Source organism: Myotis nattereri, assembly GCF_964212035.1.
Source record: "Myotis nattereri genome assembly, chromosome: 12".
Classification (NCBI taxonomy): Eukaryota; Metazoa; Chordata; class Mammalia; order Chiroptera; family Vespertilionidae; genus Myotis; species Myotis nattereri.
Window position 1 is genome coordinate 6,968,463 of NC_138087.1, and position 72,089 is coordinate 7,040,551.

The following is a 72,089-nucleotide window of genomic DNA, read 5'->3' on the forward strand; positions in this document are numbered from 1 at the left end:
CTTGGCCATGGCCCCCACTGTCAGGGTCTCCTCACCCTTGGGCATGGCCCCCACTGTCAGGGTCCCCTCACCCTTGGCCATGGCCCCCACTGTCAGGGTCCCCTCACCCTTGGCCTCCTCCCTCTCTTCATTTTTGGACCAGGCCTTCACCCTCAGGGTTCTCTCATCTCATCTATCCTCAGATGTTTCTCATCATCTCAAATGACTGCTTCCCCTCCAAACATCTTATCTACATTCCAGGTTCAAATGGGGGAGGGGGGGAAGGGGAGCGGGGGAAAAAGGATAAAACACCAATAGAATCATTCGTGTCCTTGTGTAGACTCCTGGCTGCAACGTGGGATGGAAAGTCTCCTTTTATAGTTTGGAAACTAACACTCCCAAATAAATTAGACTCCTGTTAAGGCCTAAAGGAACAGCAAATGCTGGGCAGGCAGCCGGCTATTTCCTCACTGGAGGCCACTGGGAGGCTGGGAGAGAGGCTAAGGAGTGTGGGTGCAGAGGCATCGGGACTTGGAGAGCAAACTGTCCCGCTTGTCTTCGCTGGGAGACCACCCTGGGAGAGGTGTGCCAGCCGGTGGGCAAAGTGGGCAAACGGCACTCGGCTGCCTCTGTGTGAAGATTCCTTTCCCTGAAGGGCAGAAGGGAGGGCCTGAGGTGTTGCTGTGGTTTTCAGTTGAGTTTCCACAGCATCTTGAGCTCTCTGACCCAGGCAGGTGGGTGGTGGAGGTGGGCTGCGGGGAGCCCTGTTCCCACAGCGCTGGCTCCTGGCTGTCCCTTAGCGCTCCCAAGAAAGCCAGGCGTGGAAAAAACCCCACTCATGATTTGTTTCACCATCTGCTCTGGTTAATTAAAGTGACACAAGACTATTTTTCAAGATCCATAAAATTCACCCCGCCTCTCTGAGTCCGTAACATGGCAGCAAGCAAGCAACTTAGGACCAATTTATCTGCATTTAATTCATTGTTTTCTGGTGTTGCTCCCAAGTCAACAGCTTCTCAAAAGCATTGTGGAAGCTTGTTGTGTTTGGAATTTGACGTTGTTTAGAGACTGGGTGATAAAGATGCAAAATGTACTGACTGTGCTAACAAAGAAAAATGAATGGGACCAAGGAGGGGAAACTTCATTTGGGTTCTGTTCCTGGCAGTTCATACAAGTTCATGTTGGTTGTTGACTTAAACATGTGCGGAGATGAAGCTGACAGGACTGGCTGGCTCCTATTTGAACTTTATCCTCTTAAATCTTATCTTTCCAAACTGGGGCAGGTCAAGGAGAGCCCCGTGACCCGGGGATTGAGTGAGTTTTGAACTGTTTAGGGCCAGGGGGATGTGTCCCTAAGGGCAGTAGCATTCGAGCTCGCGAGCTCCCGGTCCCGGCAGAGCTGCCTGCCTCCTGCCATACCTGCTGGGCCCACGGCCGCTCAGAGGGGCAGCTGCTCCATTCACCAGGCGGCCTTCTCGGGGGCCAGGGCCATGCTCACAGCTCTCCAGGGACAAGCACGCTGGTGCGAGGCTCGCCTCCTCTCTCCTTGTGCTTCCAAGAATAATAAACAACTCCTTATCCAAACCCTGGGCTGATGTGTATCTCTTGGGTTGTGGAGACATGGAAAGAACCACAGCTTCCCACTCGATGGAGAAATTTTGCCATGTGAACCTATGAGCCCCTCCCAGGAAGTGTGGCTGGAAGTTGAAATCTGTGTGAGGTCAATGGTCACTGCACCATGTTCAAAATGATAGTGTCCCAGTGAAAATCGGAGGGACAGTGAGGTCAGCGGGTCAGGACGTGACTGCCAGCGAAAAGGTCATTGGTTCCACACCATTCCCGAGAGGACCGGACACTCCTCACGCAGCAGGGCCATGAGCAGGGCCACGCGGGGAGGCAGCAGCATCCGTCAGGAGGCAGGGGGCGGGGGACCTGGGCAAGAGCCTTTACTGTGGTTTCCCAGGGAAGGATGGGCGAGGCAGGGTGGGCAGGCCCGGGATTGGCCCGTGTGAGTCATTCCAGCGGGTTCGGGGCACAGGGGCCATCCTACCTGTCTGGTACCTGGCCCTGGAGTGGCTAGAGAGACGCGGACCCAGGTGTGAGAGCAACAGGGGAGGTGGGGCAGTGCGGACTCTGGGTTGGTTGGTTAATATGCGAAGAGCATCGTGCTGGCTGATGAGCTGCTCTCTCTCTAAACTTGGCTCACTCTGGGAGGGGCAGTCCCTTCAGGGTCAGCAAGACCCCAAATGTCAGCGCCGCAGCCCAGCCCAATCCCGTGAGGCGTGGAGGCTGCCTTGCGAAGCCGTGTTTATTGGAGCAGACACGAGGACCGGCTTGGGACCTGTAAGCCTAGTAGAGGGATGAATGCCTATGCGCGTCTCCTAGGAGCCCTGACGCTGGGAGGCTGCGGCCCTGTTGCCAGTGGCCACCCCAGAGGCAGGTGGGCCTCAGTGAGGGCACTTAGCCTGCTCCTGCAGGCCCGGGCGAAGGAGCAAGTGGGCTCCTGACAGAAGGTGTGCTTGCACTGACTGCCTACTCCTGAGGTCTTCGGAGTCGTTGTCAAGTGCTGCCTGGAGACACCACGCAGACTCACAAGCGAACCTTTGGGAGGCGCTCCCTGTGGAAGAAGCCCTGCCCTGAGTACTGACCAGTACAGCTGCCCATGGAGTCCCACCCCTGCCCTTGCTGACGGCCTGTCAGGCAGCACCTCTCTGTTAGACTCAAAGGAGCGAAGTCAAGGGAGCTTCTGCCCTTGCTCGCCCAGACGCGTCTGTCCATTAACAGAAACACGGACTCTAGGAGTGGCCAGGTGACGGGGGGGCGGGCCTTCTCCTGCCCAGGCACCCCACAGATGGGCATTCCCCCCTTCCAGCTGGCCGTCCCCCCTTGTGGGCTCGGTGCCTTGTGACTCTGTGTCTGCTGGCTCTGAGATGATCACAGAGCAGGTGAACTAAATGAACTAGTCCTATACGTCAATAAGGATAAATGGCCCTGGCTGGTACTCAGTGGTTCGAGCATCGGTCTGTGCACTAAAGGGTCCCGGTCCCATTCTAGATCAAGGGCATGTACCTGGTTGTGGGTTCGCTCCCCTCCCCCCCCAACACACATCCCCTTCGGAGTGCATGTGAGAGGTAACCAGTCAATGTGTCTCTCTCACATTGATGTTTTTCTCTCCCCCTCCTCCCCCCGGCCGCCTCCCTCACTCCCTTCCACTAAAAAGCAATGGTAAAAGCATCCTCAGGTAACGATTAACAAAAAACAAAAAATGCTTAAAAAAATCCACGAATTCCAGGCACGCAGGGTCAGAACAGCCAAGAGGCTTCCAGAGCAAAAGCAATGGCAATGGATTGTCAGGCCTGCGGCCCACGGAGCCGGCGAGCCCCAGGCAGCCTCAGGAAAGCTGAGAGCAGGAGGCACGAGGTGAGAAAACAGTGAAAGAAAGATGTGCATCTCCTTCAGGGAAGAGAAACAGCTCTGGGAGCAGCACTGGGGTGCGGACCCGACTGGAAGCGAAGATACAAGAAGCCCACCTAGCCTCTGCGGTGATCACGTTGTCAAAGAAACGTTAATGGGAGCAGTAACAGCAGTGACAGAAACATGGACTGCTGTGCCTCTGTGGCGATGGCGTTTTCCAAGCTGGACACAGCACTGCCCTCACCCCACGTGCTCTTGTGCCATGTGACCCATACACCTGCCTTCAAGGGCCGGGGTCTGGGAGCTCCATGGCGAGGCCGAGAGGGGGATGTGTTTGTACCTGGTTCTTGTGGGACGTTTGCCCAGGGAACTCAGCCACCTGCCCTGAGGAAGCCTGACATCCTGGGGAGACCCCGGGGGAGCCCACCTGCCAGCCCTGTGCCTGAGCCCTTTGGAAGTGGGTCCTTCCGCTCCACCTGAGCCACCCCAGCTGGTGCGGCTGCTCCCCGCCCACGTTGCCGATTTGTAATAAATAAAGGGTTTCCACTTAAACTACTAACCTTTGGGGTGTTTGCTGCCTAGCAATCGAAGACCAGAACAGTCCAAAGAATAAGATGCAGGCTTCAAAGGCTGTCCATGCCCAAGAGGAGCACCCACATTGCTCCCCACACGTCTCACGTGTGGCCAATGACAGGGACCAGACGTGCTTCCTGGATGTCACATCATCGGCACCAGCGGAGCAGAGAGCTCATCCTCAAAAGGCCACTTGCACTTGGCGCAGGGCCCCCCCCCCCCCCCCCGCCCCCGGCGCTGTGCACGGGACTCAGCGTCACTCTGAGCCAGTGGCTGTCACTCGGTGGAACAAAGCCTGCAGATCACCTCAGACATGCAGTGAGTGAAATCAATCTTTTATGATGTCAAGTTACTAAGATTTAGGGGTTTTGTCACAGTAGGTAGGGTTAATTAGCCTGACTAGTCTAATACACCAAAACATAAAGACATATGTGTATTAGAGAGGAAGACCCAATGGTCTATACAAATGAAATGATGCTCAGCAGGAAGGAAGTCAAAATGGCACTAATGGGCTATTTTCCACCTATCAGACTGGCAAAGAGCAGCCCACGGTACCCCCTCCCCACCGCATCCCACAGTGCTGGTGGGAGTGTGTGATCAGAGGTCAGGGTAGGAGACAGAAATCAACCCAAGTATTGTAAGCACAAGGCTTCCCGCAGAGAGCAGTGTGCTGGCAGGATGGGGGGAGGGAGAGGAGGACTGTCCGGGAGCACCGAGCACGGAGCACGCAGAGCCCCACCCGGGCTGGGGCTCCGGGAGATCAGGGGCTGCCATCCGCAGGGCTGACTGCGCAGAGCAGGTACCCTACAGCTGCAGCGCTGCTAGCCACCAAGGCTGTCATGTAGCAACGTGGGAAAATACTAGAGATGGTAGGAGCAAGGCCTGAGGATCCGTGTGCATAATATGATTAGATTCGCCTCAAACAAAATGAAAGTCAGCTTTAGAAAGTGTGGGCGGAAATGGAACAAAAATACTAACCATGGCCATAGCTAGATTTTCACTGTGTTTTCTATCTTTTAGTATTTTGGGGAAAAAATATTAGGGAAGTTCAAAATGAAAGCATCTTTTTTAAAAAAAAATCCTTATCTGAGGATATTCTTTCCATTGACTTGTTTTTAGAGAGAATGGAGGAGAGGGCAGAAGGGGAGAGAAAAAGAGGAAGGGGGGGAGAGAGAGAGAGAGAGAGAGAGAGAGAGAGAGAGAGAGAGAGAGAGAGAAAATCAATGTGAGAGAGATACATCGACTGGTCGCCTCCTGCACCCATCCCAGGGATCAAGCCTGCAACCCAGGTACATGTCCTTGACAGGGAATAGAACCTATGACCCTTCAGACCACCGGCCAATGCTCTAATCACTGAGCCAAACTGGCCAGGGCAGGAATCTTCTTTTAAAAATTAAAAAGAGATAAAATAAAAGAGTTACAATCTTTGGGTGTCCCTGGGAAATTCCTGGAGAATAGGCACTGCTCCACTGTGGTGATGGAGGTCTTATCATTGTGCCTCCTGATTTAAAACTGAATGACTATCATTCCCACTTGCTGGATATTTCCACTATAATTCACCTGAGAGTGTAGAGTATGCTGAGAGCTAATTAATTTTTGACTAGTTGAATACTATTCTACCAGGATACTATTTCTTCTCGAATTTCTTCACTTTCCTTTTAGTGATTAATTTTAAAATATATCAAACTTACAGAAAAGTTGCCAGAACAGTATAAAAGATCTCCATATCTCCCGGAAGTGGTTTAAGGGTTAGCACATTCTCTCTGTCATATAGTCTATCTACCTGTGATCATTAAACCATTCGTCTTTTTTGGAACTACTTGTGAACAAGCTGCAGAAACACCTCAATATTACAGTGTGCTTTCCCCCAAAGACTGTACATGCATAAACACTACTACCCCCCTGACCAGGAAACCCTCACCAATGCCTTAGCATCCGGCCCGCAGATCCCATTCAAACGTTGCCAACTTTCCCAATGCGGCCTCTGTTTCCTGTCTGGTCCATGACTCTGCCCAGCATCAAGCATTGCCTGTAGTTGCCATGTCCTTCCAGTTCCCTTCCGTCTCCCGTGTTCTTGGTAGCCACAGAAAGAACGAGGTGTGATGGACAGGGCAGGCCTCCGCCACAGGAGTGACTCTGCTCAGCGCACACAGTCAGTGCTTCTCACCGCTGCGGTGTCGCCCCCACTGCGAAGTCATCGTTCCCACATTGCGATTGATCAGGAGTGTGTGGAAGCTCTTCTGAGACTACAACTCGCATCCTTTTCCCATCGCGTTCCACCCACCAGCACAGCACCTAGTGCTGACTCCTGCCCAGATCGCCCCCTTACAACACTTCCCACAGGTAGTGCCCACTCCCAGCATTCCTTTCACAGGCATCAGTCAGCTCTCTGCTCTAGGGGGACCCTCCCTTCCCCCCTCTCACTTGCTTGTGTTGGCGTGGACTCCTGGGTGCCCATTTCACTCAAGGGGTTGTAATCTTTTACCATCATTTATTTTGATGCTCAAATCCTCCAAGATGTAACTAGTAAAGGCTTCTTTAATCTCAATCCTCCATTTCTTACACAAAACAACATAAGAAATCTCTGACAAACCCTTCAGCAATGTTATTCTTGTTCTCTAAAAAACAACCCAAAAAAGTACTGTCACATCATAGATAATCAATTCTTTAGCATTCTCAATTTTTCCAGAAAAAAATTTGGTCGAAATAGGACTTGGGGTTCATAAACCAGTGAATATTCTAGCTTACACTTGATCACCAAAAATTACTTCTCATGAATGTAAGACGCGGAGGACTGGCAGTCTGGGACTCCTGGCTAAAGACCGCTCCTCCGGCCGACCAGTTGTCCGCTTGTAAGTAACCTGCCTGATGTGGCCGCTGGCCGCTGAAGGCCCACGTTGGAGCACAGGGCCAGCCCTGGCGTTGGCCACATACACTGTTTGATCGCTGGAACAGGCTCCGGAGATCCCACTCCCGCCCCCCCCCCCCCCCACCGTCCGTGCTCCGTGCAGCACCTGGCAGAGCGCATGGGCAGCGGTCTCCTTTCAAAGGCCTTCCCTGTCTTTTATGATGATGACAAAATGGGCCACATGCAAATGACTTGCTATCAAAATAGCACTGAGCAAGGCGGGCATTCGTTAACTGACTCAACAGCCTTGTAAGCCCAGATGGAGGGAAGAGGAGAGAAAAGTGGAGACAACAGAGGAACAGATTAAACGAGGTGAAACAGTGCCGGACACATTGCCAGCCCTTCCCCACATGCTGTAAGTCAGGGGGGCTCCACTCACTAACCAGCTCTGGAAGCCCACAGAGAGACCCGCCATTACCGTCAGCTCGGATTAACAGCACAGAATGTGAAACAATCGCTAGGAAGACCACAGCCAGCCCTGAAAGTCTCATACAGACTAATTGCATAGAAATTCTTTTTTAATTTTTAAAACAATGCTTCATTAGTCTGGCCAGGGCCTCTGAATTCCCATTCTAAACAAAGCCGCTCTGCACCCAGGCGCCGACTCGCATTCGCGCGGCCCTTAGAGCTGAGCCAGGCCCCTGTGGGTTCAGAGGAGGACCAGGTCCGGTTGACAGCGCTGTGCTTCCCCACATGCTGTGTCCTGCACTCTGCCGGGCGCCTCCACCTCTCTGAAACGCATCGCCAGTGCCAGTTGGAGATAAGTCAACAGTAAGGACAGGGCTTCACTGGACTTTCCAAAGACGCCTCCCTCCACAAGGAGGTCAGGCCAAAGGTCACATGAGAGGGAGAGAGAACGCACACCAACACGTACAACGGAGTTTAGGTTCAGAGACTTTAAATGTAGCTCAGACATGCAAATGAACTTGGGGGAGATACAGAATCTGCCACTGTTGTCCTGTTTGGATGGAGGCCTGACCATGCAACAGACTTGAACGTGTCCTAGGGGACGAGTCAGTGGACAGCGCTGGCTGGAAGGACCCAAGGCAGGGAGCCTCCTGGGTGAAGAGGAGGTTGTGTTCCACCAAGCAACTGCAGTCAAGTGCTGGGAAGGGAGGCCACGCTCAGCGCAGCACTCAGAAGTATTTGCGGTGATCCTAGGGCCGGCTTTCTCCTTAGTCCTGGAGCGGTAGAAACAGCACCCACTCTTACTCTCACCCTGTCTGCCCACATCCCAAGCTCCAGGCACCAGGTGGTTGGTGGGTGGTGGGTGGTGAGGTCAGGACCACGGCGCCCTGAGGGCTGGCTGAGTGTGCGTTGGCTGCTTCGGAGCTGTGTGCCAGGCCTGGCTCAGAGCTTTCTCACAGGCAGCCCCTTCCTGTCACCTCTGAGCCGTGGGGCTTATTTTCTTGATTTCAAGTGTTGGTATCTTTTCCTTTGTTTAGTTTCTTAAACAAGATCTGGAGGTAGGGAGGAAGGACATAGCCGTAATTGTACTATTCATGTGATTGACTTGCTTGACTTCCAAGCATCTCGGCCACAGTCTCCTCCGGGGGCACAGCACAGCCCATGGGAGTGTGCGCCCCAGCAGTCAGGGATGATGCCTTGGGCTCCCCTCCTGGTGATAACAGAATCCCGGGTACAGAGCCGCTCAAATGAGGGAAGGCCGACTCATTAACCAGACATCTCCGTCTGTACACATTTTCAAGAATCCTCCCAATAATGATTTTCGTGAAATATGTCCAGTAATCCTAGTAGCATGCAGGACACACACAGCTGTCTCATTACCAAGCTATGTTCTACCCCCGGCCAACCTGTCTGCAAAGGCGCCTTGTTTTGTTTATTTCCGGCACCTGCAGCCTTGGGCTCCGGGGGCCGTTGGCTCCCTGGCCCTCTGGAGCCCGGGGGCTGTGCGATTGCCGCTCACTCCTGGTCACTTGTTCTCCGGTCACTAGCTTCACATTGAGTACTGACTAGATGTTGATGGTATTAAGAAATTATTGGTAACTTTTAGATGTAATAAAAATTTTACTGATTTTTAAATATATTTTTATTGATTTCAGAGAGGAAGGGAGGGGGAGAGAGAGCTAGAAACACCAACAATGAGAGAGAACCATTGATCAGCTGCCTCCTGTACACCCACTACTGGGGACCGAGCCTACAACCCAGGCATGTGCCCTTGACCAGAAGTGAATCCAGGACCATTCAGTCCTCAGGCCAACGCTCTAGCCACTGAGCAAAACTGGCTAGGGCTGTTTTACTGATTTTTTAGAGACAAGAGAAGGGAGAGAGAGAGAGAACTATCCATCAGTTACATTCCATACACTCCCCGACTGGGGATCGAACCTGACACCTAGGTATGTGTCCGACTGGGAATCAAACCACAGCCATTTGGTACACGGGATGACACTTCAACCAACTGAGCCACACCTGCCAGCAATACACTGTAAATGTATAATTTTCTATTTATACACCTACACACAGTCACATGCACACACATACATTCATGCCCTCATACACTTACACACACACACATGCTCTCTTGACACACTCAAACCCTGATACACGCCTACGTATACGTGCACACTCACACATTCTCACACACACCATTATGCACACACACACGTGCATGCACATCTCACTTTCACACACCAATGTACTCAGATGCTCAAAAACATCCACACACTCGCATTCATACACTCACACACCCTTTCACATTTTTACACATTCTCACACACACTTTCACTCACATATACGCACTCTCACAGCCACACACACATGCACACACCACCGCCCGCCGCGCCCCGCCCCCCCTCTTCCTGGCCCCCCACCCCTTCTCCTTGTCCTCAAGGTTGAAGCACAGCAGACACAGGCCCCTCCATCACAGGCTTGAAGACAAGGCCGCGAGGCCCCCCATCCCCGCTGTGAGCCGCCAGCCCAGCCCCGACCCCGCCACGCTCTTCCTCCCAGCTTCTCCCGACTCAGCCGGCCGGGCAGCAGACCCTAAAGGAAATTTCAGGAGCAGGAAATGACTGTCCATCCGGTTGAACTTGCCTTCTGGGTTTTTTGGCTGCTCCTCCTTTTACCTTCCGGTCTCGGGTTTTGCCTCTCGGGACCTGTGCTCGGTAGTCTCTGCGCAGTGGCCTGCATTCCATCAGCGAGGCTCCGAGGGCCGTGGCCCGGAACCTGGAGGAGACGCACTGAGAAAGCGCAAGGGCCTGGGCGTCGCTGCGGCCTTGTGAAAAGACAGCCTTGCTGCCGGGAGCTCGGCGGGTTAGTGACGACACGTCAAGGTTGTGGGTTTGATCCCCGTCAGGCACATACGAGACTCAACCAATGAATGCATCAGTAAGGAGAGACACAAATCCTCTCTCTCTCTCTCTCTCTCTCTCTCTCTCTCTCTCTCTCTCCCTCCCTAAAACCAATCAATCAATAAAACTTTTCTAATAAAAAATGTTTAAAGACAGCCTCAAAACCCCAGGAGAGAGAATCAGAGAAAGACAAAGCATGAGCCCCTGCTGGCCTAAACCGCCCAGAAGACGGAAGTGGCTGTCACGTTAAGAATACTTCTCAAAAGCAGGCCTTTTCTTTCTGTACAATCATAATAAAATTACTTTAAAAAATAAGTTCTTGAATCAAGAAGCCCAAGGATTTTCCCTGATGCTTTATCAATTGTATTGTGTCCCCGAGGACACACCTGCCCACAGCACACGCACCAGCGCCCTTTCTCCTGGACGCGCTCCGCTCCCCTCCCCAAGGGCTCGGGTTTCCCGCCCGCTTCTTCCCTCAGATGCCCAGCCGCCCTGTGCTCCATCCACTTGCTGCATGTTTCCTTCCGGGGCCCTGCCTCCGCGAAGGGGGCTCCGAGACTTCAGCGCCAGGTCTGGAGGCCCAGCAGCCCCGCCGCCGTGGGCCACGCAGGGGCTGGAGGACAGGGCAGGCTGAGCATTGGAAGAGGGACCATCCAGAGACTTGCCACCCGCGGTCGGCCATCGGACAGACCATGAGGACCAGGGACAGCCCGTGAGGGCCAGGGCCGGGCACCGTCACCGCCTGCGTGTCCTGCTACAGTCAGCACCCAGGACACCCCCTTGAGAATGGTTCCAAGGGAATGGAGGGCAGAGTCCAGTGTGGAGGGGTGCAGTGGAAAGGGTAACACATGTACACCCCACATGAAACTGCCAACGCCCTGTCATGCTTACAGTTGACACGCACATGTATGGTGCATGTACATGTAGTGTGCACACATGTATATGTACATAACACACAGCCACTCTCACAGGCGCACACAGGTCACCTGGCTCTGTCCCCTCTGCCCCACCAGGTCCTGACCCAGGGCCCTTCTCAGCCATAGGAGGCAGGCAGGGCCCAGCAGTGTGGGAGGTGACCCAGGTGACTTCAGACTCGCCTCAGCCCCCTCCTTGGGGCATCAGCCAACACGGATGCACTAGGAAGACCTGTGAGGGCGGAGGTTGAGTATCCCCCTGGCGGAGACCTGGGCCTCGGCCTGGCCTGTCCGCTGGCCTGCAGTGCTGTTACCAGGTCCGTCCCAGCAGGGGTGTGAGTGTTTGTGCGTCCACGCCTGCCTTTCGTCAGCAACCAGGGCTATCTCTGTAATGTCTGCGGCAGAGAAACCTGACTGAGAAAAGCAACTTTCCCCTGGCTCCTCCAGACCGTCCCTTCCTCAAAAGAGCCCCTGCCTTCCCCACAGCAGTGCGTCCCGTGCTGTGCAGGTCCCGCGCTCCAGGGCACCAGCAGGAGAGCGTGCTCCGCCCGCCTCTGTTCACTAACCTCAACATCTGTACTTCCTCCAGGCAGCGGGCTTTGCAGATGGTATTCTTTCCTAATGGCATTGGCTGCTCTCGTAATGAATCACCAGCACAGAATGAGTCCCCAGCTTCCCTTCTGCCCCCACCCCTCCCCGGAGCCAGCTCCTTCCATCTCCCAACACGCCTGCAAGGTGCTCCTTAGCCCAGTGTCCAGGGTGCCCAGGGACCTGCGCGCACCTCTCCTTCTGCCCCATCTCCTGGCCCTTCTCAGAGGCTCTCCTCCTCCTCGTCGCCCCCGAGCCAGGCAGCTCTGCTCAGCCGCCTCGTCTCCCCAGGTTCGGAGGTCACACTATGAGCAGACGACTAACTTTTCAGAGAGCAGCCCTGGGACACAGCCGTGTCAGACCAAAACCCCCTGCAGCATGTAATCAATAGTTTTTCATGTGTCTATGACTTTAACATCCTAGAAAATACAGGCATGTATTTGAAGTTATATATTATTTTGTATTTTGTATTGTTCTGTTACATAAGTGCTACTGTTTAAACAGCAACAGGACCAGCTAACAGTGGCAATTAGGGTTTATAGTAAGACTGATTAAACAAATAGTATGTGCGAGGAAAAGAGAGGGGTATTTATAGTGTTTTTCCCGTCCTTTGTGCAATTTGTTTGTTACTCTTTTTAACTCTTTGTTGAAGATTTAAATTTTCTAGGCTATATTATCATAGCTTCTTAAGACACATAAATGTAAGGCTTTTAAAAAGAAGCCAACCAATATTACCTACATTTTATTTTCAAAAGCTACGATGCACTTCTTCTTCCTGTCCCGTGACACAGAAGGATAACTTACTCTCTGCCCTCCTCTGAGCTGCGGTGGCCTCCCGGGCGTGGTGCCTCCGCTGCGACACGCTGCGTGCCTTCCAGGGTGAACTCCATCACACTTGCATCCCTGCTCTTACCAAGCCCACGTCACGGTGATTTCTGATCTCAGCCTTCATCACGGTGATGGCTGCGTAACTGAAGCGTAAAATCACCCGCAAAGCACCGGCTTCGCAGAACACGGTGCATCTCACAGTTCTGTGGGGCAGAAGTCTGAGCAGCACCGCCAGGTCCTCCACTCTGGGTCTCGAGGGCTAAACTCTGGCTCAGCTGGGTCTGCGTCTGGCTGGGCTCTGGGTCCTCTTCCACGCCCACGGCTCAGTGAAGAGCTCCTTGTCTCCCCACTCTTTCCACAGGGCCCTCCAACTTCTAGTCAACAGTGAGACACACCTGCAGGGTTCAGAGCGCTCTGCTTTGAAGAGCATCCTGATGACACTGGGCCCACCCAGGCTGAGTGATCCAGGCTACCTCCTGATCCTAAGGGCAGCTAATTAGTAACCCTGACCCATCTGCCAAGTCCCTTTGTCGGGGAAAGTAAATGGGTTATACAGGAACAGAAGGGAGGGGGGTGGGGAAGGACCCTGGAGTGAAATGAGCTAATACACATTTAAAAACAAAGGCAGTAATAGAATTGGCAACACTTACTGTTACCTGCGCACAGTATGCCCGGAGGAGCATCATCTGTGCCTGAGGACTCAGCCCATTGCCATCCCCTCACCACCCTTTCCAGCCCGTGGCACAGGAGAAGGCACGGGAGAAGGCACAAGAGAAGGCACGGGAGAAGGCACGGGAGAAGGCACAGGAGAAGGCAGAGAAGGCACGGGAGAAGGCACAGGAGAAGGCAGAGAAGGCACAGGAGAAGGCACAGGAGAAGGCACGGGAGAAGGCACGGGAGAAGGCACGGGAGAAGGCACGGGAGAAGGCACAGGAGAAGGCACGGGAGAAGGCACAGGAGAAGGCACAGGAGAAGGCACGGGAGAAGGCACAGGAGAAGGCACGGGAGAAGGCACAGGAGAAGGCACAGGAGAAGGCACGGGAGAAGGCACAGGAGAAGGCATGGGAGAAGGCACAAGAGAAGGCACGGGAGAAGGCACGGGAGAAGGCACAGGAGAAGGCATGGGAGAAGGCACGGGAGAAGGCACAGGAGAAGGCACGGGAGAAGGCACAGGAGAAGGCACAGGAGAAGGCACGGGAGAAGGCACAGGAGAAGGCACGGGAGAAGGCACAGGAGAAGGCACAGGAGAAGGCACGGGAGAAGGCACAGGAGAAGGCATGGGAGAAGGCACAAGAGAAGGCACGGGAGAAGGCACGGGAGAAGGCACAGGAGAAGGCACGAGAGAAGGCACAAGAGAAGGCACGGGAGAAGGCACGGTAGAAGGCACAGGAGAAGGCAGAGAAGGCACGGGAGAAGGCACAGGAGAAGGCAGAGAAGGCACAGGAGAAGGCACAGGAGAAGGCACAGGAGAAGGCACGGGAGAAGGCACAGGAGAAGGCATGGGAGAAGGCACGGGAGAAGGCACAGGAGAAGGCACGGGAGAAGGCACAGGAGAAGGCATGGGAGAAGGCACAGGAGAAGGCACAGGAGAAGGCACGGGAGAAGGCACAGGAGAAGGCACAGGAGAAGGCACGGGAGAAGGCACGGGAGAAGGCACAGGAGAAGGCACAGGAGAAGGCAGAGAAGGCACAGGAGAAGGCACAGGAGAAGGCACGGGAGAAGGCAGAGAAGGCACAGGAGAAGGCACAGGAGAAGGCACGGGAGAAGGCACAGGAGAAGGCACAGGAGAAGGCAGAGAAGGCACAGGAGAAGGCACGGGAGAAGGCACAGGAGAAGGCACAGGAGAAGGCAGAGAAGGCACAGGAGAAGGCACAGGAGAAGGCACGGGAGAAGGCACGGGAGAAGGCACAGGAGAAGGCACAGGAGAAGGCAGAGAAGGCACAGGAGAAGGCACGGGAGAAGGCACAGGAGAAGGCACGGGAGAAGGCACGGGAGAAGGCACGGGAGAAGGCACAGGAGAAGGCACGGGAGAAGGCACGGGAGAAGGCACAGGAGAAGGCACAGGAGAAGGCAGAGAAGGCACAGGAGAAGGCACGGGAGAAGGCACGAGAGAAGGCACGGGAGAAGGCACGGGAGAAGGCACAGGAGAAGGCACGGGAGAAGGCACAGGAGAAGGCACAGGAGAAGGCACAGGAGAAGGCACGGGAGAAGGCACAGGAGAAGGCACGGGAGAAGGCACAGGAGAAGGCACGGGAGAAGGCACAGGAGAAGGCACAGGAGAAGGCACGGGAGAAGGCACGGGAGAAGGCACAGGAGAAGGCACGGGAGAAGGCCACCCTCCACAGAGCGGCCCAGCTATCCCACCCAGCACGTGGTCTCTGCAGAATTTTGCTTCTTCTGCAACGTGCTCCTCATTCACCTTCTTTTCTTCTTTTCTTGTCTTCCTGGTTCTGGTATCTGAAGGGAAACTAGCTCAGTGCCCAGGGGGGCTGACCAGTGAGGCAGGAGCCGGCCGCCCTGCTCCAACTTCTCAGTGCAAGGTGTCCCTGCTGGGCCGCCTGGGACTCCGCTGTCCATGGAACCTGCCTGGAGAAGGACGCCGGCTCCTGCAAGTCTCTGTCCTCCCCTCCCTGTTGCTGGCTGTCCTCAGCCTCAGGTGTCTTTGCAGTGAGTGATGGGCTGGTAGCTGTCAGTGGTCACAGCCTTTGAAAGTAGGAAGCTTCCTTTGTCAAGAATGCTCATCAAGCCATTTAAGCAAGAAATCTCTGTTGCAGTAACTATAGAGCTAAGGCTTTGCTCCTGAGATGGAAGTCTAAACATAGTCCATCAAGTATACAGCCAAAGGCCTGCCGCATTTCTCCATCCAGACACCCAAAGGCTTAACAATAAGTGGTCACCTCCTTTTATAAGTGACAAAGAAAATGGGGGGAAGAAAAATTCTCCAAAAGGGTCGTATTTATTTATGTCTGTGTTTTCTGCAAGTCTATGCAGAGAGTATAGACCTGGGGTGATTACCTCAAGGATGGGAAGCAAAAGGAGGGCCCCTCCTTTGCATGGGAAAGGTCACATGGGGAGACAGAATAACGGAAGAGGATTCTCTGATTGCACACAGCTCTTCTGTCTGCAAATGGCCCTCCCAGCACCTCCTTCCAGGCTTCCTCATGGCTCCCCAAGTCAAGCACTGGGAACCCCAGGTGACGGTTAGGAGCCACCATATGCCTTTGGAGCCTTAAAGTGCAGAAGTCGAGAGCTGATGATTAAATAATTCAATCCCCAAGAGACCCTCCTATGAGAAGTGTCTGCAAATTGAAGCCAATGGAGATCTGTCTGTCAAGTGAATGCACGACGCTTACACACCCAATAGTGAGTTGTGCACATGACTACGTATAATCCCCCAAACTACTTGGAAATGAATAAATAAGGTAGGATCAATATTTCAATACCACAGGTCCATTTCTACTAGCCAAACTCACACTCCTCATTCTCCTACCCACAAAAACAGCAACAGCAACTATCACAATATGAAGGCGGAGTTTTCTGTGCAGAGATGAATAAGGTTTTCTATAAGCTCAGCAGTCACAATTTGCATGAAATGAATCACTTTTATCCTACTGGGGGTAAATCTACTCACACAATCTTTCATTGACTTCTCAAAACAAACATTTTTATTGTTATGGAGATCGGTACCCTTTACTCCCAAATCCGATTGTGAGAAGCATGCTATTCATTTGATCTGCTGATAATCTGTAGCCAATTTGGTGGAGATCATGAGACAATGTCACTTTTTATTCTCAGTGGTTTACTCCCAAGCAATTTTCTTGATTTGAATTTCCAGGCAGCAAAAATTACAGCGGTCCTGCCCGGGCCCAGACATTGGGCCTGTACGAGGGCCACAAAGGCTTATGACTAAGACATTCTCCCTTTGGCACAAGGATATTCAAGGTAAGTAAGGGCATCCTGAAAACAAGTAATTCTCACACTGTGCACTTCGTGCTCTGGAGACCTGGAAAAGGGAGCATTTATTTTTGCCTGAAGAGGAGTTAGAGAAAGTGCCACAGGAAAGTAGTGTGTAGAATGAAGACAGTGGGTGATTAAAAATCTGCTAAATTATCATTGAGAAAAAAAATGAAATTAAAAATAGCATGTCCTATTTACACAGTGTAGATAAATAAGGGCAGGAGGAGAAACTGTTACTATAAATGGAAATGTGAATTATGGCTTTCATATCTCTTTAAACATCCATCACTATGTTTATGAATGAAATTCACTCATCAGTGCAAAATGTGGTCAACTGGAAGCCCCATTTCCCTAACTTACATGGGAAAAGCTACAGTCAGAATCTGAGACTCTTTGCCCCAGAAAAATTGCCCATTTAAGGGTAATTTTATTTTCAGGAGATTTTAAATCACAAATTTAATCCTTTAGTTGAACAGGACTATTCATATTATCTATTTCATTTCAGTTGAGTTTTGGTAGTGTGGTTTTTGAATAATTGATTCATTTCTTTTAAGTTATCAAATGTATAAGCATAAAGTTATTCATAGCACTCTTTTATTTTTTTTTTTTTTAAATATATTTTATTGATTTTTTACAGAGAGGAAGGGAGAGAGATAGAGAGTTAGAATCATCGATGAGAGAGAAACACCGATCAGCTGCCTCCTGCACACTCCCTACTGGGGATGTGCCCACAACCAAGGTACATGCCCCTGACCGGAATCGAACCTGGGACCCTTCAGTCCGCAGGCCGACGCTCTATCCACCGAGCCAAACCGGTCAGGGCATTCATAGCACTCTTTTAATGACGTCAGGACCTGTAGTGACATATTTCATTCTTGACATTGATGATTTGTGTCTTCTCTTTTTATTTTTGTTAAGCTTGCTAGAGAGTTATTAATTTTATTGATTTTTTTTAAAGGAACCAGTTTTTGTTTTATATATTTTCTTTATTATTCATCTATTCTCAATTTCAAAGTAACTTTATTGTTTCTTTTCTTCTGTCTGTTTTGGGTTTATTTGTTCTTTTTAATTACTTGAAGTAGATTATTGTTTTGGTATCTTTCCCCATTTCTGATGGAAGCATTTATTGCTATAAATTTCCCTCTTGGTACTTCTTTAGTTGCATTCTATATAGGTTTGATAATTTCTATTTTCATTTTTACTCATCATTCAGTTCTATATATTTTTAAATTTTTTTGAGACTTATTCTTTGACCCATGGATTATCTAGAAATGTGTTGTTTCATTTCCAAGTATTTAGGGCAGTGGTTCTCAACCTTCCTAATGCCACAACTCTTTAATACAGTTCCTCATGCTGTGGTGACCCCAATTTCATTGTTACAAGTTGAACATAATTAAAGCATAGTGATTAATCACAAAAACAATATGTAATTATATATGTGTTTTCCGATGGTCTTAGGTGACCCCTGTGAAAGGGTCGTTCGACCCCCAAAGGGGTCGCGACCCACAGGTTGAGAACCGCTGATTTAGAGATTGTCTACTATTGACCTCTAATTTAATTCTATTGTAGTCAGAGAACACTTTGATTTCAGTTTTTAAAAATTTTTTATGTTTGTTTTATGGTCCAGGATATAGCCAATCTTGGCGAATGTTCCACAAGTGCTTAAAAAAATGTGTATTGTGATATTGTGTGTGGAATGTTCTAGAAATACCAATTAGATTCTATTGGTTGAGTGGTTCTTCAGATCTTCTATATCCCTGATAATTTTCTATCTAATAGTTCTGTCAATTATTTGAGGTTGAGGGGTCTTAAAGTTTGCAGTCAATAATTATGTCCATAATTGTGGATATATCCATTTCTCCTTTTAGCGCTATCATTTTTATTACACATATTTTGAGACTTTGTTGTTTTTTTGTGTCTTCAGTTAGTTTTGTTATGTATTTCTGATGGATTAATCCTTCTTTATCACATTAAGTCCCTCTTTGCCATTAGTCACTTCCTTAGCTCTGAAGTCTACATTATTAGATATTAATATAATCACTCCTGCTTTTTCATTAATATTTGGAAGGTATACTTTTTATTTTCAACCTAGCTATGTCATTGAATTTAAAGTGAACTTCTTGTAAACATAACCTACTTGGGTTGTGTGTTTTAAAATCTATCGTACCAACCTCTACCTTTTAATGAATGCATTTAGACCATTTATATTTAAGGTATTATTCATTCATTAGGGGTTATGCCTACCACTTTATTATTTGTTCTTTGAAGATGGAATAATCACCAAAATAGAACACATTCTGAGCATAAGACACACTTTAACTAATTTAAAATAGAATCCATATAAAGTATGTTTTCAATAACAGTGGAATTAAATTAGAAATCAATAACAGAAAAGAATGTGCAAATCCCCAATATTTGGAAATTAAATAACATACTTCTAAGTAATTCATAGTAAAGACAAAATTTCAAGAGAAGTTTAAAAATATTTTGAGGAAATGAATATAGAGCATATCAAACTGTGTGGGATGCAGTGAAATCGGTTCTTAGAAGGCTTTTATAGCATTAAACACATATTAGGAACAAGGGAAATGTAAAATCAATACCCTAAGCTTCCAGCTTAGAAAACCAGAGAAAGAAGAATAACTAAAGTCTAACTCAAGGGGAAGATATAATAAATATTAGAGCAGAAATCAAAGATATTGACACAAAAATATAGAGAAAAAAACTACAGCTAATATCATGTTTAATTATGAGAACTGGACTCTTTTCCCCCCAAAGATCAGGAACAAGATAAGGATGTGCTCTATTAATACTGCTATTCAACAGAAGACCAAAAAGGAAATAAAGAATATACAGATTGAAAAGGAAGAGAAAGGAATGACTTTTTGCAAATAACATGATTATCTATGTGGAAAATGCCAAAGAATCAACAAAAATACTCCTGAAATAGTAAGCAAGTACTGGTGACCTCTGAACAACATGGGTTTGAACCACACTGGTCCACTCATATGCAGATTTTTTTCAATGAAAACTGTACTGTCCTCCATCAGCAGGATGGAGTCCATAGATGCATAGGATCAACTGCATGCATTGATCTACACCATTTCACTCAATGGATTTGAACATTTACATTTATGTGAAAGCTGCATGTGAATATTTATTTATAATCACCAAAAACTGGAAGCAGACAAGATGTCCTTCAATAGGCAAATGGAATAACAAACTCTGGCACATCCATAAAATGGAATAATAGTCAATGCTAAAAAGAAATGAGTTATTAAGTCCCAAAAAGATATAGACAAATCTTAAATGCATAATGCTAAATGATAGGAGCTAGTCTCATAAAGCTACATGCTGCATAATTACAATTATAAGATATTCTGGAAAAGGCAAAGCCATAAAGATGATAAAGATCAGTGTCTAACAAGGAATCAAGGGGAGAGAGGGGTTTGGACATATGGGCACTGGTGATTTGTGAGGAAACTGCTCTGCATGATTCTGTAATCACACATACATTACATCTTTGATACCCATAGAACTTCTCTAAATTGGACATACAGATGGTCAAGAGACATATGAAAAAATGCTCAAAGTCATTGATTATCAGAGAGATGCAAATTAAAATGTCAGAATGGTACCATCAACAAAGAGAAGTGCTGGCGAGGATGTGGAGAAAAGGGAACCCTAGCGCACAGCTGGTAGGAATGCAGACTGGTGCAACCACTGTGGAAAACAGTATGGAGTTGCCTCAAAAAATTAAAAATGTAACTGCCATTTGACCCAGTGATCCCATTTCTAGTAATATATCCTAAGAAACCTAAAACACCAACCAGAAAGAATGTATGCACCCCTGTGTTCATAGCAGTGCAATTTACAATAGCTAAGATCTTGAAATAGCCCGAGTGCCCATCAGCAGACGAGTGGAAAAAAAACCTGTGGTACATTTACACCATGGAACACTATGCAGCTGTAAAAAAGAAGGATCTCTTACCCCTTCAGACAGCATGGAGGGACCTGGAGAGCATTATACTAAGTGAAAAAAGCCAGTCAGAGAAAACCAAGTATCACATGATCTCACTCATCTGTGGAATCTAATGAAGAAAGTACACTGATGAACAAAATAGATCCAAAGACATAGGAGCATAGAACAGACTGAAGGATCTCAGAAGAAAGTCGAGGGTCAGGTAGTGGGTGGGGAGAGTTTAATTGTGGAACTTATGTGCATATATGCATAGCCCATGGACACAAACAATAGTCTGGTAAAGGAATGGGAGGGCAGATGTAGTGTTTAAGGAGTCAACGGGGATTAAAAAAAAAAAAAGACATTTGTAATTCTATCTAATAAAAGAGAAACATGGTAATTAGCATACGACCGCTACCCCTTCCACTGGCTAATCAGCGAGATATGCAAATTAACCACCAGCCAAGATGGCTGCCGGCAGCCAGGCAGCTTGAAACTAACATGAGGCTTGCTTGCTTCAGTGACGGAGGAAACCAACGTTCCCACCTGCTTTGCCGGCCTCTGAGCCTGCAGTTTAAGAAACATTGTAACAAATATAGAAGCTACACAAAACCCCAGAAACCTGCTTTCAGTGAGCCCGGGATCTCAGAGCTGGAGTTATACATTGTTTCGATTATAGAACCGAAACAAACCAGATACCTTCTTTCAGCAGCAGAAGCCTCAGAGCTGGAGCCAGAGCTAAAGCTGGCCCAGAATTTAAAAAAAAGGAAAAAAAAGAGCAGTTGGGAGCTTCAGTGGGCCTGAAAACAGCCCTCAGCCCCTCACCCAGACCGGCCAGGCACCCCAGTGGGGACCCTCAACCTGAAGGGGGTGTGACCAGCTGCAAACAGCCATCATCCCCTCACCCAGGCTGGCCATGCACCCCAGTGGGGACCCCCACCCTGATCCAGGACACCCTTCAGGGCAAACCAGCCAGCCCCCACACGCGCACCAGGCCTCTATCCTATATAGTAAAAAGGTAATATGCCTCCCAGCACCGGGATCAGTGGAGCCGCGAGGCCTCCCGGCACCAGGATCAGCATGACAGGGGGACAGAGCCCAAACCCCCTGATCGCCCTGCGGCTCTGTGTGTGACAGGGTGCAGCGCCTCAACCCCCTGATCGGCCCTGCTCTGTGCATGACAGGGGGGAGCTCCCCAACCCCCTGATTGGCCCTGCTCTGTGTGTGAAGGGGTAGAGCCATAACGTCCCCATCGGCCCTGCCCTGAGTGTTACAGTGGCGGAGCCCCAACCCGCTGATCAGCCCTGCCTTGAGTGTGACAGGGGGTGGTGCCCCAACTCCCCTATCGGCCCTACTCTGTGAGTGACAGAGGGGAGCTCCTCAACCCCCTGATCGGCCCTGCTCTGTGCATGACAGGGGGCAGCACACCAACCCCCTGATTGGCCCTGCTCTGTGCATGACAGAGTATGGAGCCCCAACCTCCCTGATGGGCCCTGCTCTGTGCTTGACAGGGGGTGGCGCCGCAACCTCCCCATCAACCCAGCCTTGAGTGTGACAGGGAGCAGTGCCCCAACCCCCAATCGGCCCTACCCTGAGTGTGACTGAGGGTGGCATCGCAACCTCCCAATCTGCCCTGCTCTGTGCATGACAGGGGAAGGCACCCCAACTCCCCAATCGGCCCTTCTCTGAGCCCGACCAGGGGCTGCACCTAGGGATTGGGCCTGCCCTCTGCCACCCGGGAGCAGGCCTAAGCCAGCAGGTCATTATCTCCCGAGGGGTCCCAGACTGCGAGAGGGCACAGGCCGGGCTGAGGGACCCCCCCCCTCCCCCCCGAGTGCACAAATGTTTGTGCATCAGGCCTCTAGTACTTTAATAATAAAGATAAATTTTAAAAAGAGAGAGAACATGAAAGTATACTGTGGACATCAAGGAGGGAATAGTGTAGCATCCAGATATCATGCTGGTAAAGCACTTGTTTTTTCCTCACTTCCTATCCTATCTAATAATAGAGAAACATGGTAATTAGCCGTACCTACGCTACCCTTCCCATTGGCTACTCAGCAGGATATGCAAATTAACTGCCAACCAAGATGGCGGCCGGCAGCCAGGCAGCTTGAAGCGAACAGGAGGCTTGCTTGCTTCAGTGACAGAGGAAGCTAACATTCCCCGCCTGCCTTGCCAGCCTCCGAGCTTGCAGTTTCAGAAACATTGTTACAAATATAGAAGCTAAACAAAACTCCAGAAACCTGCTTTCAGCCAGCCAGGCTTCAGCCAGCAGGACCTCAACATTGTTTCAATTATAGAACAAACGCAGATCCCTGCTTTCAGCCAGCCAGGATCTCAGAGCTGGAGTGAGCAGGACCACAACAGTGTTACAATTATAGAACCCAAACAAACCAGATACCTGCTTTCAGCACCCGAGGCCTCAGATCTGGAGCCAAGCCTCAGAGCTAAAGCTGGCCCAGAATAAAAAAAGAAAAGTAAAAAAGGACAGGTTGGGAGCTTCAGTCACCCGCCAGCCTGAAAACAGCCCTCAGCCCCTCACCCAGACCGGCCAGGCACCCCAGTGGGGACCCCCACCCTGAAGGGGGTGTGACCAGCTGCAAACAGCCATCATCCCCTCACCCAGGCTGGCCAGGCACCCCAGTGGGGACCCCCACCCTGATCCAGGACACCCTTCAGGGCAAACCAGCTGGCCCCCACCCATGCACCAGGCCTCTATCTTATATAGTAAAAGGGTAATATGCCTCCCAGCACCGGTATCAGCGGAGCTGCGAGACCTCCTGGCCCCTGGAGCAGCATGACGGGGCAGCGACCAAATCCCCTGATTGCCCTGTGGCTCTGTGTGTGACAGTGGGCAGGGCCACAACCTCCCTATCTGCCCTGCTCTGTTCATGACAGGGGAAGGCGCCCCAACCCCCTGATCAGCCCTGCTCTGTGCCTGTTAGGGGGGAGCTCCCCAACCCCCTGATCTCCCTGTGGCTCTGTGTGTGACAGGGTGCGGCGCCCCAACCCCCTGATCGGCCCTGCTCTGTGTGTGACAGGGAGCGGTGCCCCAACTACCCTATCAGCCCTACTCTGTGAGTGACAGGGGGCAGCGCCCCAACCCCCTGATCGGCCCTGCTCTGTGCATCACAGGGGGTGGCGCCGCAACCTCCCCATCGACCCTGCCTTGAGTGTGACGGGGGTGGCGCCCCAACCCCCCAATCGGCCCTGCTCTGAGCCCAACCAGAGGCTGCACCTAGGGATTGGGCCTGCCCTCTGCCACCCAGGAGCAGGACTAAGCCAGCAGGTCGTTATCTCTCGAGGGGTCCCAGACTGCGAGAGGGCACAGGCTGGGCTGAGGGACGCCCCCCTGCCCCCCCCCCAGTGCACAAATTTTTGTGCACTTGGCCTCTAGTCTATATAATAAAAACCCAGTGGTCGTAACACCGTAACGACCAAAGGACTGGTCACCAGGAGGCTGTGTGCACAGGTGGGCATGGCTGCATGTGTGGTGAGGCGCGTGTGGGTGGGCAGGGCCTTGACTCTGGGTCTCACAGTGCTCCGGGACTTGGGGGAGTCCCATGGCACTGGAGGGACTCGAGGGTCCCAGGTCTCACACAATTTTGTGTGTTGGGTCACTAGTAATAATAATTTTTAAAATGGCTGCTGGGCCTAGCCAGTACTGATCTGTGGTTGAGCATCAACCTACGAACCAAGAGGTTATGGTTCAATTCACAGTCCGGGAAACACCAGATGGTGTTGCTCAGTGGTTGAATGTCGACCTTTGAACCAGAAGGTCACTGTTCAATTCCTAGTCAGGGCACATGCCCAGGTTGCTGACTTGATCCCCAATGTGGGGTGTGTAGAAGGTAGTCTATGAATGATTCTCTCTCATCATTGATGTTTCTACCCCTCTCCCTCTCCCTTCCTTTGTCTGAAAGCAATAAAAACATATTTTTAAAAATATACTTTTTTTTTATGGGTGCTGGGCTCAGCCACAGTGGCTCAGTGATTGAGCATCAACCTATGAACAAGGAGGTCATGGTTTGACTCCCTTTCAGGGCACATGTCTGGGTTGTGAGCTCGATCCCCAGTAGGGGTGTGCAGGGGGCAGCCAATCAATGATTCTGTCTCATCATTGTTGATTCTCTCTCTCTCTCTCTCTCTCTCTCTCTCTCTCTCTCTCTCTCTCTCTCTGAAATCAATGAAAATATATATTTTTGAAAAATGGGTGTTGGATTTTGTTGAATGCTTTTTCTGCATCTGTTGATATGATCATGTGATTTTTTACCCTTCATTTTGTTTATGTGATACATCACGTTTATTGATTTGTGAATATTTTATCAGCCTTGTAATCCCGGAAAAAATCCCACTTGGTCAAGGTGGGTCATTTTTTTTAATCCACTCTACCAATCTCTGATTTTTATTTTAATTCCCCAAACAGCAGGGTCTGCTGCGGTTCTTTGCAGTGGAATGTTTAATGCGCCCACTGAGGCCGCCATGGAGTTTCAGGAAATGCCAAGGCTACCTGGTGCTGATTACTTCCATTTATAATGCAGCTCAGAAACGCAACTTAACACTTTCCATCTGCTCTGGATTTGGAGCTGCAAGCTTGAAACTCGCGGTGAGGACTTCTCTGTGCACCCCCATCCCCGCTCTCTGCACTGGCCTCCCTCTGGGGGACCTTGTCCGGCACCGTCAGACGGAATCCACTCTTCTCTTTATTTTCCCAGGGAATGGAGCCTGGATGTATCAACTCAGGTTTCATCTAAATATGGAACTCATTTTATACCAGCAGGCTCTCTGCTACTTAACCCCTGAGTGTTGGCTCACGAATCCTATCATCCCGGGCCAGCACTGTGAAGAGGCCTCGGGACGCTTGCAAGGGCCCCAAGGAAAAGGGGACTCAGCATTGAATTGCACGCTCCCTTCAAGACCCATGGGAGTGTCCCTGCTCCATGCAGGCTTGCCTGTCCTCTGATGCTCTGCAATAGTCACTTACTCCACTTGTTTTGGTACTTAAACATTCAGAACCACACATTAACGGTCCCCTAGGTTCTCAGCCCTCTGTGAGGTGTTGAGGCTGTAAAGGGGGGTTAGGAGATGGGAAAAGTCCGTTTGCAGACGAGTCATAGGCATCCATGCTATTCCCTGGCTGCAGCGAGCGCTGGGGCGACGGGCGGATCGGGGTACGGTCTCACACGGCTCACTTGCTATCCCCCAGTGGTCCCTGGCAGGGCCAGGCCGAGTGCACGCATGCTCTGAATGTTAGGCGAGTGACTTGCTGAGGAGACTCCAGTGTCAGCGTATTCCGGAAGGTCCTCTCTGGGGTCTTGTACCTGCGTCCGCACCCCAAGCAGGGACGGTGCTCCGGGTCTTCCCTGCATGTTCCGCTGGGGCCTAAAGTGGACATCAGGTGGAGTCAAGAGGCCGAATGCAGGTCCCCGGGGCTCTACTCCGAAGCTCATCTAATTCAGTTCCCAGGAGAAGACTACATGCCCCCAAGGGCAGAAATGTCAAAACAAAATAACTGGGCTGAGTAATCAGATCAACATGTATGTGGCCGAGTAAAGAGGCCCTCACCCTCGGAGGTGAGAGCGGAGAGCCTGGGGGGACAGGGGAGGAAGCCCCTGTTCTTGATACTCTCCACCGACCAAGCCCAAGCACACAGCGAGCACCCGCCCCCAGGGCCTCACAGCAGGAGCGAGCGCCATTCTTGTTGGTTAAAGAGAAAAAGTGAACTGAAGTTAAATCTCCTTATAAAGAATGCAGTGGGAGGCGCTACCTTATAAGCTTAAGCCGTATACTGGAAAAGATCCAAACAAACAAAGTTTCAACTGTTAGCCATCAATTCACCCCTCAGGGTGTTTATTTTAAAAATGGTTCCACTCTCTGGGGACACGGCCAAATGTGCGTCAAATGTGAGCCCCTGGAACCCCTGCCTCAGACGTATCCTAGGGGCACCCGCTCCATGTCAGGCAGGTTCTGAGCCCTGTGTGGTGGCACTGAGCACAGGGTGAGCTTTCATTCTGGCACCAACCAGCCTCAGACAGCCATCCTACCAACATGCTGCCCACAGTGGGCAGCGTCACCCACCACCCACCAAACCATGGCCCAGGGGGAGACCCTGTCCTTAAGGGGGGTCAGCCCAGGAGGCAGAGGCACAAGACCTCATGTCTGCATTTTAGGGTCTAAAGTCTTCCCAAAGGAAATAGTCACTGCCAAAACCTACCTCAAAGAAATGTAATTCCACATATGTAGTCATACCTGAATGACAATAAAACAATTTTATAAAAGTCTATTTCCTGGTCTTCAGCCAATGGTGCTGGAGCAATTTGATATCCATAGACCAAAAAAAAATTTTTTTTTTAATTTTATCTAAACCTCACATGTTATATAAAATCAATTCAAAATAGGTCATAGATTGACATGTAAAACATAAAGCTATGAAACTTTTTAAAAAGAACTGTAGGGGAAGATCTTCAGGGCCCAGGGTTGGTGAATAGACAGGACATCAAAAGCATGATCCACCAAAGACAGAAAAACAGTGAGTTGAACTTCATCAACACGAAAGACTTTTGGTTTGAGAAAGTCCAGATGAAGAGGATGAAAAGGTAATATTTCATGTATATATCACCTATATAACAGCTAAAATAAAAGTTAGTGAAGCCTGGCCAGTGTTGCTCAATGGTTGAGCATCGACCTATGAACCAAGAGGTCATGGTTCAATTCCCTGTCAGGACATATGCCTGGGTTGCTGGCTCGATCCCCAGTGTGGGGCATGGAGGAGGCAACAGATCGATGATTCTCTCTCATCATTGATGTTTCTATATCTCTCTCCCTCTCCCTTCCTTTCTGAAATCAATAAAACTATATTTTTAAAAAATATTTCAAAATTTGTGAGAATACCAAATGCTGATAAGGATGGGGAGATATTCGGTTTCTCATACACTGCTGGTGTGGATGTAAAATGGTATAGCCACCCTGGAAACTAGTACGGCAGTTTCTTAAAAACCTAAACACACTTACCATACAATTTATTAATCCCACACCAGGGCATTAATCCCAGAGAAATAAAAATTAATCTCCACAGTGAAACCTCAACATGCATATTATAACAGCTTTATTTGTGATAACCCAAAACCGGAAACAACTGTGGTACATCCAGACCACAGAATACTACTTCACGGTAAAAAGAAATGAAACGTTGTCACACCGTGTGGAGAGATCTCAAGGACATTGTGCTGGGCAAAACATTACACGCTGTATCATTCCATTTAAAAAACATTCTCAAATGACAAAATGATAGAGATGGAGAGCAGGCTGGTGGTATCGGGATGGGGTGGGGGTGAGAATGGCAGGTGTAATGACAAAGGCAGCACCAGGTCTCTGGTGGCTTCAGCCCTGTGTCTTGATGGTGATAGTGTTGCAGGAATCCACTGGGAATGGAATAGTCAGGACTGGACACTTACATTGTACCCATGTCAGCTTCCCAGTTCTGAGACCATACAGTGTGGTATGAAAGGTTTCATAAGATATAGCCTTGGAGGGAAGTGAGGTGAAGGGTCCATGGACATCTCTGTACTGTGTTTGTAACTTCCTGTGAATCTGTAATTATTTCAAAATTAAAAGCCCTCCCTCCACCCCAAATCCTATATCCCATGAGTTTCATTGAAATGGAAACTCTGTTCTAAAAATGACTACAAATTGTTGAATTGGGCTTCTTGTGGTGGTTTGCATTTTGAGGGCAGAGATACCTATTTTTCCCAGTTTTGTATTTGTTGGAACTGTTTGGCCAGGATTGATGCTTGAATCAGTGTTGAGCTTTTATGGGCACCAGTTTCCCTTATGGACCTGGCTTGCCATTTCTGCAGACCCTAGAGCTGCCCTTCAGAGGTCCTGCTCCTTCCCCACTGGCCACGCCAGGCAGGTATTAGGGTGACACACCTCACTACACACAAGTTAGGCCAGTGAAGCAGAGAAGCAGGGTTGGTGCTGCCTGCCCATCCCTGTCGGCATTGCACACAGGCACAGGGGCAGTGGTTCAAGCCCACAGACTGCCTTCGTGGATGAAGGCATCCGTGGGGCATCACCTTCCTCTTCCTCGTGCTCTCCTGAAGCAGCTCCCCAATATTTCCTTGAGTGAAAAACCAGAGCACCTTCCTGGTCTCAGGGCCCACTCACCAGGGCAAGGAATGAGATGGTTGGGGGCTGCCTTCTTGGCCTTCCAAACAGAATCCAAAGGCTATAAAGGTGAGAGTGGGTGTGGAGGTGAGAGAGGGCGTGAGAATTTAGGAAGGGCCTGGGCTGTTTCTTTCACGTGGGCAGATCAAGTCCTTAGACATGCCTGTCGGCATAAGGAAAATGGAAGTACTGCGATCACAGAACTAGGGTCCTTCTACCATGGGAGGTCCTCGGCTGGCGGATGCACTGCTGTGTGCCCCGTGGGTGCCCCTGCACTGCCCAACGCTGGGGCTCTAGGCTGCCTGCTAGAAGCAGGATAAGCCTCCACGCTGCGGGGCTGGCAGAGGCGCCGTGGCCCCTGGATAGTAGGATGGTTCATTGATATTTCACAGCAGATTTGGGAATAAGAAAATGCTCCGGGGACTCCAATACAAGAAGGCAACATAAAGAGCAGGAAATTGTGCCGTTCTCTGCACGTTTGTGCTTGGTTATATCTGATGCCCCATGGGATACAGGGGATGGAAGCCACAGGAGGCCACCATCGCCGGGTGCTGGCTGCGTGGTACTTATGGGGTGCTCTGCACCCACATGTGCCATGCTCTCTGCAGCTCTACTAGGCAACTCTCACCTGCCCCCGGGTTTGCAGGTGCCACCTGGCACTCTGACCCCCAGGGACTAAGCCCGCCAGTTCCTGGCCCATCCAGTCTCAAAGCCCAGGCTGCCCTGCTTCCGTGCACACATTGCCTGGAGATGAACTGCGCCTGAATCAGGTCTGCAGACGGGGCCGGGCCGGTCTGGGTCACAGCGTGCTCCGATGCCCGCCTTCACTGGAGCCAGTGGCCATTTCACAGGGACCCCGCTTTCCACTTCCCAGCAGTGGATGGGCCTGCAGGGAGCCACCCCATTCACTCCTGTCACAGGGCCTGGTTCCCAGGCGCTTCGAGATCCCTTTTCATGTTTAGATTTCTATCCCTGCGTGGGAATGTTTCAACATCCAGGCTTGTAGGGAGAGCCGGACCTGTAATTATGGAAACCAGGAATGCAAATGTTCCCATTAATACTGTTCCCAAATAAACCACCTACTCCTTGGACTCACAATACTTGGCCAAGAATGAGGTGGGATGGAGGCCGCGTTTGGGGTCTTCCCACACGAAATCCCAGGCTCTCGTCGCAGCCGCAGGCTTGCTGTCCTGCTTAGTTTTAAACCCTGGAGTTCAGGGGGTTGCAGAAGGCTCTGGATCTGGTTTTTGCATTCACTGACGTCTCCCCGCAGTCTTCTCCTTGCACTTCAAAGGGTTTCCTGGGCCCAGCTCTGCTCCCAGCCCAGCAGCTCCCAGCAGTGTTTACTGAAGAAGAAAAGTGAATCAGGAAGCAGCTGCTGGCGGGGCCCAGCGCGGTCCCCTGGGTCACACTTGGCCATCTGTGTCTCCTCTTATGGCTAATCTAGCCAGTTCTCAGAGAAACAGCCCATTAACTCGGACAGCTGGGAAAATGACGGAAACCATCTTTTTAAAAAACGTTCTTATTTTGCAATGTTTATGTTTCCTGATCCAGGGGACTTAAGAACATCGACCTTTTACCAGCCGTCCCAGCCCCCTCACTCTGCCTCTCAGACCCAGGCCGGTCCACAGGCCGAGGTTGAAGCCAGGCAGGGTGCGGAGGCTGCGGCGGGATCCCCTGTTAGGGCGGGTTTATAATTCAGGGCAATGATGCCAGAGGGCTGGCCTGGGTTTCCTGCAGCATCATTTCAGGCGGGTCCTCAGGAGGTCAGGTTCTGAGAGGCGGCCCCCAACCTGGAAAGCGTGTGTCTTCCCACGAGGCCCCTTCATTCATCTCCTCCCTCAGTTGCCCTTCAGGGTGGGGGGGCCCCCTCCAGCCGCGGGTAATAAATCTGCTCTCCCAGCTCCGGCCACTACTCCGCTCTCATCCCCAGCTGCACGGAGGGCTCCCTTAGAAAAATAAATACAGAACAGGAAGCTGGGTCACGGAGACGCTGAGTATGAAAAGTACAAACGGTTAGGGAAAGTCCTCTTTTCCCTTTCAAAGAAAGTCGGGGGGCGGGGGGCACCGATTGTCAGGTGAACATTTTCACTCTCTTGTTCTCTCTGCGGCGGCTGCCTCTGGGCTGGTTTTCAGCAGGAAAGGTATTTGATTCAGAAATGAGTCGTGTTCAACATGTTATGTCTCTTCACATTAGTGGGCTTTTTCGTAAGTTAACGGTTTTACAGCGTGGTTAATTTGTTTTAAAGAAAGCTTGATGTTTATTTCTAAAAGATGGTATTTTCCTCTGAATTTTGGCACACAGGGACCATTGGACATAAAGCAGGAAGACGGTCCCTTCTTACTTGGTGGCTCCTGAAGGGAGAGCGATTGCCCGCAGGCAGGAGTGACGTGCACTGGGGCCTCGCGCCCCAGGGACCTGCCGGGTCTCTCCTCTGCAGGACGTCCCCCCCCCCCCTCCCCGCCGCCGCCATCGGCCACAGCAAGCTTCCTGGGGACGGTGAGGCTCTCGCCCCGCACACACCTCGCCAGGCAGAGGAGGTCCCACAGCGCACATCGGAAAGGCGTGCGCCTTTCCAGAGGCCACAGCAACTGCCCCGAATCTTTGCTTTAAGTGTTTTAATGAACACAAACCTCTGAGGATGGTTCTCAGTGAGAGAGGGGCCTCAGGCTCCAGGATCGGAAATAAAGAGCAAAAGCTACTTCCAGGATTTGCTGCGGTTTGGGATGGGATGGGAAAGGAGAACCATAGAGAGTTATAACCAGGAGGTGTAGACATTACCTTCTTTCAAACGATGAAATGCCTGAGCATAAAGTCCTCAGAGCCCAGCATGGCCATGGCACCAAGAGCAAGGGCCCCTGCGTCCTCATTCTGCCCCGCAAGACAGCAGGACCCACGTGGGAAGGACCTCTGGGCAAGGGTACTGTGAGGCAGCTCGCACCTCACAACTTGTCCAGAGTGGCACCTCCAGCCCCGTCCCACTCTGCTTCCAGAACCTCCCTGCTCCCTGCTCCCAGCTCCCTGCTCCCAGCTCCCTGCTCCCAGCTCCCTGCTCCCAGCTCCCAGCTCCCTGCTCCCTGCTCCCTGCTCCCTGCTCCCTGCTCCCAGCTCCCTGCTCCCAGCTCCCTGCTCCCTGCTCCCAGCTCCCTGCTCCCTGCTCCCTGCTCCCAGCTCCCTGCTCCCTGCTCCCTGCTCCCAGCTCCCAGCTCCCTGCTCCCTGCTCCTTGCTCCCTGCTCCCAGCTCCCTGCTCCCTGCTCCCAGCTCCCTGCTCCCAGCTCCCTGCTCCCTGCTCCCAGCTCCCTGCTCCCTGCTCCCTGCTCCCTGCTCCCAGCTCCCTGCTCCCTGCTCCCTGCTCCCTGCTCCCAGCTCCCTGCTCCCTGCTCCCTGCTCCCAGCTCCCTGCTCCCTGCTCCCAGCTCCCTGCTCCCTGCTCCCTGCTCCCAGCTCCCTGTTCCCTGCTCCCTGCTCCCTGCTCCCTGCTCCCTGCTCCCTGCTCCCAGCTCCCTGCTCCCTGCTCCCTGCTCCCTGCTCCCAGCTCCCTGCTCCCTGCTCCCTGCTCCCAGCTCCCTGCTCCCTGCTCCCTGCTCCCTGCTCCCAGCTCCCTGCTCCCTGCTCCCTGCTCCCTGCTCCCAGCTCCCTGCTCCCTGCTCCCTGCTCCCAGCTCCCTGCTCCCTGCTCCCAGCTCCCTGCTCCCTGCTCCCTGCTCCCTGCTCCCAGCTCCCTGCTCCCTGCTCCCAGCTCCCTGCTCCCTGTCCCAGCTCCCTTCTCCCTGCTCCCAGCTCCCAGCTCCCTGCTCCCAGCTCCCTGCTCCCTGCTCCCTGCTCCCTGCTCCCAGCTCCCAGCTCCCTGCTCCCTGCTCCCTGCTCCCTGCTCCCTGCTCCCTGCTCCCTGCTCCCAGCTCCCTGCTCCCTGCTCCCTGCTCCCTGCTCCCTGCTCCCAGCTCCCAGCTCCCTGCTCCCTGTCCCAGCTCCCTTCTCCCTGCTCCCAGCTCCCAGCTCCCTGCTCCCTGCTCCCTGCTCCCAGCTCCCTGCTCCCTGCTCCCTGCTCCCTGCTCCCAGCTCCCAGCTCCCTGCTCCCTGCTCCCAGCTCCCTGCTCCCTGCTCCCTGCTCCCTGCTCCCTGCTCCCAGCTCCCTGCTCCCTGCTCCCAGCTCCCTGCTCCCTGCTCCCTGCTCCCTGCTCCCTGCTCCCAGCTCCCTGCTCCGTGCTCCCTGCTCCCTGCTCCCTGCTCCCAGCTCCCTGCTCCCTGCTCCCAGCTCCCTGCTCCCTGCTCCCAGCTCCCAGCTCCCTGCTCCCTGCTCCCTGCTCCCTGCTCCCTGCTCCCAGCTCCCTGCTCCCAGCTCCCTGCTCCCTGCTCCCTGCTCCCAGCTCCCAGCTCCCTGCTCCCTGCTCCCTGCTCCCTGCTCCCTGCTCCCAGCTCCCTGCTCCCTGCTCCCTGCTCCCTGCTCCCTGCTCCCTGCTCCCTGCTCCCTGCTCCCTGCTCCCTGCTCCCAGCTCCCTGCTCCCTGCTCCCTGCTCCCAGCTCCCTGCTCCCTGCTCCCAGCTCCCTGCTCCCTGCTCCCAGCTCCCTGCTCCCTGCTCCCTGCTCCCAGCTCCCTGCTCCCAGCTCCCTGCTCCCTGCTCCCTGCTCCCTGCTCCCTGCTCCCAGCTCCCTGCTCCCTGCTCCCTGCTCCCTGCTCCCTGCTCCCTGCTCCCAGCTCCCTGCTCCCTGCTCCCTGCTCCCAGCTCCCTGCTCCCTGCTCCCTGCTCCCAGCTCCCTGCTCCCTGCTCCCTGCTCCCTGCTCCCTGCTCCCTGCTCCCAGCTCCCTGCTCCCAGCTCCCTGCTCCCTGCTCCCTGCTCCCTGCTCCCAGCTCCCTGCTCCCAGCTCCCTGCTCCCTGCTCCCTGCTCCCAGCTCCCTGCTCCCTGCTCCCTGCTCCCTGCTCCCTGCTCCCTGCTCCCAGCTCCCTGCTCCCAGCTCCCTGCTCCCAGCTCCCAGCTCCCTGCTCCCTGCTCCCTGCTCCCTGCTCCCTGCTCCCTGCTCCCTGCTCCCTGCTCCGAGGAAGGCCGAGGCCAAGGGACCAGGAAACTAGTGTCTAATGGACACAGACTTTCAGTTTGGGAAGAGGAAAGGGTTTTGGAGAAGTTCGTGGTGATGGTCATCAACAATCTGAATGTACTTAATGCCACTGAGTTCATCCCCCCCACCCTTTACCTCTCTCCCCTCTCCCTCTTCATCTCCCTGTCTCTCCCCTCCACCCCCTCTCTCTACTCTCCCTCTCCCACTCCTTGTCTCTCCCCTCCCTCTACCTCTCCCTCCCTCTCCCCTCTCCCCCAATTTGTCTCCACACTCACATTGGAACCAGCCCTCGTGGCAGCCAGCGTGAGGAAGCCCAAGGCACAGGCCAGTTGTTCTGACATGACGGACAGCCCAACATCTGGATGCTGCCCCCGCTCCCCCCACTCCCACCCCCAGCCTCCTTGGCAGCCTGAGCTGAGCTGGAGAGCAGGGACCAGTTTCCCCCACCCAGGCTGTGTGCAGAGGGCAGGGCCGTGGGCAGAATGACGTTGTTGGTGTTTCCAGCCACTGGGTTTTGCTGTGATCTCTCTTCTGGCCACCAAGGCTAGGACACCACTGATGTCCTCAGGAGCGTCTGCTGGGGCCACCAGCGCTGTGCCACACAGGTGCTGGGACACAGAGATGAAGGGGTCTGCACGGGGCGGCCGGCCCCTCACCGAGCAGGGAGCATGCTCTACTGGGTGCAAGCAGAGAACGCTCCAGGCCCTTCCAGACTGGGCTCCTCCAATGTGCCAGGCATCTCCTTAGAGCTGAGATAGCAAGAGGGAATGGTTAAATATAACACTAACTTTGAAGTTACAGTTTAATTTGGGATGTGTACCCGGGGGCATCCAGGAGGAAAGCCCTAAAGAAGTGACCTTTGACCTCAGACCTGAGCAAGAGCTGAAGGAAGAGGGTTGGGGGGGTGCAGTCTTGGCCCCTATGTCTATCAGAAGGGCCAGGGGACTCAGGAGTGAGCTTGGGCACTGGGGGTCCTCCAGTCCTCACCCCACAGCTGCCTCACGATTGGGTTCAGGGGCTGCCGCTCAGGGGCCAGGCCAGGCCAGCAGGGTGGGCGGCGGGCTCAGGCTGGGAGGGCTTTGCAAACTGGACTACGGGGGCGGTGGGGAGGGGATGGGGGTGGGGGGGCGGGGGGGAGTGGGGGAAGAGGGCATGGAGGGGGTAAGTGCTGATGGGAAAAATAAAATCAGGAAGAAATTTGGACTAAGACGTTCAACGTCCATCCACCAACAAATGCTGAGTGCCTGTCAGCCCTCTTCTCAGAGCCCTGGGGTGGGGGTGGGAGTCCAGCAGGGGGAGATGGGGCGCCCCCGACTCCGCAGCCCCTCTTCCCGGCCCTGGCAGCCTCTGTACAGCCTGCTCTGTCCTGGGCTCAGCCTCCTGACCGTTCCTACCCTGGCTGCACCGTGCAGCTGCCGGCCTCTGTGCCCTTGCCCAGGTGGGCACCCCAGAGGCAGGGCCCCACCCTCTCAGCGCCCAGCAGGCCTGCCGCATGTGGTAGAAAGGCACCCAGATGCACTCTCCGGTGTCGACCTCGGCCACCGCCCGGTTCCCCACATCACACTCACCCAGATGGCTCATGTCTGACCATCGCCTGTGCCCTGATGCGGGCCTCTGCCTCAGCGTCTCCCGCAAGCAGCACCCGGCACAGCACCGGTCTGACCTTTGACCGAGTAGGCAAACACCCACAGGAGTCATGTTGTGCCACCGGGAGCACCGCAGAGAGGGGACGGCGCACGAGGGGCTGAGCCGCCGGAAAGGGCATTGCAGCCTCTCCCAGGTCAGCCTGCGCGCTGCCTCGGGTCTGGATGGGGCTCCCCCCTTCTCAGTGCGGACACTTCCCCTCAGGCTGGCTTCTGGGTGCCAACCCCCAGGAAGCGGCTGCGTGCCCCTGTCCAAGGCCACGGTCTGCTCGTCAGGAGCCGGTTGCTCCGGCCCCGCTTTGAGGGGGGGGAGGCAGCTCCCCGCCACGAGGGCCAGAGAGGACTTGTGAGCAGCCTGGCAGTCACCACATTGTCCTTGTCAAACGTTGCTCATTAGCGAGGAGGAGCCTGGGCCCCACTTCCGAACGCTTCTCCACCAGTGCTCCCGCAGCAGCTGGCCAGCGCCTGGACTTAGCACTGAACTTGGGACCCTCTGACACGCTTGGCCCGAGGCCAGTGGTCCAGGCCAGGGCAGGAATGAATTTCTACGCCTCCATAATAACACCAGAAAAATATGAACAGCGTATTTATTAGCTTTTCACAGACACATTTATCTACTTACAGATCACTCCTCATTCCGAGATGATGTGCTTCCTACAATGTGGGGCATTGAGTAAACTGTCCTGTCTCCTGGGAACTGACGATGGCAGTACCAGGGTGGTTGTCTGAGCCGCCCTTTAGCACGTTGCTGGCCTCTGTGCCTGAGCTTCCCGCGGTCATCCTTTCACAGTAGATGTAAGGTATGATGGTGCAGGGCTGTGTGTCACTTCTCTCTCAATAAGCGGGAGCAAATGCTGGCCCCTGGGATGCAGAAGCCCTGACCCACTGCCCAGGTCACTGCTGGTGGTTACGGTGGGACTACTGTGAACTTGACTGGAGCACTGCTTGGCAAACGCTGCCTCAAACCTCTTCTCCACGGCGCTCCCTCTTAAGTCTGCCTGCACACCCTCTGACGAGTGGCCCTGCCTGGGGCCTGGGTCAGCCTCGGTTGTCTTTCCTCTCTCCTTCCGTCTCTCCCTGGCTGGTCCTGTAGGCCGAGCAAGTGGGAGAGCCTTCCTGGGCGAGGCCCCTGCGCTCGCAGAAGGTGTGCACAGCAGCCAGGCGCTCAGCCTGAGCGGCGTCTCTCAGGAAGCCCCGCGCGTGCCAGCTGGGCCAGCGGAGAAACCCGGCCCGCACAGCCCGGACGCGGCCCTGAGGCAGAGCTGACCACTGACAGCACGTGGGGTGCGACAGGGAGATGTGGAAGGTCAACCCAAAAGATGCCGTGAAAAAAAGATAAAGTTGACCGTCAGCATCCAGATAAAAGCAAGGGCTGGGCTGAAGCAACGCCTTTATCCGTGTCTTTCCTTTGCAGGGAAATAATTGGCATTTACCCAGAGACGGGGTGAGTCCAAACTAATGAAGGAAGCATGGGCTCCTTTTCATGAAAGTCTCTGCAGTTCTAGAAAGGCCAGAGGACGTAGAGAATGTGGACGCTTACAGGATATAGAGGCCGAGAGGGGGAAGAGGAGGAGGAGGAGGAGGAGGAGGAGGAGGAGGGGGAGGAGGAGGAGGGGGAGGAGGAGGGGGAGGAGGAGGGGAGGAGGAGGGGGAGGAGGAGGAGGGGGGGAGGAGGGGGTGGAGGAGGAGGAGGAGGAGGAGGAGGGGGAGGGGGAGGGGGAGGAGGAGGAGGAGGGGGGGAGGAGGGGGGGGGAGGAGGAGGGGGAGGGGAGGGGGAGGAGGAGGAGGAGGGAGGGGGAGGGGGAGGAGGAGGAGGAGGAGGGGGAGGAGGGGGAGGGGAGGAGGAGGAGGGGGAGGAGGAGGGGGGAGGAGGGGGAGGAGGGGGGGGGAGGGGGAGGAGGAGGAGGGGGAGGAGGAGGGGAGGGGAGGAGGAGGGAGGGAGGAGAGGAGGGGGGAGGAGGGAGGGGGAGGAGGAGGAGGAGGGGGAGGAGGAGGGGGGAGGAGGGGGAGGGGGAGGAGGAGGAGGGAGGGGGAGGAGGAGGGGAGGAGGGGGAGGGGAGGAGGAGGAGGAGGGGAGGAGGAGGGGGGAGGAGGAGGAGGGGAGGAGGGAGGAGGGGGGAGGAGGGGGGGAGGGGGAAGGGGAGGGGAGGGGGGAGGGGGAGGGGGAGGGGGAGGAGGAGGAGGAGGGGGGGGGGGATTGGTGGGTTAAAAGGCAAGGTCACGAGCGTGTGAATGAGGAGACAGAACTGGGAGGAGGCCCGGCTGCTCCTGCTCCTGCTCCTCCCCGGTGGAGCAGGCCTCCTGGGTCCCACTCCCATAGCGCTCAGCCTCGGCACCCACTTCACAGACCCGGCAGAGGACACGCTCCGCGCCGGGCAGTCACAGGGACTCATTGCCCACCTGGTCCCCGTGACTCCCAGAGCAAGCACACCAAGCCCCCCATGACCCCCAGAGCAAGCACACCAAGCCCCCCATGACCCCCAGAGCAAGCACACCAAGCCCCCCACGGCCCCAGAGCAAGCACACCAAGCCCCCCACGGCCCCCAGAGCAAGCACACCAAGCCCTCCACGAACCCCAGAACAAGCACAGCCAACCCCCCACGACCCCCAGAGCAAGCACACCAAGCCCTCCACGAACCCCAGAACAAGCACAGCCAACCCCCCACGACCCCCAGAGCAAGCACACCAAGCCCTCCACGAACCCCAGAACAAGCACAGCCAACCCCCCACGACCCCCAGAGCAAGCACACCAAGCCCCCCACGACCCCCAGAACAAGCACAGCCAACCCCCCATGACCCCCAGAACAAGCACAGCCAACCCCCGACGACCCCCAGAGCAAGCACACCAGGCCCTCCACGACCCCCAGAACAAGCACAGCCAACCCCCCACGACCCCCAGAACAAGCACACCTAGCCCTCCACGACCCCCAGAACAAGCACAGCCAACCCCCCACGACCCCCAGAACAAGCACAGCCAACCCCCCACAACCCCCAGAGCAAGCACACCAAGCCCTCCACGGCCCCCAGAACAAGCACAGCCAACCCCCCACGACCCCCAGAGCAAGCACACCAAGCCCCCCATGACCCCCAGAGCAAGCACACCAAGCCCTCCACGACCCCCAGAACAAGCACAGCCAACCCCCCACGACCCCCAGAGCAATCTCAGTCAAGCCCCCCCTGACCCCCAGAGCAATCTCAGTCAAGCCCCCACAACCCCCAGAGCAATCTCAGTCAAGCCCCCCATGGCTCCCAGAGCAAGCACAGCCAACCCCCACGACCCCCAGAACAAGCACAGCCAACCCCCACGACCCCCAAAGCAAGCACAGCCAACCCCCACGACCCCCAGAACAAGCACAGCCAACCCCCCACGACCCCCAGAACAAGCACAGCCAAACCCCTCACGACCCCCAGAGCAAGCACAGCCAAGCCCCCCCTGACCCCCAGAACAAGCACAGCCAAGCCCCCCCTGACCCCCAGAACAAGCACAGCCAAGCCCCCCCTGACCCCCAGAACAAGCACAGCCAAGCCCCCCCATGACCCCCAGAACAAGCACAGCCAAGCCCCCCCATGACCCCCAGAACAAGCACAGCCAAGCCCCCCCATGACCCCCAGAACAAGCACAGCCAAGCCCCCCCATGACCCCCAGAACAAGCACAGCCAAGCCCCCCCATGACCCCCAGAACAAGCACAGCCAAGCCCCTGTGACCCCCCCATGCCCCGCAGGCCCCAGGGGACACTGATGAAGGCTGCCCCTCTGGTATGTCATTGGGCAGGAAGAGAGAAGCACAGGCTTGTCCAGACTTCGGACTGCCATCCACAGTGCCCACTGGGGCTGAGCCGTGGAACCCACTGCGCTGAGGGCAGAAGGGGTGCTGGCCTGGGGGTGGGACCCGCTCACCTGGGACAGTCAGCTGACCTCACGGCCTTCAGCCCTCCCTCTAAACCAGGGTGGGGCCAAGGTGCCTCCCACTCACTCTCTCTCCCGGCAGGCCCCGGCCTGTGCTGGGACCCCGTCCTGCAGACACCTCCAGGCACACAGCGCCTTCCCATGACACCCGCATGGAAGTCATTTCTTGTGAAGCTTTAAAATGCAGGTGGGGGCTCTGCTGGTCCCTGGCACCTCCCTGCAACCAACCTGAGGCTGCCCCTTCGCCTGGCTCCTATGTGGCCTCAGCTGCAAAGCCCTTGGACCCAGGGACTTCCCTCTTCCCACACAGGAGCCTGGAGGACTCTGCTGTCTGTATGTAAGAGCTGTTTTCGCAGACAGAGGCTTCTCCTCCATCTCATAGATGCACATCAGAGAGCAGAAGCCAGCGGCCGCCTCGCTGTGTAATTGTTACCCTGCGCTCAGAGGAAATGAGCCACCAGGCTGGCAGGTAGCAGTTTGGGAGTCGTCGAAAGCCCTGTCCCTACAAACAAATTACACTGTGGCACAAAACCAGAGGCCGCCCCTCTCCAGGAGCCAGGCAAAGCCACGGGAGCAGACGGAAACAGCGCGTGACTCCCCGCATGGCAGAGGGCCGAGGCCTGCCAACGCTGCTCCCTTCATGCCCGTCCCTTCATGGAGGGGCGGGCGCGGAGGCCGAGGCGGCCACCGTGGTGGAGTTTGTGTAGGGACAGCACCTCCACAGCCAGGAGCAGGCGATTTCTTCCCTCTGTGGCTTTCTGGGTCAGGACCACCACGCAGCAGCTGTAAAATCAGAGTGAACCCCAGGAGGAAATCCCTCCCACAGGCAAGAACTCGGCATGAAGCAGGGGAGAGTGGGAGAGGGGAGAGTGGGAGTGAAGATCTGGTGCTAACCCTTTTAAAAAGCAGACCCTCACAGAGCTGTGGCAGCAGCTCCGTGGCCAGGGTCCGTGCCCTCAGCAGAGCTGGAGCTTCAGGATGAAGGACAAAGGACGAAGGACAAAAGCCTCTGCCGGACAGCGAGGCGCCAGAATCCTGGCTGTGCCCCTTCCTTCCCTGGGGTACAAGGGACTTTGCTTGTATGAGACTCAGTCTCTCAGTTAGATTTCCAGGAAATGATGCTGGGAGTGTTTGATGGTTTTGCCCAGAGAGGAGATAGTCTGGTGATGGAGGCTTCTGTTGGGGAAGAATTGACAGTCAAACCAGTAGGACTGGGAGGAAACAAACCAACCTTCCCAAGACCAATCGCCACAATCGGCCCAGGGACTGCAGCCACCCAGGCGGCCCACGGCACATCCTCCGAGCTCGGAAGCCTCTTCTGGCCTCCCCGGGAGGAGGCGTCTCCTGTGACACCCCCTTGGAGCAGCAGGACTTCTCCTGCAGAGGATTTGGCACCTAGAATGATGAATGTCACCCTCTCACGCTGGATGTAGGACAAGGGCCAGCTCATGCCAGGTTCCCTGTGCCAAGAGCTTGTGCTCATTGACCAGGTGAGTGGATGAGCAGATGGGCAGACAGACGGACAAATGTATGGACAGGTGGATGGGTGAGGCCCACAGAATCATTAAAGCATTTTGTTCTTCTCTAACTTCTGGCATCATATATATATATATATATACTAGGGGCCCGGTGCATGAAATTCGTGCACTGGGTGGGGGGGGAGTGTCCCTCAGCCCAGCCTGCCCCCTCTCACATACTGGGAGCCCTCAGGCATTGACCCCCATCACCCTCTGATCGCCTGATCGGCCCCTTGCCCAGGCCTGATGCCTCCGCCAGAGGTGTCAGGCTTGGACAGGGGACCCCTATCTCCCCCCGATCACTGGCTCTGGCCCCCGCCCAGGCCTGAGGCCTCTGGCCCAGGAATCATGCCTGGGCAGGGGACTCCCATCTCCCTCTGATCACTTGCTCCACCCCCCGCCCAAGCCTGACGCCTCTGACCCAGGCTTCAGGCCTGGGCAAGGGGACCATCATATCCCCCCAATCCCCGGCTCCGCCTCCCACCCAGGCCTGATGCCTCAGCCAGAGGAGTTGACCCTCATCACCCTCCGATCACCAATCACCGGATCGGCCCCTTGACCAGGCCTGAGGCCTCCGGCAGAGGTGTCAGGCCTGGGCAGGGGACCCCCAGCTCCCCGCGGTTGCAGGCTCCGCCCCTGCCCAGGTCTAACGCCTCTGGCCTAGGCGTCCGGCCCAGGCAGCGGGGACCTGCAGTGTCAGCGGGGGGTGCCGCGATTGTGGGCTTCGCTTTGGGCCCAGGCAAGGGACCCCTAGCTCTTGGGACTGCCAGCTTCGACCATGCCCAGCTCCCATCGCTGGCTCCACCCCTACTTCCTGCTATCACTGGCCAGGGCGGCAAAGGCACCTGATTCTCCGATCATGGCTGGGGGGCAGGGCAAAGGCGGCCCCAGGGCCGCCTTTGCCCTGCCCCCCAGCTCTTAGCTCCCCCCTGGGTTTCAGATCACTGTCAGTGGCAGGGGGCTTCTTCCTGCTTTCCCTTTCGCCTCCCTGCATTGTGCCTACATATGCAAATTAGCCGCCATCTTGTTGGCAGTTAACTGCCAATCTTAGTTGGCAGTTAATTTGCATATAGCCCTGATTAGCCAATGAAAAAGGTATCGCCGTACGCCAATTACCATTTTTCTCTTTTATTAGTGTAGATATATATATATATATATATATATACACACACACACACACACACACACGCACGCACACACACACAAATAAAAGACGAACATGCAAATTGACTGTACCTTCGCTACGCCTTAAGCCATGCCCACCAGCCAATCAGAGCAACTATATGCAAATTAACCCAACCAAGATTGTGGCCGGCAGCCATGGAGCTGGAGCAACCAGGAGGCTTGGTTGCCCCAATGATGGAGGAAGCCAAGCTTCCTGCCTGCCGACCAGCTCTGAACTCCACTCAAAGCAACAAAGTTTCAATTATAGAAGGTAAATAAACCCCAGATACCTGCTTTTAGTTGGCCGTGGCAACAGAGCTGGAGCCTAGGGTTCCCCTGGCGATGGAGGAAGCCAAGCTTCCCTCCCGCCAGAACTGGCTGGCTCTGAGCTCCCCTCCAGGCTACAAAGTTTCAATTATAGAAGGTAAATAAATCCCAGAATTAAAAAAAAAAAAAAAAAAAAAGGAGAGGCTGGGAGCTTCCATCGCCATGGGGAGCTTGGCCACCCTGAAAATGGCCCTCAGCCCCTCACCGAGACTGGCCAAGCACCCCAGTGGGGACCCCCCACCCTGAAGGGGGTGTGACCAGCCTGCAAACAGCCATCATCCCCTCACCCAGACTGGCCAGGCACCCCAGTGGGGACCCCCACCCTGAAGGGTGTGTGACCAGCTGAAAACAGCCATCAGCCCCTCACCCAGACTGGCCAGGCACCCCAGTGGGGACCCCCACCCTGAAGGGTATGTGACCAGCTGCAAACAGCCATCATCCCCTCACCCAGACTGGCCAGGCACCCCAGTGGGGACCCCCACCCTGAAGGGTGTGTGACCAGCTGAAAACAGCCATCAGCCCCTGGAGCCGCCTTTGCCCTGCCCCCCACCTGGGAGCAGGCCTAAGCCAGCAGGTCGTTATCTCCCGAGGGGTCCCAGACTGCAAGAGGGCACAGGCCGGGCTGAGGGCTCCCCCCTCTCTCCCGAGTGCACAAATTTTTGTGCACCGGGCCTCTAGTCTACACTAATAAAAGAGAAAAATGGTAATTGGCGTACGGCGTACGGCGATACCATTTTCATTGGCTAATCAGGGCTATATGCAAATTAACTGCCAACTAAGATTGGCAGTTAACTGCCAACAAGATGGCGGCTAATTTGCATATGTAGGCACAATGCAGGGAGGCAAAAGGGAAAGCAGGAAGAAGCCCCCTGCCACTAACAGTGATCGGAAACCCAGGGGGGAGCTAAGAGCTGGGGGGCAGGATAAGGCGGCCCTGGGGTCGCCTTTGCCCTGCCCTCCAGCCATGATCGGAGAATCAGGCGCCTTTGCCACCCTGGCCAGTGATAGCAGGAGGTCTCAGGCCTGGTCAAGGGGCCGATCCGGTGATTGGTGATCGGAGGGTGATGAGGGTCAACTCCTCTGGCCGAGGCATCAGGCTTGGGCGGGGGGTGGAGCAAGCGATCAGAGGGAGATGGGAGTCCCCTGCCCAGGCATGATTCCTGGGCCAGAGGCCTCAGGCCTGGGCGGGGGCCAGAGCCAGTGATCGAGGGAGATGGGGGTCCCCTGTCCAAGCCTGACACCTCTGGTGGAGGCATCAGGCCTGGGCAAGGGGCCGATCAGGCGATCGGAGGGTGATGGGGGTCAACGCCTGAGGGCTCCCAGTATGTGAGAGGGGGCAGGCTGGGCTGAGGGACACCCCCCCACACACACACACACACACACCCAGTGCAGGAATTTCATGCACCGGGCCCCTAGTATATATATAATTCTTTATTGTTGAAAGTATTACAGATAGCTCCCTTTTCCCCCCATTGACCTCCTCCAGCCACCCCTGCCCCCTGCCCCCACCCCAGGCCCTCACCACCCCATTGTCTGTGTTCGTGGGTCATACATATATGCATACAAGGTCCTTGGTTGATTACTTCCCACCTCCGCACCCTCCCCCTTCTCCCCTCGGAGATTCCACACTCTGTTCCCTGTTTCCATGTCTCTGGATCCACTCCATCCATTGGTTTATTTTGTTACTTAGATTCCACATGTGAGTGAGATCGCTTCTACTGAAAAGCCGGGCATCGGTTGTTCGACCTGATTGCAGGCAGCTGGGACAGACGGACACCTAGCAGACAGACAGATTCCTGCCCCGCTGCTCTGCTCGATGGGAACAGAGAGCCCCATCCCTCAGGGGGGCGCAGCCTGGGCTGTCAGGCAGCCTCGGGGCCCTCTGCAGAGCCGGCAGAACCAAGTCCGGGCTGTGTCGATAGGGCCTCCTCACCCTATAAACCATACGTGTATGTATGTAGCTCTGCGGCCTGATGGAGACCAGATGTGCGGGGGCTGGGCGGCCCAGGAATGCGAGCACCACGCTGGAGTCCTTTATGGCTGCGCAGGCTCAGCAGGCTCTTCCAAACCTTAGGTCTGAGCCTTGATTTCCTCCCTTCACTGCATTCTTCTGTGGCACGGAAACATGGGCAACTTCTAGTTGATGTGTTAGAAATATGTTTCTGTACAATGTCTATTATCAGTCAGCACAGTGCAGTATGAAGAATATCCAGAGGGATGCAAGCAGGGACACAGCTGGTGGCCGGGGGCCGCTGGCAATCTCGGGGACCTGTGCTGGCAGTGTATACACTGCTGTTGCTTTACAAAGCGACCCCTAACTCCCTGGGGGTCGCGGGGGAGTCAGCCACTCCCGCCCAGCTGACCTGAAAGTAATGCAACCTGCGGCTGGCGCTTTAAGGCCTCGATCCCTGAAAAGGCCAGACCTGAATTCAGAAGTGACTTTTGCCCGGCACAGTTTCCCCATTGAATAGGAAAGCATGTATAAAACATTACAATTAAGGCTTGCAACAGCTTTGAAGAAAAATTAAATTGCAAAGATTGGATCAGTCTGCAAAACCCGCCCGAAGCGGCTCTGCTTCCTTCCTAAGACGCACGCGACTTTGGAAAACCGAGAGGAGAGGGCCTCCTTGTCTCCATGGGGCAGGTTTGAAACAAATCAAACCTGCGGCTCCTGGACCGGCAAAGCCCTCAGCTGGGCAAACCGCGTCACGCGGGCCACTGTGCCTGGCCTCTGAAGGGGGATCTGTAGGGCCCGTGTTTCTACCGACCCTTTTCCTAAAAGAACAGCAACAAAGAAAACTGTATTGCTCTTTTAAATTGTCTAAACTCAAGCAAAAGGCTGCTTTGTCCAGAAAGAATTTATAATTAGTAGTTTCCTACTAGTTAAGAGTCTAGTTGTTTTGTTTTACTTTCATTACTCTCTATTACATTATGGAAACGTGTACAAAAGCACGAGTATGTCGCTTTATTGCATTTTATATTCAAACCCCCCAGATAGAATTTTGAAAGTAACGAATGGCCAAACAGGCCTGTCTCCTATTTATCCAATCTAGCACCCTTTTCATTTAAACTTAGTTTTACTCTGATAAGAAAAAGCAGCCATGTTTAGTAAATAAAATGTGAAGACTATGGAAAGTACCTAATAAAAGAACAAAGAGCTCTTGTGGTAAACTCAATTTGTCATTTTTTTCCTAAAAGAAATCATTATTCTGGAAAAAGACCCCTGAAGCCCCATGAAACCATAATCCACGTCGCCTACCGCATCCTCGAGGTTAGCGTTTGAATGGCTTTTGGCTCTAAAACTGTGTTTCTGATCATGAAAGAGGAAAAATGAGCAGTTTTATATGAACCTGAGGCTACAGCAAAATTGCTATCCTCACTGTGCCAGGACTCGGAAAACTACCAGATTCGCTGTGTCTGAACCTAGTTTAACAAACACTTCACTTATCTCCATGCCCAGCGTGAAAAACGGCCCCACAGCTCCTTGTCCTGCAGATGCCGGTGACAAAGCCAGGTGGAAAGGACCGATGGACAGTCCTCAGGGATGTGGGTCCTCGCCTTCCCCCGGCCCTCAGGCCTGAAGAGGGGTCCTGGCCCCAGCGTACAGAGCCCTCGCGGCCAGGTGCTCTCCAGCCCCGTGCTCTAGGGATTGTGCGAACACATTTTACTCGAAATGATGCTGTTGCTCGCGTGTCTCTATGTCCTCCCCCCGCACCAGCCGTTGAAGCAGGAGGCAGTGGCTTTGCGGTCTTGCATCTGCTCGTGGCTGGCACTGGAACAGTGTGGACAGTAGCCACTCAGTGCACACTTCTGAGGCACCACACTCCACCATCACTACCCTCTCCACCTGCAGCCGCGCGGTCACACCCAGGTTGCCCGCTGGGTGTTAGCTCTGCTGCCGTCACAACAACCACAGCCTCATGGCTTAAACCACAGACATCCGTCTCGCGGTCCTGGAGGCTGGACGTCTAAATCGCGGTGCGGTGGGGCTGGTCTCTCCCAGGCCTCCTCCTGGGCTTGCCGGCGGCCATCTTCTCCCCATGTCCTCACGTGGGCTCCCCTCGGTCGGTGTGTGAGGCCTAATCTCTTCTGATAAGGACCTCACCTAACCCTAATTAGCTCTTCAAAGGCTCTTTGGGACACAATCCCATTCCGAGGTGCTGCAGGTTTGGGCTTCAACATGCTGGGGAGACACCGAGCAGTGACACCAACCCCACCAATGACACTGTCCAGCGTGTCCCTCAGGCCACCACGTCCGCCGGGACAAGGTTGTGGAGCCAGGACATTTACATGTCCACCCCTCTTTTGCACAAGCAATGTGTTCATAAGGTCATGCTTCCCTAAGATTTGGAAGGAAGGTCATTGTCATGGCAACCAGTTCTGACAGCTCTCCCAGGCTCGCTGCCCCTGGGTGGGAGGGCGTCTGGTGGCTGTGGTCAGGGGTCCAGCGATGGGAAGTGACTTGGGAGCTGCTTAATAGGAGCCTCGGGGACAACGTTGTTGTGGCTTCAGTCACCTCCGTGTGTGGCCAGCTTACTGCTGAGCATTCGGTACTGGGATGGCCACGCTGTGCCGGCCCTGGCGCCTGGACAAGAGGTGGGTCGCTCCCTGCAGGGCTGTGAGGGAGCAGCGGGGAGAAACGGGCGTGAAAGGCCGGAGCCGGACAGAACGGAGCCGGAGCCCTAGCGGCCGCCTCTGCAAACTCCCGCTGCTGCGCTTCTGACCCACACGCAGCTCCCACTGACGCCTCATCAAAAGAGACGGGTTCCCTCATCAGGACAGTGTTTAACATGCAGCACATTTTATTCCAGATGTAACATGCATTTCCCCCATTTTGGTGAAAACCACATGCAATGGAACTTACGACTGCTTTGTCGGGCAAAACGCAGGAGCAGTTCCGCAAAGAGCTGCCTGCGGAGTCCCAGCGCATCTCCTCGTGGTCCCAGGGCATCTCCCGCGGTCCCAGCGCATCTCCCCCGCAGTCCCAGCGCGTCTCCCCGAGGTCCCAGCGCATCTTCCTGCAAATGGGAGGGGGAAGCAGGCAGCTCCAGAGGAAACATGCGAGTTGCCACCCATGCAGTAAAGCTCCTGAAACAGCTCACAGTGTCAACTTATTAAAAATATGCTCTTTTAAGATATTGTGACATATATGGCGTTGGTCAACTTTCAAAAATGTGTAATCTGCTGCGACTTCTTTCTCACGCTACAGACTTTCTTACGTAAGTTGGCATTTATATAGCTAGTTCTGTGTCCTGGCTCTGCCCCCAGTGCCCCATTCTGTCTCTCTGGCCCTTCACCTCTGGCACAAGAATAGGTCCCAGAGCTGCCACGCCTCCCACCAGAGGCCTGAGTGCTGGGCCCTGGACTTGGCATTGGTGGGGAGGGCGCAGGCAGGAGTGAGGGCAGAGGCAGCGTGGGAGCGAGACCCACAGACACAGGAGCAGCAACGCCTCAGCAGCGGTGGCCCGCCCTGGGCCAGTGAGTTCTGCCTCTGAGCACGGCTGCAGTGCAGTGGGATGGCTTGTGTGCCCTCGATGCCTTTCCACACCCAAGGGACACATCTCTGGACCGTTCTCCTTATTCCTCGAGGAGGGGTTGACCTTGACTTCACTAGTTTGGGTGGGGATTACTGTGCTTTGTAAACTGGGACGTGCAGACATTAAGGGTGTCAACGGAAGGGCCTTAGCACCAACTCAATGCCAACAGGGACCTCCAGTTTGGGGTGTGATGAGTTTATTCGGTGAAAGCAGCTCAATGATAGCACGGCCTGACGAAGAGCAGCACTGCTGTGGAACAGCTGGACTGTGTGGCCATCAGAGACAGGAACGCACAGGACGTGGTCTCTGTTGGGAAATGCTTCCCCAGCCAGAAGGGAGCTGGCTTACAGGGACAGAAGTCCTGGTCCCTGGTCCCTATTGGTCTGTCTCATGTAAATGAGGGTGTGAATCTTCACAATGTAATTGGTCCAAAGACACTGTCTGCTTGGTCAGAATTGAGCCACTCTGATTGGTCAGAACTGCACAGTTCCGATTGGATGGGGAAAGCTTCAGTCCTATTGGTTGAAACGGGATTCCGGGAAACCTTTGTAAGGGCCGGCTCCGAAGGCAGAAAGAGTGCAGAGGGCAGTTTCGTGGGGCAGAGGCAGCCAGGCTGTCCAGCGCTGAGCTTCTCCACAGAGTGCAGTTTGTGTGAGAGGCCCCTGTGCAGAAATGGGTGCTAAGCTCTGCTTTTTTTCATTTGCGCCCAGTGAGCCATCAGGAGCCCTTCTTAGAGGTGTCTCTCTCTTTTATTTTTCTTCTCATGATTCACAAGGTCTCTTTTCAAAGCACAGTGAGGTGTGTGAGATCTACTTTTTAAAAATATATTTTATTGATTTCAGAGAGAAAGGGAGAGGGAGAGAGAAAGAGAAACATCACTGATGAGAGAGAATCATTGATTGGCTGTCTCCTGCACAACCCCCCACTGGGGATCAAGCCCACAACCCAGGCATGTGCCCCTGACTGGAATCAAACCTGTCAGTCCGCAGGCTGACACTCTATCCACTGAGCCAAACCAGCTAAGGCAGAATCTACTTTTTATTTTTTTTTAAATGTATCTTTATTGATTTCAGAGAGGAAGGGAGAGGGAAAGAGAGATAGAAACATCAATGATGAGAGAGAACCATTGATCAGCTGCTTCCTGCAAGTCCCCCACTGGGGATCAAGCCCACAACCCAGGCATGTGCCCCTGACTGGAATCAAACCTGGGACCCTTCAGTCCGCAGGCCGACACTCTATCCACTGAGAAACCCAGCTAGGGCGGCAGAACCTACTTTTTAAAAAAGATTTTAGCAGATTCCTTTCCACATAGAGCACTACTAAGAGGTGGGGGGGGGAGGGGAAGGCCAAGGTGGGTAGGAGGGGGATAGTGTTTCAGACAGGCTGGCCCTCGAGCCCCCTCAGGTGCTGCCATCAGAACAGAAAGATGAGACTCAGGCACGTGAGTCATCGCAGGAAGGCCGGCTGCCTGGCCTGAGGCGCCCCAGGCCAAGTGCCTGTCTGCGCCCTGATACAATGAGCTCCTTAAGCCTCTTGAAGAATGTGTTCGGTGGACAATACTCGCCCTGCCTCAGGAAGGAGGGCCGGGAGCCGGACCTCGCCGGTAAAGGGGCCGCTTGGGCTCTGACGGGGCTGTGTGCACTGATGCCACTTAGAGAGGGCAAGTTTGGTTTGGTTTCCTCCCAGTTACGGTTGGGGCTGTAATAGAAGGGATAATTAGCAGAAATCACTCACCACTAATAAAGCAGACATTACAACATTTGGATTGGGTGGGGTGCAGGGGGATACGTAAAAATGTAATACTGTGTAGGAGAAACATTTGTCTAAAAGCTCAGACTGTGCAAATGCCAGAAAATCCTGGTGCTCCAACCCAAAGGGCAAAACCGGGTTTTGGAATAATTGAGCCCACACGGTGCTGTTATCGAAGACCTAGATCTGTCTGAGACATTCTTTTCTGAAAAATGTGCAGGCGAATACTCAACAAGGAAGCATGCATTTCCTTCCAGACCACACTGAAGTCATCTTAACGGTTATTGGTTTCGAATCTGGGCTGGGAAAGGAGTCAAGGCTACTGGATTGTAGGAATTTGGAGTTAGCCATGGGCATATGCATTTCTCCAGCTTTCTGCCCAAGAGTGACCGCTTTCCTGGGAACCCTCAGAAGACAGCCTCTCTCTGCAGGCCCCCGGCTGGCCCCAATAGAAGGGGGTTTCTGAACCCACAGCAGCCCGTCTCACTGTCACTCCTTTGGCTGGAAATTACCTGACTGGATCCCAAAAATACAATGACAGCTGCTAAAATGAATGAAAAAAGAGCAAGATAAGAGAAAGTTGGTCACCCTGTACAGACAGACCATGGATGGCAGAACTTTCCAACGGAGGTCAGTTCCCAGCAGCTCCTCTTGTTTATATTTTTCAGAAAGAAAAAAATGAGTTTGAAAACTTTCTGGAAAAATCCTCCTACACCAGAATATTGTGTCCAAAGGAGCTTACTTTTTTTTTCAATGTCCCTATTCTAAAAGGACTACTTAGGGGACAAAGTAAAATAAACAACACAAAATCTCCTCATATCATCAAATTCATGAAATACCAAAACACGTTAAAAATATTTCAACTTGTTACTGTTGCTTCCGCCCTTTCTCTTATAGTGCTATGTGTTGCCTAAAGTCGTCAACAAAAGCTGTTTCAGGTGGTGCTGTGCAGGGCGCTGTGAAGGCAGAAGGCGGTGCCAGTTCCAGCAGTTACCTGCCTGCGCACAGGGAGCGGAGGCCACACACAGGCCCCCAGGGAGGCTCCCAGCCCTCCTCCCTGTGCAGCCTCTGTGACCTGAGAGCGACAAGTGCACAGGGTGTTTTAAAGATAAATAAGTTAATCAAATAAGTTCTCTGAGCAGCACTTGACCTGTAGTCATGCGTGCTAACCATTCTCGTTGTTTCTATCCATTTCAGTGCAGCTATAGCCAACTGTAAACTAATCAGGGAGCAAGTCCTGGATTGTACTTTACTCTGGTGAGTTTCCCGTTTCACACTTTATGGATAAGTTCGTCTGGGACAAAGAAAAGAAGAAAGTAAGAGGAATCTATTTTCTTCTTTCTAGAAAGGCACAAATGGGAATGGAATTTTCCAGCTAAGGCTAGAGGGTGAGCTGTGGCACCATAGCTGCATGCCCCTCCCAGGCGCCTCAGGAATTGCAGCTACCACAGGATTTTCAGCAGAGCCAACTCAGCTTTGTGTATTAGGAGGTGTCCTGGGCAGCGCCACGATGGCTCCACTGACCCGAGCATCCTGCTACCCATGCCCTGAGGGATCCTCTGCCCTTGGGTATAGACTGGACTTAGTGACTTGCTTCTAATGAATAAAATACAGCAAAAGGAATAGATGCCACTTCCAAGGTTCAGTGACTAGGAGAAAAGCTGAACCACATCCTCATTCTCCACTTAGCTTTTGTCAAGTGTTGAGTAGCACTAAGTCATGGTCATGCTCCCTGGCTGGAACCAGAGATCACTGCTTGTCTATGAATATTTTTAAGTGTTGACCTGGACAGCGAGAATGGTCACTGTCACACTAGGAGGGACTTTAGAATGGAAAGAACATTCTAGAGATAATAAACAAGTAATTTTGGACTCACTCTAGCTCTCAAAGTTGTGTAACATGGAGATGAGCTTAAGGTTAGCTTCAAATCTTTAAAGCAAGTGTAACCAAATCCAAGAATGTAGCTGCTGATGTGAGAACTCCTGTGTCTGTTCCCAGCAAAGCCCAAGCTTGGGATCTTGGTCTGGAGTTGGGTAGGGACCCACAGAAAGACTGACGCTGGTGTTTGGAGGAACAGAAACAAGTTCAGACAAACCAAGATGGCAGCATAGGTTAACACCGGAGTTTGCTGCCTCGAACAACCACTTCAAAAATACAACTAAAAGACAGAACGGACATCATCTAGAACCACAGGAAGGCTGGCTGAGTGGAAGTTCTACAACTAGGAGGAAAGAGAATAGCATACAGAGACTCAGAGGAGGCGCAGTGCTGAAGTAAAATACTAAGATCCCCCAAGACCCGCCCCGCCCAAGCCCTGCACAGAGGCATTTGCGGGATAGCCTTAGGCAAAGGCTAGATTAGCACCGCCCTAGAGATCCAGCACAGAAGTTCTCCCACTGCAGACACAGCTGATTCTCATAGCCAGTTGGCCTGGAGGTCAAATCACTCCCAGTATTACCAACAACAATCAAGGCTTAACTACAACAAGACTGTGCACAAAGACCACAAGGGGGTGCACCAAGAAAGCATAAAAAATGCCGAGACAAAGAAACATGACAGAAATGGAGGATATAGAGCTCAAAACCGCACTTTTAAGGTCTTTCAATAATTTTCTAGAAACTGCCTATAAACTTAATGAGATCTACAAGAAATCTAATGAGACCCTCAATGTTGTGATAAAGAACCAACTAGAAATTACGCATACACTGACTGAAATAAAGAATATTATACAGACACCCAACAGCAGACCAGAGGAACGCAAGAATCAAGTCAAAGATTTAAAATGCGAAGAAGCAAAAAACACCCAACCGGAAAAGCAAAATGAAAAAAGAATCCGAAAATACGAGGATAGTGTAAGGAGCCTCTGGGACAGCTTCAAGCATACCAACATCAGAATTATAGGGGTGCTAGAAGATGAGAGAGAGCAAGACATTGAAAACCTATTTGAAGAAATAATGACAGAAAATTTCCCCCACCTGGTGAAAGAAATAGACTGACAGGTCCAGGAAGCACAGAGAACCCCAAATAAAAGGAATCCAAAGAGGACCACACCCAGACACATCATAATTAAAATGCCAAGAGCAAAAGACAAAGAGAGAATCTTAAAAGCAGCAAGAGAAAGAAACTCAGTTACCTACAAGGGAATACCCATACAACTGTCAGCGAATTTCTCAACAGAAACTTTGCAGGCCAGAAGGGAGTGGCAAGAAATATTCAAAGTGAGGAATACCAAGAACCTACAACCAAGATTACTTTATCCAGCAAAGCTATCATTCAGAATTGAAGGTCAGATAAAGAGCTTCACAGATAAGGAAAAGCTAAAGGAGTTCATCACCACCAAACCAGGATTATATGAAATGCTGAAAGGTATCTTTTAAGAAGAGGAAGAAGAAGAGAAAGGTAAACATACAAATTATGAACAACAAATATGCATCTATCAACAAGTGAATCTAAGAATCAAGTGAATAAATAATCTGATGAACAGAATGAACTGGTGATTATAATAGAATCAGGGACATAGAAAGGGAATGGACTGACTATTCTTGGGGGGGAAAGGGGTGTGGGAGATGCGGGAAGAGACTGGACAAAAATCGTGCACCTATGGATGAGGACAGTGGGTAGGGAGTGAGGGCGGAGGGTGGGGCGGGAACTGGGAGGAGGGAAGTTATGGGGGGGAAAAGAGGAACAAATGTAATAATCTGAACAATAAAGATTTAATTAAAAAAAAAAAAGCCCAAGCTTGGTCTCTCTTGGAAGCTGGCAGGGCAGGATGGGCAGGTCCTGTGTAGGAAGCCTCGCCTTTAGTAGAATGCTGGCATTTTATTTTCACTTTGGAAAGCTTTGCTTTGGAAGATGTATTCTAGCAGAATTTGTATATTCAAGAGATGAATCGAAAAGAGAAAAAGAAAGGAGGTTAATAATTTGGGATAAAGCAGTGCTGGCAGATGGCTATGAAAACTTCTTCTGGTTCTAACAGTCTATTTGTAGCAGCCTTATCCTGCTGCTGTCTCGTTGGAAAAGTTGGGTACAATTCTAAAGCATTTCTCTTGTGATGGAAGCCAAACTTCTCTTGTGATGGAAGTTTTTCAAAACTGATGATACCCACGAATTCAAGAAGTTCAGTGAACCCCAAGCAAGTGAAATACACAGAAAACCATATCTAGGGAACATGAGGGTAAACTACAGAAAACCAACAACAAAGAGGAGAGACTTTAGCCAGAAAAAAAATTAAAAGACATATGAACTTCAAAGGGGCAACAGTAAGACACATAGCTGATTTCTCTGGACAGACAATGGAAACAAAAGACAGTGGAATGACATTATTATGACACATAAAATCTTAGCACAGTAAAGATTTTATTTTCTTTTAATAGGCACAGACTCCATGTTTCCTATAACTTGGCAATACTAGCAGAAAATAAGCAAGTTCTTTTGACATGTGTGCACCCTCAAAATTCAGCTGTGGCACCCACGAGATGACAAGCCCACCGTGACAAAGCATATTCTCCCAGGATGGCCTCATGGGGGAGCAGGATCTAGGTGTCCCAGTTACAACAAGTAGTTTCTAAAGAGAAAAGGGAAGAAGGTTGTTAATCACTTTATAACACATCCTCGCTCTCTGGCAGGCACTAAGTAAGCACCAGGTATGTTCTGCTCCCTGGGATCTGTGACACCAATAACATCCAGGAGCCTGCAGCAGTCTTGTGAGAGTTTGTGCATGTCTGTTTCAACCCCGCACCTACTCCTTCCCCTTGTGTGACATAAAGAGGCAGTATGTGGTGAGGATTTATCTTCTGGGTTTGGATTTGTGGTCTCTGAAGTCTTCCTTTGAGTCTCTTGCCTCCATCTATAAAGCTCCATTTCTCACGCTCATTCAGGAGAAATGGTGAAAGCAGACACAAGTGGTGATTGGAAATGGTAAATTCTTAAACAACCCCTTCAACAACTATTCTAAAGTAGGGGTGGGGGGAGTCTCTAGAGTTCATTTTAGTTCATTAGATTAGGTACAGAATTGAGAGAAACGTGACATGATTTTTTAAATAATGTTTTCAGACACTAATTGATTAGGTTCAACTTTATGATTCTAGTGTCTCTAAGTAGAGTGTGATCTGAAACAATACTGAAAATCCAGATTATAAATTTTTCAGCTACACAATGCATACATATGATCTCTTTCTTTGCTTTATTTTTTAATCAATGAAATTTTTCAATCTTTTATGGAAGTATAATCTACAGTATAGGACAATACATGTATCTCCAAATGCATGTATGTACCCTAAGTCTATACACGTATCATAAAAGTATACCCTTGATGTATTTTGACAAAATGAAGCACCCATGAGTCAATAAAAAATGTAACCTACCCGGTGGCCATATCCTCAGGCCCCTGTGCTGGAAAGCTGAGTGGTTGGGGTTCCACTCGCTCCTTCCCACCTTTTACAGTTCAGCTCCACCACGAGGGTTGTGTGAAGGATTGTGGTTGGGCACTAGAGTGTGTTTGTGAGGGGTGGGAAGAAGGTCCTGCTAATCAAAAAAAAAAAGTAACAACCTCATTCTCTGTAAAAGTTCCTCAGTGAAAGCCCTGAGGTTCAGGGTTCCTTTATGTCCACAGTTCAGAATGTGGGGTGCGTTATCAAGGCCAGGCAGAGACCCTGAACCAAGAGCAGGAGGCAGCTGTGAGCTCACCAGCAGGGCCCTGAAAGAACACAGGGCCCAACGTGGGCAGGAGGCCCGGACTTGGAAGAAGGGCCTGTTCCAGAGGCAGATGTGTGGGGCATGCTGGTCAGGAGCCAAAAAACGGACAAGGCGCCAGCACTAGAGTCTATCTGAAGCCATCTCCTCTAACAATGGCTCGCATGTGCTCTTACAAAAGTCCCGACCTCTTAAGAACAGGCAGGTTAAACAAACGTCACGGAGTTATTCTAAGAGTCAAGCCCAAAAAATACCATCCTTTCAGGCATTAGCTGTGGGAAGTTTCCGTTCCGAGTCCCCATACAGGATTCAGCCCAAGTTCCCAGAAACTATGGGTGCTTCCCAGGCATCAGAATCTGTGCCCATCTCTCTGCAGTGGTTCTCAACCTTCTTAATGCCGCAACCCTTTAATACAGTTCCTCATGTTTTGGTGACCCCCAACCATAAAATTATTTTCGTTGCTACTTCATAACTGTAATTTTGCTACTGCTATGAATCGTAATGTAAATATCTGATATGCAGGATGGATTTTCATTGTTCGCAACCCACAGGTTGAGAACCGCTGAGAGTCTAGTGGATGGCATTCTGCTCTGTGTTGGGTGGCAATTTCACCCCTGCCCTCATTTCTGCAGTAAATATTCTTGTCTGCTGTCCCCTTCATGTATTCAGGGATGTGTTTCTCTGAACGGAGCCAGTGATGTGCTTCTCCTGATACAATGCTAGAACTACGGGAGTTCATTGTCAGCTCTGTAATGCTTAGATATACTTTTCCTGATGGCCCCACACGGCAACGATACTCAGTTAGACTATTTTTACATATTTTTCCCACAGCCTTTCCTCTCCCTTTGAGCAGTTTTCTCTAATGAAATATTAAGGCATCCTTTCTCTTATTCTGTTTTTCAGAAAATATTTCTGTGATACCTTTGGAGGCTCATTGGAAATGCATTTGGATTATTCTGTTTTTATCCTGCTGCCTCCTGCAACACAAAACATATGAATCATCAAATTTTTCCCTGTCATTTTTTTTTAGAGACCACAATATCCAGACACTAAAAGAGGCTCTGTGGGAATAATACAATGGATATAAGAAATGAGATGTGGTCCCTGCCCTTGAGTAGATGGTGAAAGGAATGTTAATTAATACCTCAAATGCCCGAGACTCAGCATTTATAGCATCCCTTGAGTTTCTAGAGACCTTGAGTAGCATCTATGGAAATAGTATTTTTGGCAAGTCCTGTTTATTAGAAAAAATAATATTTAGTAACATGAACCATTGTTTTAGAGCTTGAGATATGTTGGAGCCTCAAGTAGATGTTCTGATATAGATGAGTGGATGAATGATGGATGGATTGATGGATGGGTGAATAGATGCATGGGTGAATAGATGGGTGCATGCATGGATGTATGTATGGAAGGGCGGGTGCATGGATAAATGCATGAATAAATAGATGTATTACTTTATTTGATATTGGATATCCCATTAGGGAGTCAGCTGGTATGGGAGCCTGATGTGGCTATGTGAACATGAAGTTATTTAATCTTCTTATGTCTTATTTCCTCATATGTAAAATGGAGACAATATATGCCCATGATCTCTTACCTATGGATTTGTTAAGAATTAAGAAGATGGGCATCAGCCTACACTAGAGACTGGGAGTCATAGCAGATCTATGAATACATAGACACAAACCCTAAAGTCACCCAAAATGGGGAGAGAGAAAGACAAGCTCCAAGTGAAAGAACAAGAAGATTTTCCAGAAGAAGAACTAAATGAAAGAGAGGTAAGAAATTTATCAGTATGGAGTTCAGAATAATGATTACAAGGATGCTCAAGAACATGAGAAAAGGTATCAAAACAATCAAAAATGACCAGTTGGAAATGAAGAATAACATAGCTTTAATAAAGCACACATTAGAGGGAATACACAGTAGATTAGGAGAAGCCAGGAATGGATTAGTGAATTAGAAGACAGGGTAGAAAGACTCATTCAAACAGAAAACCAACAAGAAAATAACAATTAAAAAAACAGGAGGACAGCTTAAGGGAGCTGTGGGACAACATGAAACATAACAATATTCGCATCATAGGAATGCCAGCAAGAAAGTGAGCAAGAGATAGAGAATCCGTTTGAAGAAATAATGGCAAAAAAAAAAAAAACACTTCCCTAACCTGGTGAAGAAAAAAGCCTAAAAGTTCAGGAGGCACAGAGTCCAAAATAAGAAGAACCCAACAGGCCCATGTACAGACACATCATAATTAAAATGCCCAAAATTAAAGACAATAAATCTTAAAGGCAGAAAGAGGAAAGCAATTTGTTACCTACAAAGGAGCTCCCATAAAGCTATCAGCTGATTTTTCATCAAAAACTCTACAGCCCAGAAGGGAATGGCATTAAGTATTCAAGGTAATGAAAAGCAAGTATCTGAAACCAAGATTACTATATCCAGCAAGGCTATCATTCAAAAAAATCATGAAATAAAGAGTTTCCCAGATTTAAAAAAAAAAAAAAAAAAAGGCTAAAGGAGTTTAACACCACCAAACCAGCACTGCAAGAAATGCTCAAAGGGACTGCTGTAATGAGAAGAAGTAGAAAGAGGGAAAGAGAGAGAGAGAAAGAGAGAGAGAGAGAGAGAGAGAGAGAGAGAGAGAGAGAGAGAGACATATGCATAAAGAAAATGGCAATAAGTATCTAAATAAGTACCTATCAATAATAACCTTAAATGTAAATGGATCAAATGTTCCAATCAAAAGACATAGGGTAACTGAATGGATATGAAAATATGACCCAAATATATGCTGTCTACAAGAGACACACCTCAGAACAAAAGACTCACACGGTGTGAAAGTGAAGGGATGGGAAATAATTTTCCAAGATTATGGAAACGAAAAATAAAGCTGGGGTAGCAATGCTCATATCTGGCAAAATAAACTTCAAAATGAAGGCCATCACAAGAGACAATAAAGGGCACTACATCATACTAAAGGAATCAATCCATCAAGAGGATATAACCCTAGTAAACATATATGCAACCAATTAGGAGCACCAAAATATATTTTAAAAACTTCTGGAGAGCTTTAAGGGAGAGATGGAGAGCAATACATTCATAATATGGAACTTAAACACCCCACTGACTTCACTATATAGATATTCCAGACCAAAAAAAAATGAACAAGGAAACAGTGACTCTAAATGAAACACTGGATCAGATTGTTAAATTGACATTTACAGAACATTTCACCTAAAGCTGCAGAATGTACCTTCTTCTCAGTGCACATGGGTCATTCTCAAAACATGTCATAGACCACATGTTAGGACACAAAACAAGTCTCTACAAATTCAAGAAGATTTAAATCATATAAAGCATCTTCTCAGATCACAATTAAATGAAATTAGAAATCAACTACAAGTAAAAACACTCAAAAACATTCAAACACATGGAGGCTAAATTGTATGTTATTAAACAATGAATGGGTTACCAATGAGATCAAGAAAGAAAGAAAAAAACTTCCTTCAAACAAATGAAAATGAACACACAACAACCCAAAATATCTGAAACACAGCAAAAGCAACCCTGAGAGGAAAGTTCATACCACAACATGCCTGCTTCAAAAAACAAGAAAAATTAATAATAAACTATGTAGCCCTGCAACTTAAAGAATTAGAAAGAAAACAACCAGAAAATCCCAGAGGAGAAATAAATGCCATGAGACTAAAAAAACAATACAAAAGATCAATGAAACCAAAGAGCTGGTTCTTTGCAAATATGAACAAGATCGATGAACCTTTAGCCGACTCATCAAGAAACAGAGAGGACCCATATTAATAAAATCAGAAACAGAAGAAGAGAAGTAACAACTGACACCACAGAAATACAAAGGCTTGTAAGAAAATACTTATGAACAAATTTATGCCAGCAGGCTAGACAATGTGGATGAAATGGACAAATTCCTAGAAAAATGTTATCTTCTAAAACTGAATCAGGAAGAATCAGAAAACCTCAATCGGCCAATAACAACTGATGAAAGTGAAGCAGGAATCAAAAAACTCTCAGCAAACAAGAGCTCTGCCCAAACGGCTTCACAGGGAATTTCACCAAACATTCAAAGAAGAACTAGCACCTACACTCCTCAGACTATGCCAAAAAGTCCAAGAGGAAGGAAAACTTCCAAGCTCCTTCTATGAGGTCAGCATGACCCTAATTCCAAAACCAGATAAAGACACTACAAAAAGGGAGAATTACAGGCCAGCATCCCTGATGAACAGGGATGCTAAAATCCTCAACAAAATATTAGCATATTGGATTCAGCGATATATTAAAAAGATCATAGCCTGGCCAGCATGGCTCAGTGGTTGAGCATCTACCTAGGAACCAGGAGGTCATGGTTCGGTTCCTGGTCAGGGTACATGCCCAGGTTGTGGGCTTGATCCCCAGTGGGGGGCATGCAGGAGACAGCTGATCAATGGTTCTCTCTCATCATTGATGTTTCTATCTCTCTCTCCCTCTCCCTTCCTCTCTGAAACCAAATATATATATCAGAGGCCCGGTGCATGAAGAGATTCATGCAGTAGGCCTTCACTTCCCCTGGCTGCTGGCACCGGTTTTCCTCCAGCACCCGGGGCCCAGGCCTTCACTCTGGATGGAGCCTTCAGTCTTTGCTCCGCTGCTTTGCCCCTACATATGCAAATTAACCACCATCTTTGTTGGGTTAATTTGCATACTCTCCTGATTGGCTGGTGAGCGTAGCGGAGGGACAGTTAATTTACATGTTTGTCTATAATTAGGTAAGATAATGAAAAGATGATATACCATGACCAAGTGGGATTTATTCCAGGGATGTAAGGCTGGTATGATATTTGCAAATCATTAAATGTGATACATCACATAAATAAATTTAAAGACAAAAATCACATGATCATATCAATAGACACAGAAAAAGCATTCAACAAAATTCAACACCCATTTTTGATTAACGATAGACTTTCAGCAAAGTGGGAATAGAGAGATCATAGATCAACATAATAAAGGCTATATATGACAAACCTACAGCCAACATCATACTCAATGGGCAAAAATTTAACCATTTCGCCTAAGTACAGGAACAAGACAGGGATGTCTGCTTTTACCAGTCTTATTCAACATAGTATTGGAAGTCCTAGCCACAGCGATCAGACAAGATGAAAAAATAAAAGGCATCCAAATTGGAAAGGAGGAAGTAAACTGTAATTATTTGTAGATAACATGATATAGTACATAGAAAATCCTAAAGACTCCACCAAAAATCTACTAGATTTAATAAGTGAATTCAGCAATGTAACAAGATAGAAAATTGACACCCAGAAGACAATGGCATTTTCATACACCAATATTGAGTTTTCAGAAAGAGAAACTAAAAAAAAAAAAATCCATTTACCATAGCAAAAAAAATTAAGATACTTAGTAATAAACTTAACAAAGGAGATAAAAGACTTGTATTCAGAAAACTACAGGACATTGAATAAAGAGATAGAAGAAAATATATCATGGAAGAATATACCATACTCATGAATTGGTAGAATTAACACATTAAAATGTCCATTCTACCCAAAGCAATCTACAGATTCAATGTAATCCCTATTAAAATACCAACAGCATATTTCACAGATCTAGGACAAACAATCCAAAAATGTATATGGTACCAAAAATGTCCCCGAATAGGTGCAGCAATCCTGAGAAAGAAGAACAAAGTTGGAGGGATCACAATGCCAGATATTAAGTTAAACTACAAAGGCATTGTAATTAAAACAGTCTGGTACTAGCACAAGAACAGGCATATTGATCAATGGAATAGAAGCGAGACCCCAGAAGTCGATCTAAGCCATTATGCTCAATTAATATTTGGCAAAAGAAGCAAGAGCATACAATGGAATCAAGACAGTCTCTTCAGTAAATTGTGTTGGGAAAATTGAACAGATACATTCAAAAAAATGAATCTAGACCACCCACTTACACCATACACAAGAATAAACTCAAAATGGGTAAAAGACTTAAATGTAAGACATAAAACCATAAAAATCCTAGAATAAACCGAAGGCAGAAAAATGTCAGGCATCTCTCATAGCAATATGTTTACAGACACATAAGGCAAAGGAAACTAAGGAGAAAATAAACAAAGGGTACTACCTCAAAATAAAAAGTTTCTGCACAGCAAAAGTGACCATTGACAAAATGAAAAAGGAGCCCACCCTATGGGAGAATATATTTGCTTATGATATATCTCATAAGGGGTTAATATCCAAAATATATAAAGTACTCATACAACTTAACAAAAGAAAATCCAACAATCCAATTAAAAAATGGCAGAAAACTTAAATAGACACTGCTCCAAAGAGGACATACAAATGGTCAAGAGAAATATGAAAAAATTCTCAACACAGATCATCAGAGAGATGCAAATTAAAATGACAATGATTATCACCTCACATCTGTCAGAATGGCCACCATCAACAAATCAACAAAGGACAAGTGCTGGCGAGGATGTGGAGAAAAGGGAACTCTAATAACACTGCTGGTGGGAGTGCAGACTGGTACAGCCATTATGGAAAATAATATGAAATTTCCTCAAAAAAGTAAATACAGAACTGCCATTTGACCCAGTGATCCCATTTCTAGAAATACTATTATATCCTAAGAAACCAGAAACGCCAATCAGAAAGAATGTATGCACCCCTATGTTCATAGCAACACAATTGACAATAGCTAAGAACTGGAAACAGTCCAAGTGCCCATCAGTAGATGAGTGGATTAAAATGCTGTGGTCATTATACCATGGAATACTATGCAGCAATATAAAAGAAGGATCTCTTACCCTTTGAGATAGCATGGAGGTACCTGGAGAATATTATGCTAAGTGAAATACGTCAGTCAAAGACTAGTATCACATGATTTCACTCATATGTGGAATCTAATGAACAAAGTAAACTGATGAACAAAATAGATCCAGAGGCATAGAAGCATAGAACAAACTGTAGTATCTCAGAGGGAAGGTGGGGGTGGCTGGGTGAGTGGGAAGAGATAAACCAAAGAACTTATATGCATGCTAGAGGCCCATGTGTACGAAATTCGTGCACGGGGGATATGTCCCTCAGCCTGCACCCTCTCCAATCTGGGACCCCTCAGGGGATGTCCGACTGCCGGTTTAGGCCCGATCCGGCAGTCGGATATCCCTCTCACAATCCAGGACTGCTGGCTCCTAACCACTTACCTGCCCGCCTGCCTGATTGCCCCTAATCACTTCTGTCTGCCAGCCTGATTGCCCCCTAACTGCTCCCCTGCCAGCCTGATCTCTCCCAACTGCCCTCCCCTGCTGGCCTGATCACCCCCAAATGCCCTCCCCTGCTGGCCCAATCACCCCCAACTGCCTTCCCCTGCTGCCCTGATCACCCCCAACTGCCCTCCCCTGCTGGCCTGATTGCCCCCAACTGCCCTCCCCTGCTGCAACCTGCCTCTTCCACTGGGACCCACCTCCTCCACATGAGGTGAAGGAGATGCCGGGACCAGCCTCCTCCATGCCATGTGGAGCCACGGGACCCCCAGGCCTCACTGCGCAGAGCGGCCACCTGGCCCCACCTCCACTGTGCACGTGGCCATCTTGTGGTGGCCATCTTGTGACATCATGCACGAGGGTGTGAGGACCACCTAGGCTTTTATTAGTATAGACTAGAGGCCCGGTGCACAAAATTCGTGCACGAGGGTGGGGGGGCGGTCCCCTCAGCCTGCACCCTCCCCAATCCGGGACCCCTCAGGGGATGTCTGACTGCTGGTTTAGGCCCGATCCCGGGGATTGGCCCTAAACCGGCAGTCAGAAATCCCTCTCACAATCCTGGACCACTGGCTCCTAATCGCTCACCTGCCTCTACCTGGTCATCCTTAACTGCCCCCCACCCCCACCCCGCCGACCTGATCACCCCCACTGCCTCTGCCTGCCAGCCTGCTGCTCACCCCATGCAGCCTGCTGCTCAGTCGTTTGGTCGCCCCTCATTGCCCCCCCTGCCGGCCTGGTCACCCCATGCAGCCTGCTTGTTCAGTCATTTGGTCGCCCCTCACTAACCCCCCTGCCAGCCTGGTCGCCCCACATAGCCTGTTCGGTTATCCATTCAGTTGTTTCGGTTGCAATGATTGTTTCGGCTTTTATATAGATACATAAGCATAACCCATGCATACAGACAATAGTGTGGTGAAGGCCTGGGGTGGGGGGCAGGGGCGAGGCAGGCTAGAAGGGATCAATGGGGGGGAAAGGGGAATATATATAATACTTTCAACCACAACGATTTTTAAAAAAAAGAATTCAGAAGCCTCCAGAATTTAAGAGGGTAATACAGTATGCTACTATAGTTTTTGCCACCAAATGCATTTCAGAAGTGTTTGGTTTTCCGATTTTTCTATCAGCATATATGCCAATAGATAAAGCCAGAGAGGAGGTGAGGTATCCTAAGGAAAATCTGCAGGGGAGAAGATAACAGCAATGTGAGATGAAGCGCAATGAACATAAGAGAATGTGAATTTGTCTTCTCTACCTTAAATACATTTGAGAATTGCCATAGGACAGTGATGGCGAACCTATGACAAGCGAACTCATTTTTTTTGTTGATTTTTCTTTGTTAAATGGCATTTAAATATATAAAATAAATATCAAAAATATAAATCTTTCCTTTACCATGATTGCAAATATCAAAAAAATTCTATATGTGACACGGCACCAGAGTTAAGTTAGGGTTTTCAAAATGGTGACACGCCGAGCTCAAAAGGTTCGCCATCACTGCCATGGGATCATAAGCACATGTATTGGTTTACTTGATTATTCTCTACCTTCCCCACATATTAATATTATATGGCTGACACACAACAAGTGTTTAATAAAGACAAGTGGGATGAAAGATAGGAGTAGGGTGGGAGGAGATAAAAGAGGGAGGGAGGAAGGGAGGGAAGGAGTTAGAACCCTGACTTCCACATTTCCTCCACCATCTCTGCCAGCAAAACCCGGGTGTCCATGCTCCCAGCTCAGCAGGCGCGGGGTTCTTGTCCTCCTTAACCATCTTCAGCACGGCCACTTCCTTCTTCTTGAAGCATCTCTTTCCTTCCATGATATGGCATCTTCCTGTTTTCCTTTATCTCCATCTTCTTCGGAGTGCCTCTTCCTCCTTCTTGTTCCCTAAGTGCCAATGCTTCATACGTTTCATCTCGCAGAGCTGTTTCTCTTCTCCCTCTCCTCAGGCTCCTCGCCTGCTCTCTGCTTGAACTCTCAGCGTATATGCTAGTGACTCCAGTCCAAGTCTATCCTTGAGGAAGAGCTCCCATGAGCTCCAGAACCACCTATGCATGCCCTCTGGAATGTCTGATAAGCACCCCAATTGAAACATCCCCAAAAGAATCCACCTTGTTTTATCCAAACCTAGTTATCTCCTGTATTCAGGTATCAGTGAATGGCACCATCATCTACCCAGGCTAGAACCCAGGGAGGCATCTCTTCCTCGTCCCCTAATTCACATCAGCCCCAACCCTCCCAGGGATTTAACGTCATGCCTGCCCGTTCTCAGCACAGCCCACTTCCCCTTTCGCTTCCTCTCCCTTCATGGTGGTAGAATGGTGCCAGCAAACCAGGGATACACACTCCCTTATCGTGTCCAGTGGTTCAGGTCTTTCTTTTTAAATATTTCACAAAAGAACAGGGCTTCCCTCTGGTGGGGCCGTATTAAGTCACTGGCCATTGAAGAGCAATAATTTCAGTTCCAAAAGGTCCACAACAGATAATGCGGGGGTATTCCCTAGTTGGAACAATGTACTGTCCTACCCCTGACACCTACTGTGGCGAATAGACTGAAACTGCTTCCACAATTACCTTTCTCTCCCCTGACTCCAGGTTACATGAGGTCAGGACTGGTGTTCGCCTTGTTTAATGCTGTAGCCCCAACTCCTAATGCAATGAGGCCCTGGCCTGTAGTGGGTGCGCGATAATTGTTTCTTGGTTGGAGGAAAGCAGACGAGGGGAGGGAGGCAAGTCGGTTCCAGCAGAAGAGGATGTGGAGCAGAATGAGGAAAGAGTTCTCCAGCTCGGAGAGTGTGTGGTCCTTGCTCTGAGTTTTCAGGCGGCATCGTGGCGATTATTACTTAGATAATCCATATCTTGGAAGTTTTAGAGAAGATACAATTTAAAAGTCAAATTTGAGAGCCGAAACCGGTTTGGCTCAGTGGATAGAGCATCGGCCTGCAGACTGAAAGGTCCTGGGTTCGATTCCGGTCAGGGGCATGTACCTGGGTTGCGGGCATATCCCCAGTAGGGGATGTGCAGGAGGCAGCTGATCGATGTTTCTCTCTCATTGATGTTTCTAACTCTCTATCTCTCTCCCTTCCTCTCTGTAAAAAATCAATAAAATATAAAAAAAAAAGTCAAATTTGAGAGATTTCTGTCAGTCTAGTCAAAATAATTAATTTTAAGGAGTTTTTATTATAAAATTAATTGTCTAGTCGATTTTTTAAATTCTCTTTTAAAAATATATGAAGAATTTTGATAAACACAAGGAGTGTAATTCTGGATTTCACATTTCACCCTTTGTTCCTGTCCTATCCCACGAAGCAGTTTAGCTCCCGGACCCTTGGCTGTGTGTCCCCTGAGAAGACTGTGCGCTGCCGTGATTGCTGTGAGCCTCGCAGCACTGTGATGAGGAGGGAGCAGACTTGCCTGTAACCGCACGGCAAGTGCCCGGCCACACGGGAAACTCCAACCTGACACTGAGGGGAAAGCCCCAGACAGTATTAATTTCAGATGAGGAGAAAAAAACTGTCTGTTTTTCTCGAATACTTTCTGATTATTTGAGTTGTGCCTAATTAATATTTTAAAATATTTACTATCCAGGTCCTGTCACTGCTCTTCTGCTTGAAAAATAAAGAAAAGAAAAGAAAAATTAGAAGTCAGCTCTGGATTAACAAAGTCATTAGAAGACTTTTGGAGAAAAATCTTAGTTTAAAAAATAATTGAATATCTTCATAAAACAGACACACACTGCTTCTGGAATCAGATTGCATGTGACATGTTTTCTATAGCTCACTGCTTTGACCAAAACTCAATTAAATCTAAAACGTCAGAATCTGCCACCAGGCTCCAACCGCACTGCTCACTGAGCCTCCCTCCCAGAAGGACCTCTATGATGTTGGCTACTCAGTCAGCCCCATGTGGAACCCTTAAACCAGCCACGTGTGCCCCAGAAAGGCCCAGTGGAATGTCCTCTGATGATCTGATTCTTAGAAGCCCCAGCGTGACAATGACAAGGCGACCCACCCTGGAGGGTTTGGCAAGAATGACATAAAGGCTTGGCCAATGCGTTGACCGTGTCTTTTGTTTCCTGTATTTCTGACGCTTCCACATCCGGAGCCTTTCTGACTCTGGACGGCCTGCCCCTCCCAGGACAGCCAGCTCCAGAGAGGAGAGGCCGGGCTCTGCCTGGAGACACCCTCATGTCAAACCGGCTCATCGGAGCCCACACCCACCTCCTCTGCAGCTCCCACACGCTGGTCCGCTGTCCACCCGCCCCGTCACCCGGGGACAGATACCAGACAACGAGGACGACCCTGTGCCCAGCGCCCGCTGCAGTTACTCCCCTGGCCAGTCCTGAGCTGCACCGCGCTGGCTTTTCCATGGCAGTCGCCTTCTGATCTGTGGGCTTCGCAGCGCCTCCCGTGTTCTGGAAGCACCCTAGGCTTCAGGCCAGCAAAAGGAGTCGCTGATCGCACCCCGCACCTACAGGAAGGACATTCGCTGAGGGGTCACGCAGCAAGGGAGCTCTGCCCCCACGGGCGTGGGCTGGACGAGCAGATCAGGCGGGTTCCACGGGACGGCCACCCAGGCCCACGGCATCCAACTGAGCAGCCTCTCCGTCTGGACACTTCCCACGCGTGCCCAGACACGTGCAGATCTTCTTTTCTGGTTCTGACCTTCATGACGGTGCTCCTCTGCCCGCGTCGGGAACAGCTGTCACCCGGGACTCGGCAGAGGCATCCTGTCTGTCCGGCTCCCAGTGGGGATGGGGTCGGGACATCAGTGCCGAGGTCTGTGGCGGGCGGCTGTCCCCATTCCCACGGTGTCTCCCAGAAGCAACGGGCCACCCCGGCTCCCACTTTGGGATGAAGACCCTCAGCCCCAGTGGGTAGTGCCCAGCAGTGGCCTCACTGAGGCCAATGCTTCCGGAGGAATGGGCTGGGCCAGGGGACTCACGGTCCTGGCTCCGCCTGTTGGGCAGCAGGGAGCCAGCACCGGTAAGTCCCCGGGGGGTGGGGGGGGGTGGGGGGGGCACTTGATGGATGTTATTTCATTTCTAAGTCAAAAACCCTGCAGAGTCACTGTTCTATTTCAAACTTGTAGATGAGGAAGCTAAATAAGAGAGAGATTAAGAAGGTGCCATAGTTACAGAGCCACTGAGCAGTTGACAGGGACTGGAGCTGGGTCTGTTTCGAGCCAAAGGCCTTGCTCTCGTCACAAACAGGCCGCCCTGGAGGTGGCATTGGGCCTGAACACTACACACAGCCAAGTATGAAAGGAGTGCAGCTGGGTCACGTAATTCCCCAGATCGGAGCCTGCTTCCTAAGGATGTGGTGAGCATCGAGTGAGACAGGAAAGCCACTTTGTCACGTGTAAGTCCTCGCCAGCTTCTAGAATGTTTATTAAGAGGGTGCAACAAAAGCTACTGGCCTGGGTCCCTGGGGGCTTCCGTTGTCCGGGAGGCACCCACCAGGCTTCGCCATGTGCTCCGCGCCACCAGCAAAGGCCAGGCAGTTCCCTAGTTTCAAGGCTGTAATTGACAAAGGCTCGTTGGTCTATGCCATGCTTCTGGGCAGTTGGAGACCAGGGCTGCAGTCTGTTAATTGCATGTGGTGGAAGCCACAGCTAATTCAGGACAAGCTACGCCATTTGGAACCAACCCCACAGCAGCAGCGCACCTGGCGGTGTGCCAGGCAGTGCCACGTTACCTATGCCCCCAAAGGCAGGGGGGACGGACACAGCAGGGTGACGGGGGCTGCCTTCTCTCAAAGACCTGAGTCGGATTCCATTCAAAGAAGAAATCAAGTCCTGTTTCGTAAGACATCTGGAAAGCATCTGGACACCCCCTGACATTGAAGGTTATGCAGGCACAGAGGCTGGGAAAATGGGTGGGCGGTGCCGCACAGACGTTTGCCTGGGGCGTGGGTGAGGGAATGACGAGACGGAGATGCAGAGTCCCAGCTCTCTGAGGACGCCCACACTGGGACACCCGCCTGTGCTGTGTGGGAGAGGCGCTGCCAGGAGCTTCCTCCCGGTTCGCAGGCACAGCCCACTTCAGCGCGTGGCCGGTCTTGCTTTAACTAAACATGGGTGTTCTAACTGCTTCCCCCTTGTTTACTATCCTACTGAAGTGCTTAGATTTAAAGATAATCACCATGCAATCTTTAAACTGAAGTGGTCTTTTTACCAGAATATGGTTTGCTATGTTTTAAACCCTCATATTCAGACACAGGAGGTCTCTGTAGCCTAAATGTTGTGGAGAACACATTAGTGAAGATGCCTATGTATTGTATCTGTTGCAATCCTGTATTCACGATCCTAGGTTGTACAAGGAGAAGACGTTATATGCATTGAATGCCTCCTCTGTGCCCAGATCTCCATTTACATATATCAGCACCTGTGTAACTCCATCTAGTGAAAACAATCCGCATTATTAACCGGTACACCCAGTACATTCATCGGTTGTGTATTTTCTTGATCCAACTTGTCAGGCATGCAATGTTCTGTACTGACCACCGCTCGGTGCTGGGGACACAGAGATGTGTAAGACACAGGCCCTGGCCTCGGGGCATGCTCAGTTCAGGAGAGACTTTTTTTAAAAAGCATTAGAGGAGGTTCTATCATGAAATTATGTTCAGAAATTTAAAAGTAAGCCAAAGCTGGGTATTTTATCCAAGAGAATTAAACCAGGGTCTCAAAGAGATAGTTGCATGCCCATGTTCTTAGCTCCCTCATTCACAGTAGGCAAGATGGGGAAGCAACACAAGTGTCCCTCTATGGATGAGTTTATGAACAAAATGTGGGGTGGACATGCAATGGAATATTATTCAGCCTTAAAAAGGAAGGGAATATTGCCACCTGCTACCACATTCATGAACTTGAGGCATTATATCAAATGAAATAAACCAGTCATAAAAGGACAAATCCTGCAAGCTTCCACTCATCTGAGGCACTTAGAGTAGTACTCGGGCTCATAAAGCAGAGAGTGGAATGGCAGTTGCCAGGGCCTGGGGGAAGGGACGCTGTTGTTCAGTGGGTTGCAGAGTTTCAGCTGTGCCCGCTGGACACGTTCTAGAGATCTGCTGTGCAACGCTAGGCGTGTGACCAACAATGCTGCCCTATTCTCTTAAAAGTGGTTTTTGCCACCAAAACAAAAGCATAGCAAGGTCAGAGGTGACCTCGCAAGGGCTGGGCCTCCATTGAGGCCCCAGGAACGTGGAGGAAGGCAGGACTGTCCCATTTCACAGATAGGGGAGTCGAGTACTGCGTTCCGGGTCTGGTGACGTGGAAGCCCGTGATTTTCCATTACCCTCCGTGTCTTCTTCATGACAAATCTTACAAAACTTGCACATGGCAAATCAGAAAAGGCGAATTCCTTAGAGTAGACATTGATTCTGCAAACCAGACATGAACTAAGTGAAGAACGAAACACTAGGGAGAACTGTACTGAACATTGATTTTTGTTTACTTAACTATCAAATGGCAATGACTTAAATTTTTAAGTTTTTAAAGCTATAATGTGAAAGCCATCCTCCAGCCAAGCAATGATTTCAGTCGGAGGGAACCCAGTTCCTGCACGCGGCCCCCCAGACGCGATCCTGCCAGCCAGCAGCACAGGCAGACCTCTGCCTCCCGTGGGCATGGAACACGGGATTCTTAGAAACTTTGAAAAAGACCTAAAATATCATTTTATAAAGAGACTTCTGTGTCTTCTTCACTGAAAGTATATTCCAATTTTTTGTTTATTTTTTTTGTTTGAAATACTAATTCAATATGATAGAGAAACACACTACCCTTGCCCCTAAAGAAGAAATACGAATTCTCAGAAAAACCTGTAAACAACATGCATAATAAATAATACAATTATGGATGTATTCGTTGGGTTATAGCCATTGCTACTCTTAGTTATCAAATCAGAGTGGAGGCAAACTGCTCAGGGGGTGATGTGCGAATGGACCTCAACGTGGAGACTTGCCCTCGGGGAGTTTTGATGCCTCGACCTGAAGGCACCACAGGCAGCCAGAGGTGGTGATGGCCGTGCTGCTGCACAGCCTACTCGCAAAGGGAGCCCCAGGGTAAGTCGTAACTTAGTCCAAAATGCCCCTCCCCGGTGTGAGGTGGAGGGCCTCGGGAACTGCTCTCTCCTGCTCACTGGTCTCGGGACAATGGGAGAAGGGCAGCGTCATCCCGGCCAGGAATCGGCCGCAGGAACACTCTGCTCAGGGCTGGGAAGTGTTTGTTTTCAACTCTGGTATTTTTATACACATGACATCGATTCATCCAGAAAGGGTTGGAACGATAAAATGCAGGCGACAGCGACACCACGTTCCCTTCAGAGCTCTGTGCTGGCTTTGCGTCACATCAAAAAGCTTGTGCCACATGTAAGGAGATCAGAATGGTACATTTTCTTGATTTGCTACCAGATCTGGGAAGAGAGGCACATCCAAACCAAGTTCTCAAAAGTCCAAGCACCTGTTTCCCTCACTACGCAAGTTCACGTCCGTAAACGCTGTGTTCGGTTCAAGTATCCCGCTGAAGAATACACTTGCTCTCTAGCATAACAGGGTTAAGTTCAAATGAGAGGAAAGATCAGGCCCAGCAAACTGTTTATTTACAGTTAATTTACAGGAATAGCAGGAAGCCAGCCCAACAGGCAGAATCTTCCATGAAAATTCACACAACCAGGGCGTCCAGCTATGTGACTAGCTGCGGGTGGCGTGATGTCGCTTGCACTTACCCAGTTGTCTCTGACATGTTTCAGGATGGCCATCCAGCATCTCGTTCATAGAGTTGTTTGTCCACTTGCTTGGTATTTTTCTGCTATTACATCATGAAATTTTGAGACCCTTGGTGTGTGTCTTATTTATCTACTGCTATAAACAAGTGCCCTACATTTTATTAGTAGCAGCTTAAACATGCCCATTTCTCATCTCACAGCTTTTGTGGTCAGGAGTCTGGGTGGGTTCTCTGCTTCAAGATCTCTCACAGAACTGCAGGCAGGTGACAACAGGGGCTCGGCCTCCTCCGGGGCCTACGTGGGGAGTGAGCTACGTCCGAGCTTGCTCACGTGGCTGCCTGTCGGCAACATTCAGCTTCTTGAAAGCTGTTTGTCACAGGCCCTCGCTCTCCGCAGCTGCTGACTTCAGGGCACCCTACATTTCTTGACAGATGGCCCCTTCCTCAGAACAAATATGCACAAAAGCCAGACCGGAAATGCCAATAGGATGGACGTCCCAGTCCTTGTAGCCTAACCTCACAGCAGCTGTGTTCAAGTTTTAGAAGGAATCAGAGGTCTGCTCTCAGGGGGACGGAGCGCACGGGTGTGCAGACGGGGAGTGGAGCCTGTAGGAGGCCGCCTACCTCAGGGTGCGGATGGGGACTCACTTGCTTTCTTTTTGAGAACGGTCCACGTTTGGCAGCTATCTTCCCCTACAGACGGAGACAGACTCAATCAAAGCTTCCAGCTTCCCTTTATTTCTTGTCAAATGCACTGCTAGCAGCGTGTAATTACAAGTCCTACTTTTAGCCACAGCAGTCCCACATCACTGAGCCAGTGTGTCTGTGCGTCTGTGGGTGTGACTACAGAGGGCTTAGCCCAGCCGTG